General features: G+C 39.8%; 4 protein-coding genes across 6 annotated transcripts in view; 2 read left to right on the top strand and 2 right to left on the bottom strand.

The window, feature by feature from the left end:
* Positions 1 to 10812, top strand: part of alkal2b (ALK and LTK ligand 2b) — a 23791-nt gene extending 12979 nt beyond the window's left edge. Inside the window, exons 4-6 of the mRNA XM_080876989.1 lie at positions 1346 to 1426; positions 3762 to 3837; positions 10196 to 10812. Of these exons, the coding sequence (XP_080733115.1) occupies positions 1346 to 1426; positions 3762 to 3826 (146 nt within the window). The 3' untranslated portion in view covers positions 3827 to 3837; positions 10196 to 10812. The remainder of the gene's footprint in view (positions 1 to 1345; positions 1427 to 3761; positions 3838 to 10195) is intronic.
* A 26961-nt stretch (positions 10813 to 37773) lies between these two features.
* Positions 37774 to 49839, top strand: sh3yl1 (SH3 and SYLF domain containing 1). Of its 2 annotated transcripts, XM_080876986.1 has the most exons (11): positions 37774 to 37932; positions 41591 to 41701; positions 41849 to 41962; positions 43708 to 43772; positions 44011 to 44123; positions 45333 to 45461; positions 45566 to 45710; positions 46132 to 46213; positions 46320 to 46385; positions 47574 to 47606; positions 48663 to 49837. In XM_080876986.1, coding segments are annotated over exons 1-11 (1068 nt in total). In that variant the 5' UTR covers positions 37774 to 37931; the 3' UTR covers positions 48872 to 49837. The 2 variants fall into 2 exon arrangements, with proteins under 2 accessions (XP_080733112.1, XP_080733113.1); XM_080876987.1 differs by lacking the exon at positions 46320 to 46385 and having other exon boundaries at positions 46132 to 46240; positions 48663 to 49839.
* LOC308393305 (solute carrier family 22 member 13) lies at positions 49605 to 63512 on the bottom strand. 2 transcript variants are annotated; one of them, XM_080876974.1, is made up of 10 exons: positions 62980 to 63512; positions 61161 to 61258; positions 59969 to 60123; positions 58500 to 58668; positions 58315 to 58417; positions 55353 to 55498; positions 53535 to 53746; positions 53050 to 53158; positions 51868 to 52119; positions 49605 to 51639 (listed from the first exon to the last, which is right to left on the bottom strand). In XM_080876974.1, the coding sequence occupies exons 1-10, from the start codon at positions 63274 to 63276 to the stop codon at positions 51558 to 51560; spliced, it is 1623 nt and encodes a 540-aa protein (XP_080733100.1). In that variant the 5' UTR covers positions 63277 to 63512; the 3' UTR covers positions 49605 to 51557. The 2 variants fall into 2 exon arrangements, with proteins under 2 accessions (XP_080733100.1, XP_080733101.1); XM_080876975.1 differs by having other exon boundaries at positions 49605 to 51664; positions 61161 to 61254; positions 62980 to 63046.
* Positions 63513 to 64361: 849 nt separating this feature from the next.
* Positions 64362 to 69969, bottom strand: LOC308393315 (required for drug-induced death protein 1-like). The gene is made up of 2 exons (XM_080876990.1): positions 69630 to 69969; positions 64362 to 65244 (listed from the first exon to the last, which is right to left on the bottom strand). Exons 1-2 carry the CDS (start codon positions 69840 to 69842, stop codon positions 65104 to 65106), a joined length of 354 nt encoding a protein of 117 aa, XP_080733116.1. The 5' UTR covers positions 69843 to 69969; the 3' UTR covers positions 64362 to 65103.
* Between the last annotated feature and the right edge of the window lie 1872 nt (positions 69970 to 71841).

Genomic DNA, 71841 nt, shown 5'->3' with positions numbered 1-71841 from the left:
CAGCACCATAGTCCAGGATGAGACAAGGAACATCCAAGAATACATTGGGAAGATGGCCCCAACTGACCGAGTGCTCAGTGAATACCTCAGGCAGCAGAAACCCAAGAAAGAGGAGGGAGACGAGGAACCATCATGGAAGGACAGGCCCCTGCACGGTATGTACCACCGGCAGATAGAGGAGGTGGCTGATATCCAGAAATCCTACCAGTGGCTGGACAAAGCTGGACTGAAAGACAGCACAGAGGCACTAATCATGGCAGCACAAGAACAAGCTCTGAGTACAAGATCCATAGAGGCTGGGGTCTATCACACCAGGCAAGACCCCAGGTGCAGGCTGTGTAAAGATGCCCCAGAGACAATCCAGCACATAACAGCAGGGTGCAAGATGCTAGCAGGCAAGGCATACATGGAACGCCATAACCAAGTGGCCGGTATAGTGTACAGGAACATCTGTGCCGAGTATAACCTAGAAGTCCCGAGGTCAAAATGGGAGATGCCCCCAAGGGTGGTGGAGAATGACCGAGCTAAGATCCTGTGGGACTTCCAGATACAGACGGACAAAATGGTGGTGGCTAACCAACCGGACATAGTGGTGGTAGACAAACAGAAGAAGACGGCCGTAGTGATCGATGTAGCGGTTCCCAATGACAGCAATATCAGGAAGAAGGAACACGAGAAGCTGGAGAAATACCAAGGGCTCAGAGAAGAGCTCGAGAGGATGTGGAGGGTGAAGGTAACGGTGGTCCCCGTGGTAATCGGAGCACTAGGTGCGGTGACTCCCAAGCTAGGCGAGTGGCTCCAGCAGATCCCGGGAACAACATCGGAGATCTCTGTCCAGAAGAGCGCAGTCCTGGGAACAGCTAAGATACTGCGCAGGACCCTCAAGCTCCCAGGCCTCTGGTAGAGGACCCGAGCTTGAAGGATAAACCGCCCGCAGGGGCGTGCTGGGTGTTTTTTTTATACATATATTTGTGTGTTTATTTAAATGAGAGATTTAAAAGATTTCTCATTTAAATATAGGCTTTCTCTGATTTGCAGATCGCTGTATTCTCTTTATTTACAAAATATTGCATTCTGATTCCCAACTTTTTTTGTTTTTGAAACAGCATTGAACAGAAAAGTGTTTGTGGGCTACAGTACTTTATCAAATAAAGTCCAAATTTTAGTAGCTCAAAGTTTATTGGATGCTTGGCTGCTAAATTTTTCATTTGCAGCCAGAACTAGTTGTGGTTGCAAGACCACCAACACTGCCTTTCTTAAAGGACTCATAGCTCTTTCTACAAACAAAGCTCATCATTGTGTTGACTTTTTATGCCTGACTTACCACTTTTCTTTCTCTCCTCAGGTCCTCTATACTTCAGCCCAAAGTGCCGAAAACAGTTCCACCGACTGTACCACAAAACCAGGGACTGCACAGAGCCAGCCTGTGAGTCTTTTAATTATCTTATCCTGAAAAACATGAAAGCTGAAGTAGTGGAATTACTTGCACTAGCTATTTGTTCATTTCACCCTCTCATTTCTCTGGCAAAATTTTACAGAAAGAAAAAACAAACAGGTTTCCGAAGTAGACTGAGGAATGTACGAGTGTCCAGGACTGAATACTTGGGGAAAAGGAAAATATGTCAAATATGTAAATAAATTCAAGAAATATCTTAGAAGTTATGTCTGGATCCTGTCATATTTTGCTTCAAAGCATATTTCCTGTTGCAGAAAAGTAGGATTGGATTGAAAGAGCAAATCCTCCACCAAGGTCAACGTCCTTTTTCCCCACGTTAAAGAAAAATGATTCAGTAGCAAAATAAAATAGATTCTTCCTTTGGTCATGCTTTGCTTCTCTGCCAAGTTTCTTGAAATTTAGCGCCTGTTTTTAACACACACACACACACACACACACACACACACACACACACACACACACACACACACACACACACACACACACACACACACAAAAAAAATGTTGGTTTTTCCTTCTTATGAAGACTCGTGCTTTTATGAGGCATTCTCAGCCCACAGAACTTTAAACATGAAGTCTAAAATAGTCTGAACGCTAGAAAAGATCTGTAGAGTAGTGATGTAGGCAAAAACAACGTCTCATCTTTAAACAGGAATTCATCCACACAAAGGCACCGAATGATTTGAGAGTCATACCAATGATTGCTGGTTAGATTCCTTCTTGTTAGTGTGTGTGTGTCACAGTGATGTGTTGCTGCAGGAGTTTGTTGAGATTGAAAAAACAGGATAAGACGTGTTTTAACACACAACCACACTGTGTTACACTGTTATCAGTGTAATCATGTCAGAACAGCATCAGCTCTTATGATATTAAATCATGCATGTAGCTTTTTGTTTTTCTTGGAGAGAGTGAGTGTATGTGTGGATAGAAATATGTGTGCCCAAGCAAGTTTGTGAGGACCGCTGTGAAATTTAAGGCTCGTGATTGAGCCTGATTTATTAATTGTGAGGACACTCAGACATGTAGCGTACATCCATAATAATTCTCATTTAATACCCACATTGATTAGAATATTCTCTTTTTCTTATTGCCCTGAACCATTAGATGAATCATTAGTCATATACTTTATTTGTACAGGTGCACTTTTCCCACTTTCATTTGATGCCTACCTGGAACTTTTTGTTGTTTTACAATAAAGTTTAAACCAGTGAGCTGTAGTAGCTGAAATCTCCTTGGATTAAAGTATCTGAACAAAGGTTTTCACAGAGACACAGCTAAAAATGTGAATGTGTTTGTGTGTGTATGCATTTGTGTGGCGGCAGTGTCAGGCATGTTAAAGGTGAGCACTACAGGAGCTGTGGAGGTTCAAACTTGTTCAGAGGCTGTTTACACAGTAAATCCGTCGGTTTATCGGCTGGATGTTTGTCAGATGACAGAGAAGAAAAAATATTTATCTAAGTTCAAGTTTCTTATCTCATTCACATCTGAAGTTGATGTCATTGTGAATTCATGGTGGTGACTTTGGAAATTAGAAATATACAAACAGTGCAACCAAGAAGGTGCCCATACTTTAGTTATGGGCACCGTCTTGGTTACAGAGGTTATAGAAGAATTTTTTGTGTTGCCTAAAATATTGAGTTTTTGACCTGGTTTGTTCAAGAGGGAAGGTTTATGTCTTCTCGTTGCAGACTTTCAAGGTTAACAAGCAGATACATTACTAGGGCAATCAAAGGATGTATGGGGAGAGTTTTGTACTGAACTAAACACAATAAATACAACTAAATACATCAGAGGTTACACCTTGATAGTCCTACATTTATGTATAATAATATATAATATAGTAGATTGCTTTCAAGACAGTAGTTTATTTACTACCCAAACTTTTGATGTCACTGCTTTGTAATTATGTCTATAAATAAAATGTTTGAGCAAGCACATACAAACTCACATTTAAGTTAAATCAATTAGGAAATTAGTCATGTGTGGAAAACCATTCATTTTTAAAAGGGCAGTTTTCTCACAGAGTATTTAAACACTTTTGTTCATGACAAGTCCAAGTAGAACAAGTTTTTCACTTTATTAATAGTTACATTTTGGTGATGTATGATCAATTACTGCTATCCCCAGGATTAGTCAGATCGGATGGCTTCTAGCTAACAGTTCCTCTTGTTACCAGTCTTCTCACTCATCTAGGCTAAACATCTCGTGACACTGCAGCTGCAGGTCGTGTTTGGTTTTGGAAATTTAGTAAATTGATTTTTTCAAGCAGCAGTTAAACACAGTGTGTTGTTTTGCTTCTCTGCAGACTATAAAAGATGTGCTCGTCTCCTGATTCAACTGGCCAAGAGCCCTCGCTGTTCAGAGAGATAAACAGACAAATGGTAAGACCGACAACTGCATAGATTTTTTAACTTTTATGGCTATTCATACTACACCACAGTAATCAACTAACAGAAAAGCAATTAAATAACAGGAAAATGTGTTACTTCTGGGTTTTTTCTTTACCTCTGTCACGATTGTGCTCATGATGTGATTTCTGTAGGATTAAGTTTTTATGATCAAAGTATAACTTTAGCTATGGCAAAGCATCAGCCTTCCACTTCTAATCTTATTTTCCTTTGCTTGAACACCTGCCTTGAAGTAACTTTCTAATTAAAAAGGGCTTCACTTTCTTTTTGCATACTGGACTATTGTCATTAATGACATTTTGATCTATAGTTGACTTAGATGAAGGTCAGATCTCATTTGATCAGGAAATAAAGCGTTCATAAACTTTTTTTTCTTGCAGCTATGCCTCATGATAAATGTTTAAATTGTCAATACTCCTTTTCTTACATTTCAATCTGAACCCCAAAGGCAGGAAATAGCAGTTAGAGGAAATATATACAGGTCAAAGTTTAAAGCTGGTAGAAGCAGTAATGAATAGATGTTATTGATGAACCGTGAGGTTAAAGTCTGATGACAGAAACCTACCAGGGAAGCTGATCGTTCCCAAGGCTAAAGAAAGAGAAAATGTTTGTTGTTTGTTGATGCACTCAAGAAGACAGACTAAAACGCAGTATTAACAGCATTATGTGAAATCACTAAGGGTGCAAAGCACCGGGCAAGCTTCCAGTGAGCATCCATTTCAGTGCAGACCACAAGACCACAGAAGAAGAACATAAACAGCCCCAACACAATGTGACCATTGTTAGGCTTATATCTAGCACCCAAATAACTACAGAGATAAGTTCAGACAGAGTTTAACACAAAATGACCCTGAGACTAGCAGAAGTCTGTAGAATATGAGGAATCAAGAGAACCTAAAAAATCGTTAAGAAGCCTTAAAATAAGAGAACTTTGATCAGATGGTAATATTTCAGAGCCCTGAGAGCTATAGAACTGGTAAATATGGATAAGACAAAATGTAAAGTATTAAAAACAGAGACAATCAAGGAAAACAAGAAGTTGTTTAAAAATAGATTTCAATTAAACAACCACATGTTAATGGCGTTGTGACTACAAGTTGGAAATCATTACTGTATAGACAGTAGAACTTATAGCACAGACCTGCATACTGGTTACACTTGCTGACGATCAGTTAGTGAGGTTCTATTTACAGTGGGGCAAAAAAGTATTTAGTCAGCCACCGATTGTGCAAGTTCCCCCACTTAAAATGATGACAGAGGTCAGTAATTTGCACCAGAGGTACACTTCAACTGTGAGAGACAGAATGTGAAAAAAAAATCCATGAATCCACATGGTAGGATTTGTAAAGAATTTATTCGTAAATCAGGGTGGAAAATAAGTATTTGGTCAATAACAAAAATACAACTCAATACTTTGTAACATAACCTTTGTTGGCAATAACAGAGGTCAAACGTTTACTATAGGTCTTTACCAGGGGCCTGTTCTTCGTACGTCGCTTACTACATCCAAGATCAAATGACACATCCAAGACCAAACCATCGCGCTAACCGTGAGCTCGCTAATCCGGTTCCCCGAACACACCTGCTGTTGACGATTAGTACAGCTGGACGCAGGAATGTGACATCACTGGGTGTCGTAAAAGGGGCTACGCATCGATAGTAGAAACATTGATCGCAACCCGCTGATTGGTCGGCGAAAATGTCGAAGGGGTATGCTCGGTATTTTCCGGCAGCAGAGCAAGAACTCATGAGTGAGGGATTTCAGGAGTTTCAGAGTTTAATTAAAACGCAAGAGAACACTGCAAAGGCTGCAAAAGCAAGGAGAGAGGGCTGGCAGAAAGTTGCTGACAAATTAAACTCGTAAGTAATTTAATAATAACAATAATAATGGATTGGATTGATATAGCGCTTTTCAAGGCACCCAAAGCGTTTTACGATACCACTATTCATTCACTCCCACATTCACACACTGGTGGAGGCAGCTACGGTTGTAGCCAGGCTGCCATATCGCGCCATCGGCCCCTCTGGCCAACACCAGTAGGCGGTAGGGTAGATCTATCATATGACACTATATTGTCCAATATCATATGGCATTATATTATATTATAATATGTTATATTATATCCCCTTTCACATTAGAGCCACAACAGGACCCACAAGAACATGGGAACAAGTAAAAGTGGAATACAGGAGTATTCTACAGAATGGTAATATTTATCTCTTAGATTGCTTTGCGTCTCTTGGCAAGGTAATACTGGCCTGTAATACTCTGTTAGTTTGTTCATAACAGCAACCAAGAAAAGGGCAGAGGAAAAAAAGACAGGTGGTGGTCCTGCACCCCCTCGTCAACAAGTTGGTTAAGTAAATAATATCCTCACGGGAATATCGATATCTCTCAATGAGCACACTGTCGCGCTGAGCTAAAGGATCCTGTCTATCCCGCAATATACGCTGAATTCTGAGGACTCTCCTTATCAATCTTGCACCTTCCGCAATGGGTTGGTCGCGTATACGGACAGGACATGGCTGCGACAGGCTTCCCAAATCCACCTTCGCTTTTATAGCCGTGGTCTCTCATCTTGATTACACGAAGTAATTTACAATTACTACTCTGAAATATGAATTACATCTGTAATAATCACATACATGTAATAGAATGTTAATAGTTCATTTCCCTTTTTTAGGAAATGACCTGTATGTATCTGTGTGACATCAATAAAAGGATCAAGTGCTGCATTATCTTTAGTTACATTGATGTTATTTATTTATGGTGAAACAGTGGTGGAATATCGCTGTTGCTTTCGTATAAATGAAGCGGACATACCTGCGTGGCCGCGATCTAATCCTGTTTACATAAAGTAAACCTGCTCCCGAGCAGGTTTACGCTTACGGCTCTGTTGCTATGACAGCAAGTCCCGGATGAGCTTCGGGGAACCGAACGATCCAGGATCACGCGAAATCGTCAACAATCTAATCCGGCTAACTTACTTAGCGAGGTACGAAGAACAGGCCCCAGGTTTGCACACACAGTAGCTGGTATTTTGGCCCATTCCTCCATGCAGATCTTCTCGAGAGCAGTGATGTTTTGGGGCTGTCGCCGAGCAACACGGACTTTCAACTCCCGCCACAGATTTTCTATGGGGTTGAGGTCTGGAGACTGGCTAGGCCACTCCAGGACTTTCAAATGCTTCTTACGGAGCCACTCCTTTGTTGCCCGGGCGGTGTGTTTTGGATCATTGTCATGTTGGAAGACCCAGCCTCGTTTCATCTTCAAAGTTCTCACTGATGGAAGGAGGTTTTGGCTCAAAATCTCACGATACACGGCCCCATTCATTCTGTCCTTAACACGGATCAGTCGTCCTGTCCCCTTGGCAGAAAAACAGCCCCATAGCATGATGTTTCCACCCCCATGCTTCACAGTAGGTATGGTGTTCTTGGGATGCAACTCAGTATTCTTCTTCCTCCAAACACGACGAGTTGAGTTTATACCAAAAAGTTCTACTTTGGTTTCATCTGACCATATGACATTCTCCCAATCCTCTGCTGTATCATCCATGTGCTCTCTGGCAAACTTCAGACGGGCCTGGACATGCACTGGCTTCAGCAGCGGAACACGTCTGGCACTGCGGGATTTGATTCCCTGCCGTTGTAGTGTGTTACTGATGGTGACCTTTGTTACTGTGGTCCCAGCTCTCTGCAGGTCATTCACCAGGTCCCCCCGTGTGGTTCTGGGATCTTTGCTCACCGTTCTCATGATCATTTTGACCCCACGGGATGAGATCTTGCGTGGAGCCCCAGATCGAGGGAGATTATCAGTGGTCTTGTATGTCTTCCATTTTCTGATGATTGCTCCCACAGTTGATTTTTTCACACCAAGCTGCTTGCCTATTGTAGATTCACTCTTCCCAGTCTGGTGCAGGTCTACAATACTTTTCCTGGTGTCCTTCGAAAGCTCTTTGGTCTTGGCCATGGCGGAGTTTGGAGTCTGACTGTTTGAGGCTGTGGACTGGTGTCTTTTATACAGATGATGAGTTCAAACAGGTGCCATTCATACAGGTAACGAGTGGGGGACAGAAAAGCTTCTTACAGAAGACGTTACAGGTCTGTGAGAGCCAGAGATTTTCCTTGTTTGAGGTGACCAAATACTTATTTTCCACCCTGGTTTACGAATAAATTCTTTACAAATCCTACCATGTGGATTCATGGATTTTTTTTTCACATTCTGTCTCTCACAGTTGAAGTGTACCTCTGGTGCAAATTACTGACCTCTGTCATCATTTTAAGTGGGGGAACTTGCACAATCGGTGGCTGACTAAATACTCTTTTGCCCCACTGTAGCTAATTTGATGACTTAGCAAGGGCTAGATGTTTTAATTATGTCCTTTTATGTAAAACGTTAGAACTGACGGAGGCCAATTAGAATCAAAAAGGATAATACGTTTTAAAGCAGTCCTTTGAAACCATCATCTATGGTAACCATGTAAGTAGTCAGGCATAAGACCTTAGGGAATCATCTAAACAAGAATTTAGTGACCAGTATTGAGATCCAGTGTATCTTTGTATTGATTGTAGAACATTAAAGTAAGACAGATATCATTGCAAGGCTTTATGGTGACGGGACCAGACGGAAACCATTTGTCTCCAATGCTGATACTTAAGGTAAATGAACAGGTACTCATTTAGCACTTTTCTACTCTACCTGAGCAATCAAATTTATTAAGTTATTCATTCAAAAAATCATACTTAATATCACACTATTCAAATATTTCATTAGGCCCAATCTTTATGGCTCTCTCCTTTCAATGGCAGCAGTGCCTTAGGCAGTGAGACTTTTATATCAGCTGATGCCAAATAGCTCATGGTGATTTGTTAACACACCAACAGTGTTGGTTCTAACAAATGGAAAAGCTTAACAATTTGTACCACTCAGGAAAAAGTGAGCTACTGGTAGTGTTGATTAATTTTCAGAATCAAATGTTCCTTTTGAATAAAATATTAATTTGTCTTAACAAAATTAAAATATTCATTGACAGGCATATTTTTCACTAATGGATAATTAGTGAAAAATGCAACTCTGGTTGCAAAAGTACTATTATTGTTTAGAAGTCTATGAGAAAATAAGCCAATGACTCCCTTGGCTTATTGATCTCCTTTATGGTAGAACCAGTCTGTAAAGCCTGTAGGTGCACCCTACAATAATACCTGTAAAGCCCAGTGTCAGAAAGGGCCTGTAGAACCTGTTAAATGTGACGTTTTCAGACTTTTCTCATAAAATTGTTATAGTTTTGAGTAAGTAGAATCTGCTAAGTTTAATATCTACATCTAATAAAATCAAGCAGAACCTGTAAAACTTGAATTAAAAAATCTTTTGTAACGTGTGGAACCTGTATAACCAGCAAGATATTATTTGGAGCCTGTACGACCTGTACTTGTACTATAGACCACACAGAACCACAAGTTCTACAGAGCCTGTCTAACTGACTCATACTAAAAACTAAAAGCCTGGATATTTTTTCCCCCTTTGTTTAATTTATAAAGTCAATATAGTACAGTTACTTGAACATGTAACAACCGTGAGCCCCTGAAAAACAATTTGCAGTACTGTGATGGACTGAGCAGCGAAGGAAACTTAGGCACAGGTTAAAGTCCAAAAAAATGATTTTTATTTAATCCAAAAACATAATTGGTTAAATCATGCAAAAAGAATCAAAATCTTGGGCCCATAAAAGAGGTTAAAATAACAGAACTCAAAGTTAACAAACCATACTGATAACTCAAACAAACTGACCTCACTTAACGAGACAAAGGGGAAACTTAAATAGTGGCTGATCAGCCCACAAAAACACAGAGGGGTAAAACACACAAAACCTAACTGGAACTAACATAATGAACTCCAATTCCCCCCCATGGCCCCGAGTTATGGAATGAGCTAATTTGCAGTCTTCCATCAAAGCCCGCTCCACCCCTTTTCCACCTCTTGGGTCCTCAATCAAGGGACTGGAGCAGCTGCAACTACGGTAACTCAGAAAACAAAGATTAAATCATACATAACAGTGTAAACTAAAATGTGCGCACTTCTTATAGAATGCACTGTTATGTGGACATGTGAATTAATTCTAAACCAAAACCAGTTATTTGTTGTCCTGTAAATTAAGTCCTATTTAAAGACAAATGTGAATGCAATATATAAGCCTCTACACTAACATGGTGGATATTACCACTGTGTGGCTGTACATGCAGCCATCACAAGTACCTTTTATCTGTGCTTATTCTGAATCCTCTTCTTCAGTCTTCATCTTAGCAAAAGTTTTTTCGTGTCTTTCTTCCACAGGCTCTGGACATGAAGTTTTGGCATAACAGGGTGCAGCAAGAAGGTTCATCCTCTCTGTTGACCAGCAGCAGGAAAAGTTATAAACAAACCTCTGAAAATCTGCTGGAGCCAGTGAGCTCAGCCGACTTGATCCACAATTGGAAATCAAAATGATTGTTTTCTATTTTATTCGATTCAGCTGTTTATCTCCAACAACCATTCACCTTGTATGACAGGATTTTTGGACTTTTTCGAGCAAAAACTTGAGTTTTGTTCAACTTTGTGTAGACTCATCTCGGCATTCGTCGAATCATTTTTGCCTTTTTTACCTCTACTCTGTTCTTTGGTCGATTCCTGCTGTACTGGACAACCTCAGACACTCTACTGGTTTATAACAGAGCTATTTGGACATGGAACTGAGAGACAAAACTTACCTGGGACAAAATGTCTTCTTCAGTGTTTGGGGACTTTTTTTGGACAAAGGGCCAAGGTTTGACCTTCTATTTGAAGACGCAGGGGGAAACAAAATGGACTAAACCTCTGAGTGGATGCTGAATGTGTTTTATGTGACATCATACATAATAATTACTTATAATTAAAGTAATAATATTCCATATATTTATATTGTTAAAGCTGCAGCCCAGTGTGCAATATGTAAATACAGAAAAAGGATTAAAGATAATCATTTGATATATATCCATGCTCGTGTGAGATTTCATTTTTGCTTCATTTTTTGTTTTTGAATCTGTAAAGTCCATCTTTTTATTCTTAGGGGGGGGAAAGCTGAATGAAGAGTTTCATAAAATGCTGGTAGCCTATATTAAATATAAAATAAAAATAATGCAATTAAAAAAAAAAAAATTCACCTATAGACCCGACGGCCATGAATACTATTACACTACCATTAAATTAAGTTTGGTTAGTGTCCAGTATTTTGTGAGGGTGACTTAGTTGACACACCCCTTAAACCCCCTCGATCCTGGACAGCAGCAATGGAGTGGTAGATCATGAAATTAGTTCTCATTTTTTAAAAAGGGGAACTAGAGAGTTGGAGCATGTGTGTCAATTATTGGAGTATCACCCTGCTCAGCTTCCCCAGGAAAGTTTATTTCATGTTGTTGGGGAAAGATGAATTCTTGAACTTTGTGTTCAGGCGGTACAATGTGGAATCCATCCTGGCCATGGGACAGTGGACCAGATGTTCAGCCATGCACAACATCTGGAGGGATCATGGGAATTTGACCATACAATCTGCATGAACTTATGGCATTGGAGAAGGCTTACAATTGGTTTGCAAGGGGACACCTATAGGGTGTACTGCAGGAGTGTGGGTCTTGCGTCCATTGTCAATATACAGGGTGGTCCATTTATATGGATACACCGTAATAAAATGGGACTGGTTGGTGATATTAAAGTCCTGTTTGTGGCACATTTGTATATGTGAGGGGGCAAACTCCTCAAGATTGGGGGTGACCATGGTGGCCATTTAGAAGTCGGCCATCTTGGATACAACTTTTGTTTTTTCAATAGGAAGAGGGCCATGTGACACATCAAACTTATTGGTAATGTCACAAGAAAAACAATGGTGTGCTTGGTTTCAACGTAACTTTATTCTTTCATGAGTTATTTACAAGTTTCTCTTTGTTCACAGCCATTGACATGTCGAAGAGGTTAACACATGAGGAGCAGATCGAAATTGTGTTTATATCTAGTGAACGCAGTAACTGAGTCATTGCAGCAGATTTCAATGCAAGACACCCTACGAGACCACCCATCTCCCATGCTACAGTTAGCAAACTGCTTGCTAAGTTTCGTGAAACTGGTTCAGTGTTGGATTTGTGTTACGACCCGGCTCAAAAGCCGCAACATAAAAAAAGGAGACGAATACCAGAGTGTAGGTGAAACGAGGTTTTACCTTAAAATGGACTATCAGGTTGGCTAAAATGGCTAGTGCCACCAAGGCAAAGACTAGTGAGCTCCCTGGGAAGCTTGCCTCAGGTATGCTTTTATCCACACCTGACTAGGTGTGGCCAATTAGCACCAACTGAAGACATTGAGATGATTAGGGGCTGCAGAGGGACGTAACACCTCCTCCCTCAAAGGGTTCCTCTAGGACCCTTAAATTTATTAAAAGCCCCTCTGAAGCCTTCAATTTGCCAAAATGTGGACGCAAGAAAACTGTCACTAATGAAGAAACATCAGTGGCTGTCCTAGCTTCATTCAGCAAGAGCCCACAGCGTAGCACTTGGCGCATGTCACTGGAGAGTGGCATTAGTCGAACATCCCTTCGGCTGATATTTGCTACTCACAAATGGCACCCTTACAAACTCCAGCATCTCAACGAGGATAACCCAGGCCGGCACACAGAATTTGCAGAATGGGCAAAACAAAAATTGGAACAGGACCCTCAGTTCACGCAGAAGATTTTGTTCAGCGATGAGGCAAACTTTTATGTTTAACAAACAAACAAAACCACTGCTATTGGTGATAGGTTTGTAGCATAAACCTATTCGCTGGAACGTTCAAGACAATTTACTACACAGCAAAAGCAAGACACAAGTAGGCAAAGTTCTTTGTGTTACTCATGCATGAGGGAGGCCTGCCTGGAGCCAAGTGTCGTTCCACCCACTTGACCTCCGTCAGACTCTCAGCCAGGTTCCCCATAGCACTCCTTTTATTGTGGTTACATGAATGTGTATAGGTTCATTAACATATGACGTTTCATATAGGTATACATGTGGACAAAGAATACCTTGTCTGTGTGTGTCGTGTAAGTATGTGTGTGTTTGTGTGTGTGTGTGTGTGGGGGGGGGGGGGGGGGGGGGGGGGGTCAAGATGTGACCCCGTGAAGACTCCCCAAAGCTGGTGCCAGGAGTCTAGCGGTCCATCTAAACAAAAGGCTCTTGTACTTAACCAGATACAGAGTAGGTGTCCTTCTATACCATAAATCAGAAAGAGCAGATATAACCTCTCTCATGACCTTAAGTTGCGTGTGCATGCCAAAGTGCTCTGGGAGGCACACAGAGTCTCCACAGACTACTAAGGATCAAACCTCTACCAACATGACATTGATTATAAAACTCTAAGCGTATATGAGTAGATATTTCTAAGCATAAATGACAATCAACAATACAAATCTAACAATTGGTCTGACACTAACCCACCTTGGATGGATCCCTCCAAGACTGTTGGAACAACAAAAGTGATGGTTTGGTGTGGTATATGGGTACAACGATAGTGGGTCCATTCTTCATCAGTGGTAACCTCAAGGCCACTGGATATTTGAAATTGCTACATAATGATGTTTTTCCCTCTTTATGCACTGAAGCTGGCAAGTTCCCTGAGTTTTTCCAGCAAGCTGGTGCACCACCACATTATGGGTGCCAGGTCCGAGCATTCCTAGATGAACAGTTTCCTGGAAAGTGGATTGGTCATCGTGGGCCAGTTGAATGGCCCCCAAGGTCTCCCGATCTCACCCCCTTAGACTTTTATCTTTGGGGTCATCTGAAGGCAATTGTCTATGGTGTGAAGATACGAGATGTGCAGCACCTGAAACTACGGATACTGGATGCCTGTGCTGGCATTTCTCCTGCGGTGTTGCTATCAGTGTGTGAAGAGTGAGAGAAGAGGGTTGCATTGACAATCCAACACAATGGGCAGCACATTGAACCCAATTTATAAGTGGTCAGAAACTTGTAAATAACTTATGAAAGAATAAAGTTACATTGAAACCAAGCACACCATTGTTCTTTTTGTGACATTCCCAATAAATTTGATGTGTCACATGGCCCTCTTCCTATTGAAAAAACAAAAGTTGTATCCAAGATGGCCGACTTCTAAATGGCCACCATGGTCACCACCCATCTTGAGGAGTTTGCCCCCCACATATACTAATGTGCCACAAACAGGACTTTAATATCACCAACCATTCCCATGTTATTACGGTGTATCCATATAAATGGACCACCCTGTATAACCAAAGAGAGAGCTGTTTCCACATCCTTCACACAAAGTCAAGCATGTTTTCAGTGGATGCTGGACTCCTCCATGCTTGTCGCTCATCTCCTGTTTGTGATTTAAATAAGGAGAGGTCAGTGTTAGAACAGAAAAGCAGCCTAACATCCAAGAAAAGCAGGCAGATGAGTGATTACAGATCTTTATTGAAATTATGCATAAGCTTCATATTCATGGACAGGATTTGATAGCATAGCTGACATATGGAGAGAATCCATTTTGGAAACCTCAGGATAGCATCCCTGCTTCTTACAGATCATGTGATTCTATTGGTTTTTAATCAGAGCAAGACCTCCAGCATGCACTGGAGCCCTTTGCCTAGTACCAGCTCTGATCAGAGTCAGCATCTCCAAGTCTGAGACTATGGGAGTTCTGGAAAATGGTGGAATGCTTCCTCGGGTTGGAGGAGAGGGCTCCCCCAAGCGAGGGAGTTCCTCACAAGGGAGTTCGAGTATGTTTGGTTCTTATTCACATATGGTAGAAAGATTGAGTATGTGATGGATTGGAGTATTGGTGTGGCTTCAGCAGCAATACAGTGGTGAAGAGAGATTCTTCAATTTACCAGTTCACCTTTATTCCAGCCTGAACTTATGGTTGTGAGATCTGGATATGTCCAAAATGCAAGCAATCAAGATCATGAGTGTTTAGATCATTGCAGAATGGTGTTTGGTGTAGTCTCACTGAATAAGCAAGACCTTCCCTAAAAAAACACATAGCTTGGATTTAAGGATGGGACTGGACAAGAATTTAGCAATTGGGATTCCATTATTGATACCACTTATCAGTTCATCTCGATTCTCTTATTAGGGGTTCTATTGCAGTGTCTTTCTAACCAGCACATAAAAGAAATCACATTCATACAAATTAATTCAATGCTGTGTGGTCAACTGTTTATAATGTATTACAAAATTAGACTTTTCTTAAAAGTAAAGCAGTATGTTACTTAATTATTCCCAAAGAGAAAGTAATTCTTTGCACTACTCGTAACATTACTTCAGTGTTTCTCCTTAAAATTACCTGAAATGTCTTTGTCTCATAATTGCCAATAAACCATATAAATCTGCAGACTATTTTCTTATACACCAACACAAATTCCTATCCTAATGAGGACACACATAAGATTTTTCACTAGGTATTTAGGTATAAACACAAAGCAGACAGCACAAAGCAAAGATGAAAAAACACCACAAAAAGACTTGTGATCAGTGACCACTGCAGTGATTCTCCTTTAGAAACATGAACAGGTCAAAACTGTTTGCAGTCAAACATCTGTTGCCTATTAAAGTTCAGGCAACAAACAGATGACTCCTTGTCTGGGGTCATCATTCACTCAGCTTTAACATCACTTTGGGTTCTTGGGTGGCTTAGGCTACGTTCACACTGCAGGTGAAAGCGCATCAAATCTGATTTTTTTGACCCTATGCGACCCATATCCGATCATGGTATGACAGTGTGAACAGCTCAGATCCGATATTTTCAAATCCGATCTGACTCACTTTCGTATGTGGTACTGAATCCGATACATTTCCGATGTTTTAGAAAGCGACTGCTGTTTGAACGGTCATGTCGCATTAAATCCGTCTTTTACATCACTAACACAAGACAGACGCCAATTATCAGTGCCAGAGACGCGCCCGAGAAGACATAGTGAACGCTTCCTGGCCATCCAGCGTAGATGTCAGTGAAACTGTTGGGAAGACAACGTTGGAGATTTTATACTGTATAATCTGCAGATTCTGACAGAAATCTGCAACTATCCTTTGAAGCACCGCTCCTCTCTAAAACAGCAATAAGGATAATTATTAGGTTATATACATTATTATGTAAATAACAAAATAACTTAAAGCAAAAAATTGGGAAACGTAAAGTCCGAAGTCTTTATATTAAGGGCCATCAGTCAAACAATATTGTTTGCTCTGGGTCTAAACAGAGTGCGTTGTGTGTGACGTCTTCTTTTGCGTATGTGGGCCGCTTTGAGGGTTCACACTAGAGCGCGTTTGCTGTCGCATTTTATTTGTAGCGTGAACAAGCAGACAAAAAAATCGTATTTGATCAAAAAATCGGAATTGAGCATTAAGACCTGCAGTGTGAACGTAGCCTTAGTGTTAGCATGCTGTCTGTGCAGATGCTTGATACAAAGTTGTAGCATCACAATGCAGATGTTTCTGTCTTGGATGCAGTATACACTTTACTATCACACTTTTATCCTTTTATAGAATAAAAATAAAGGTATTGTCCATATCCACCCTGCAGACTGTGCAAATATTTTCCTCCTCCAGCGCACAGACTAAAATCAGCTGATTGTAGAGCAACTGCAAATAGAACTGATAAGTGGGAATGATAGGCAAGCAGGCTAACAATTCTAAGGAACTGAACTACTGGGAACTTGTTTCTTGTAGAGAACTGGTTCCAATCCCTACTTGGTTGGCAGCATGTTTTGCCCCTAAACCCATAACTGTGGTTCACCATTAATACAGGGGGTGCAGAATTATTAGGCAAGTTGTATTTTTGAGGAATAATTTTATCATTGAACAACAACCATGTTCTCAATGAACCCAAAAAACTCATTAATATCAAAGCTGAATGTTTTTGGAAGTAGTTTTTAGTTTGTTTTTAGTTTTAGCTATTTTAGGGGGATATCTGTGTGTGCAGGTGACTATTACTGTGCATAATTATTAGGCAACTTAACAAAAAACCAATATATTCCCATTTCAATTATTTATTTTTACCAGTGAAACCAATATAACATCTCCACATTCACAAATATACATTTCTGACATTCAAAAACAAAACAAAAACAAATCAGCGACCAATATAGCCACCTTTCTTTGCAAGGACACTCAAAAGCCTGCCATCCATGGATTCTGTCAGTGTTTTGATCTGTTCACCATCAAGATTGCGTGCAGCAGCAACCACAGCCTCCCAGACACTGTTCAGAGAGGTGTACTGTTTTCCCTCCTTGTAAATCTCACATTTGATGATGGACCACAGGTTCTCAATGGGGTTCAGATCAGGTGAACAAGGTGGCCATGTCATTAGTTTTTCTTCTTTTATACCCTTTCTTGCCAGCCACGCTGTGGAATACTTGGACGCGTGTGATGGAGCATTGTCCTGCATGAAAATCATGTTTTTCTTGAAGGATGCAGACTTTTTCCTGTACCACTGCTTGAAGGTGTCTTCCAGAAACTGGCAGTAGGACTGGGAGTTGAGCTTGACTCCATCCGCAACCCGAAAAGGCCCCACAAGCTCATCTTTGATGATACCAGCCCAAACCAGTACTCCACCTCCACCTTGCTGGCGTCTGAGTCGGACTGGAGCTCTCTGCCCTTTACCAATCCAGCCACGGGCCCATCCATCTGGCCCATCAAGACTCACTCTCATTTCATCAGTCCATAAAACCTTAGAAAAACCAGTCTTGAGATATTTCTTGGCCCAGTCTTGACGTTTCAGCTTGTGTGTCTTGTTCAGTGGTGGTCGTCTTTCAGCCTTTCTTACCTTGGCCATGTCTCTGAGTATTGCACACCTTGTGCTTTTGGGCACACGCTTCTTGTGACCCTGTTGACTATTTTGAATGAAACGCTTGATTGTTCGATGATCACGCTTCAGAAGCTTTGCAATTTTGAGACTGCTGCATCCCTCTGCAAGATATCTCACTATTTTTGACTTTTCTGAGCCTGTCAAGTCCTTCTTTTGACCCATTTTGCCAAAGGAAAGGACGTTGCCTAATAATTATGCACACCTGATATAGGGTGTTGATGTCATTAGACCACACCCCTTCTCATTACAGAGATGCACATCACCTAATATGCTTAATTGGTAGTAGGCTTTCGAGCCTATACAGCTTGGAGTAAGACAACATGCATGAAGAGGATGATGTGGACAAAATACTCATTTGCCTAATAATTCTGCACTCCCTGTAGTACTTTTACAATATTCAAGTTACCAGTGCTATGTATACTAATACCCTATACCACCACCAATGCTGGGTTTAAACAGTGTGTTAACCAGAAACTAGATAACTAGATTCTTTAGCCCAGAAGATACAGTGACCATCATTTCCAAACAGAATCTCAGATTCTGATTGGTCAAACCATAATACCATAATACAGTTTTTTAGCTACTCTTGTCTTTTTGGGAATGTGTTGTTGGCATCAAACTCAAAATAACCTTTTTTTTTTTTTTTTCCAAAAACCAAACATTCAACATATTGCTTTTGTATTATTTTCAATTAAAATGGGCTTTTAATGATTTGCACAGTATTCTGACGTGCTTGTGCTGGACTGCGCACTGAAGAAGCGTCATTTCTTTGCAGGGTTTCATCAAAATGACATCAAAGGAATTCCTTTTGGTAGTGCTCTGAAATTAATGAGTGCTCTGATGGGAGAGGCATGTTGAGTGACACATTATATTAATATGTAATTATATTTGGAGCTGAGGATATTTTTGTCATCTTACTCTTCCTATGATTGTAGACAACAGTACTCCTTTTAGTTTTGTTGTTGTTTTGTGGGTGCTTGTGTGGAAATTGCAAGTGGTTCATTGGTTTTTGTTAATCAACCCTGTAAAGCCTTAGGGCAAGCTGAGATTAGTATTTTGTTAGCCAAGACTCAACTAAGTGTATTTCTTTCTATCCTTTTTCAAGATTGGTCTCTAGAAGGTACAAACAACAAATGTAAACAACATATAGTAAGTACCGAGTCAAGTGTATAACAGCAGTTCTTTAGAAGTTACCGTCCCAGTCACAAAGCCATTGTACCTATGAAGGTACAATAAGTTTTATCATTATATGTTCATTATATATCAGTTTGTGGTTACTTACTGCAACTCTATTTAAATTTGAAAGTAATTTTTATCATTCGTTATCATTTTTTAATCTCTTTGAGGGTGTTTTATAGCCAGTGGCTTTAAGGATCCTTTGTCCTGTCGTCTTGTTCAGTAGATCAGAGGTAAATCATGCTCTTGGTGAGCTTGGATGTGAATGTGTGACTTGCCATTGGAGGAGTCGTTTGTCTCTGACAGGGTGAACAACATAGCAGAACTGTTGACTTTGGCTGCTGCACGGTTTCATGTTTGAAGGGAATATTTCCTCTCTTGTCTCTGAGCCAATCTGACTAATGTCTCTGACCTTTTCACACAACACGCACACGTCTTTATTTTCAACTTTAGTGCCAACAAACCACTCATAAACACGTGCGTGACTGAACTTTTGAATAACCATAGAATATTTAAAAACTGTTAAAACTTCAGGTATTTGAATCTTTTGTTTATCCTGTTCAAAAAAGAAAAAAACTCACACAAACCTGTCTGCAGCTGCAGGAATTTCTCCTGACTGTTCAATAACGCACAGCTGGAGTAATAATAGAAATGGCACAAGTCCTTTAACAAGGTAATGATCTGTCTGTCTGCCTGTTTGCTTTTAGCTTGATGTTCCCAAAATATTACTTCAAAAAATTTTATAATAATTAGGCAAACTGTCAAATGTGTGTGTGTGTGGTTGTAGTTCAACCAGCTCTACTGCAGTTTTGGCAACCATTTCCATTATCTTGTTCTGAGCTTGAACTGAGCTGTTTTTCCATTTGCTTTGCTTAACTGAGGCTTGTACGAAGGTCAACAATCAAATCTGTTACATACCAAGACTTCAGAGACCATATGGACTTCTGTTTCCAAGCTGACTCTGTTTCAATTTGTTTGCATGTGAGTTTTGATCAAATAAACAGTTACTAAGCTTGTGACAGTTATGTTTTTAATGACTGTAAATACAATGCAAATGTTATTTAGTGAGAAATACTTCACTGATATGTCTGCTTATTAAATCTGATATTATTAACCATTTCTGGGCCCAAATTCAACTTTATTTCCTAAAACCAAAAAAGCACTAAGATAATACTAAGAAAAAAACCTCTCCAAATTCTTTCAGTGAACACGTGCGTTTAAAGTCAAGCATCTGTAAATAAGAGATTTTGCAGGGGTTAGACAAATTGGAAGTTGAGGCTCCCAAATGGGTAGAAACTACTTGCTAACTAGGTTAGCTTTATGGGTCACAGAAGCATGGTTGTATTTCAAAACCCAAGTCATCTAGTGAAACCCAGGAGTCGTTGGAAGCAAAACCTCAAGAATTATTTAACCCTTTAAAGCCGGTCAGAGCAGCACGCTCCGTTTTGCGTAAATATTTTTAAATCCCTGTAGAACCGGAACCGCGTAAGCTAGCGCAATAATTTTTTTTGCATATGAAACCGGAGGAGTTGTACTTACATTTTATGCCATCAGCTTGTCCTAGGTCACGGTTTCCTTCCACATATAATTTTGCAAAAACTGTATAAAAAGTGCTTGCAGGAACAAAAACATAATATTCCAGAAACACGCTTTGCCGATCCGATCAGCTGTTCATAACACTTCCTACATTGAAACAGACATCAGCACGATCGCATGTCCGCCATTACCTGCCCGAAACCGGAAGTGACGTCATTTTCGCGGAAAATGTAGTTTTTTACTTGTAGGCCTTAAAAGTGTATACTGGTGTTTTTATAAGTCATGTTTGACTTTATGCTTTCCTGAATAGTTTCTGGGATGCTTAGAACTCGAATTGCACTGCTGGAAATAGTTTATTTTGATGCACATGCTGTTTTCTTTGCAAATTTGCATCATAGGGTTGTTTTTCGTTTTTCCTGCAGTATATAAAAATTGATGTATCTCAAAAATAAAACTATAAAGACACTCAAAATAAATTTCCTGTTGTAAACTATTTTTTGCAACTTTTTTGTATTTAAAGTTTTGAGGGATAAACCTCTTAAATTTGTCCAAGTAGAAATATATGTAAAAAAAACAAACAAACAAACAAACAAAAAAAAGATTTTTTGTAGTTTATTGCACTTTTTTGCAATTTATGTAGTTACTATGGACTTAATGTATACATAAAATATGGGCTATAACAGTTGTATTGATGTATAGCAACTTGAAATGCTCCCAAAAATGGCTCTAGAGCATGTAAAAATATAAAGCTCTGGCGGCCTTGGTTCTATGGTAGGTCTTAAAGGGTTAAAGAGTAGTTGTAAAATAGCTAACTGACCGTCTGCAGAGAAGTATTTCATTTGCAGAATTTCAGTCAGGTTTCAGAACTCATCATAGAACAGAGCATTAGTGAAAGTTAAAAATGATTAGAGTATGCCATAGAAATTAAAAGCTTTGCCCTGTAATGGTTTGATTCATATACAGTGGGGCAAAAAAGTATTTAGTCAGCCACCGATTGTGCAAGTTCCCCCACCTAAAATGATGACAGAGGTCAGTAATTTGCATCAGCTGATCATTTTAAGTGGGGGAACTTGCACAATCGGTGGCTGACTAAATACTTTTTTGCCCCACTGTATACCTAAGAAACTCCAGTTTCTTCATGTAAATGGAGATTCCTCTTCACATACAACGTTTATTTATGGAGTTCTACAGGGTTCTGTCCTAGGACCAATTTTGCATTATATTATACATCATGGCTACTCAACTAAAAATTTAGTTGGACCAGATTTTCAAACCGAGGAATTTATCTGGGCCAGATCATGATCAATTTCAAACTCACACAACTGTATTGAAAAACAAGTATTTTTTTTATTCTTTTTCCCCCTGTAAATCTGGTGACCTCTCACAAATGCACATCAAAAGGTCCATTTAAAAAAAGGGAGCTATAACCAAACCTTTTTTTTGTTTTTGCACATTTCAAATAATAACAAAAAACATTTTGATAATTCCCTTTCAAATTAAAATAAATATTTTGCTGGCCACTCACTTTTTCTGCCATGGATGGAGTATACAAGTATACAGACACACTTCATTTCCAGACCATTTCCTCAAAAAAGCTGAAATCTTCTAAAACATTATTTCGCCAGCTGTGTGTCCCCCTAACGGTAATAAGCCGAGCAATTTGCCATCCAAAAAACGGACATATATGCACAAATGTGCATTATCAGTTCTGTCTGTGAACCCATCTTCTGCTATAGACATTACATCAGTTTTCTTCAGATCATCTAACAGCATTTCAAACTCGTCTAAAGCCAGAACTTCAACTCAACGAATATTTGAAACTGTCTGACAGGGGTACGTTATTAATAGCAGATGTCACTCTTACTTAAATTTTTTCGTCACTTATCACTGCATCCACCATGACCAGCATGCAGTATTTCACTGTTTCACAATCTGTGTGTGAAATGCACTACACACAGGGACACACACGCACAGGTCTTTGTCTCCAGATGCCACATTTATTTATAGCGTCCTTTGTTATGACCGGCCACAGTCTGACAGCTGTCGGTCTCAGCTGATCTCCCGCTCCTCTCCCGTCTCACTATAAAAGGGAAGGAAACCATCATCAGTCCAAAACGCCATCAGCTGTTCTCACCTGCGTCTCCAGCACCGCACCACTCCTCCCCTGCAGCCGCGCCCGGGACCACACCTCCGCCACACACCCCCACCACCCGACTGAGGCCGGGAAGCCGTCCGGCCGAACCGGGCGTTGGCATCCTTCATGCGGTGGAGCCACTGCAGCGGGGCGTGGTCCGAGCAGAGGGTGAATGAGCGCCCCGGGAGGTAATAGCAGAGGGAGTCGACCGCCCACCAGATAGCCAAGCACTCCTTCTCCACAATGCTGTACCGTCTTTCACGCTCTGCCAGCTTCCGGCTGATGTAAAGAACGGGACAAAACGGCCCCCAGCCCTCTGTTCGAGGCGTCAGTCTGCAGAACAAAAGGGAGGGAAAAGTTAGGAGTGTGAAGCAGCGGCTTCCCACAGAGAGACTTTTTCACCTGCACAAACGCCGCCTGGCACGGCCCCGTCCACTGAACCAGATCTGGAGCACCCTTTCGGGTGAGATCGGTCAAGGGGCTGGTCAGCTGCGCAAACCCCGGCACGAAACGGCAGTAGTAACCTGCCAGCCCCAGAAACCGTCTCACCTCCTTTTTAGTCTTGGGGCGCGAGCAAGATGCGATAGCTGCCGTCTTCTCCACCTGTGGACGCACCTGCCCGCCCCCCAAGTGGTACCCCAGATACTGCACCTCCCTCCGTCCAACCGCACACTTCTTCGGGTTGGCCGTGAGCCACGCCCTCCTCAGGGACTCCAGAACCACGGCCACCCGCTGCACATGCTCCGCCCAGGTGTCGCTGTGGATGATCACGTCATCCAGATAGGCAGCAGCATACGCAGAGTGCGGATGCAGCACCCGGTCCATGAGGCGCTGAAAGGTGGCAGGGGCTCCGAACAAGCCGAACGGAAGCGTAACGAATTGGTACAAACCGTACGGAGTGGAGAAGGCCGTTTTCTCCTTGGACTCGGCAGACAAGGGAATCTGCCAGTAGCCCTTGGTTAAATCCAGTGTCGTGATAAAATGGGCCGTGCCCAACCGATCCAGGAGCTCGTCAACCCGGGGCATGGGATAAGCATCAAAGCGTGACACTTCATTCACCTTGCGATAGTTGACACAGAACCGTATATACCCATCCTTCTTCACCACAAGAACGATGGGGCTACACCAGGCACTGTGCAACTCTTCTATCACTCCCATTTTCAGCATTTCAGCCAATTCCCTCTGTACGGTTTGCCGTTTATGCTCAGGAAGCCTGTAGGGCCATGAACGCACCGTCACGCCAGGCTGCGTTTCAAAATGATGCTCAATGAGAGACGTTCAGCCGGGCAGGGGGGAGAACACATCAGCAAAACACTGTTGTAACGCGACAACGTCCGCTCTCTGGGCCTGTGTGAGATGGTCATCACAAGGGAGGGAGGCGGGGATGATGGAATTTGGTACCTCCGGCCCCAACTCATCTCTCTCCTTAACCAGGCTCACCAGAGAAGCGGTTTCAGCCTCTCTCTACCCTTTAAGGAGATTGAGGTGATAAATCTGCGTGGCCCCTCCCCTGTCCGACCGAGCGACCTCATAGTCAACGCCCCCAACTCGCCGTGTGACCACAAAGGGTCCTTGCCACTTGGCGAGCAACTTTGAGCTAGAAGAAGGGAGTAATACAAGCACTTTTTCTCCCGGTGAAAATTGCCTCAGTCTAGCCCCTCTGTCATACAGGCGTTGCTGACGCTGCTGAGCCTGGAGCAAATTCTCCCGTGACAACCTCCCCAAAGTGTGGAGTTTTGCTCTCAGGTCCAACACGTACTGAATCTCATTCTTGGCGGGGCTCGGACCTTCCTCCCAGCTTTCTTTAATCAGGTTGAGCACCCCACGCGCCTTCCTGCCGAACAGCAGTTCAAAGGGAGAAAATCCCGTGGAGGCCTGGGGCACCTCCCGCACTGCAAATAACAGAGGGTCTAGCTAGCGATCCCAATTGCGTTCATCTTCTGTAATGAACTTACGAATCATGGACTTTAAAGTCTTATTCAGCCGCTCCACCAGCCCATCCGTCTGAGGGTGGTAGACGCTGGTCCGAATAGATTTAATGCCCAGTAATTCGTACAGTTCCCGCAGTGTGCGACACATGAACGACGTGCCCTGGTCAGTCAGTATCTCTTTCGGGATTCCGACTCAGGAGATGACCTGAAACAGTGCCTGCGCCACACTCTTTGCAGAGATGTTGCGCAGCGGGACTGCTTCTGGATCCCGCGTTGCATAATCCACCAGGACTAATACAAAGCGGTAGCCGCGTGCACTCCGATGAAACGGCCCGATGAGGTCCATACCAATGCGCTCAAACGGGACCTCTCTGAGTGGGAGCGGGCGCAAAGGCGCTTTTGATATGGCCGGCTGATTAACAAGTTGGCAGTCCGGGCAGGACGCGCACCAGCGGCGCACATCCGCTCGGATGCCCAGCCAATAAAATCGGGCCGTTATTCGCTCCAGAGTTTTTTCGTATCCCAGACACTACACGCTACTAACGGTCGTGATTGCATCCCCGCATACTGCCCTAACAGGTGATGAAACCCCTGCCAATTCGTGCCCAGAATTAGGGGATGCGACAGGCGCGGGCTAACCGCAGCCGTTACTCTATGCGTTTTGCCCTTATACTTTAATAACAGCGGCACTATGGGATACCTGTGAACATCACCATGAACACACTTCACCTCCACCCATTCTGCCTCCAGCAATGCCCCGGGGCGAACCAAGCTTTGGTGCACGAGGGTCTGCGTACAGCCCGTGTCCACCAAAGCATGGCGTATACCCCCTCGAGTCCTTACCGGAATGCTGTACGTCCCTCCTGGACCGGGAGAGGGTGCTGGGGCACCGGCGACGCAGAACACCTGCCCCACTTCCATCAGAGGACAGTCTCTCCTCAGGTGTCCCGGTTGCCTGCACTTCCAGCACTCCTGCCCCAGCGTCTGTGCTGCTCTCCGTGGCTCAGGGGCGGCACCACTCATTTCTGATCCCTGGGAAGGCACAAACGAAGCAAACGGATTAGTGGGGCTCAGCGCCGGCGCCCGCTCTGCCTGCCCTGGCGCAGGTACCCGGCGCCTCGGTGCCGGCACTGGGGCTTGTTTGCTCGGTCTCTGGCCGCCGTCCCCGGGCTCCCCGCTCTAGCGGCAAGGTGGTCCTCCGCCAACGTTACCGCGACCTCCAGACTCGCGGGAAGGTGGCACCGGACTCATCTCGCCGTCTCCGCAGGCAACCCTTCCACGAACTGCTCCAGCACCACCTTGTCCACCAGCAGCTTCTCTCCCTCTGATGATCCCGGCTGCAGCCACCGCACCGCTGCGTCGTGCAGCTTCCAGGCCCAAGCAAACGGCTGATCCTCCGTGGCCAGCCTCAGGGGTGAGTCCCATCCTGTCCACCACCGCCCGGCTCACGTCCTGGAAGCTGCCCCTCGAGGTCGGCGGCAGACTCAGGGCCGCCGTCTGAGCCTCCCCCGACAGCAGAGGAAGCAAACGCGGAGTCCACTCCACCTGCGGCCACTGGCAGGCCTCCGCCATGGCACGAAAAGTCTCCATGAAAACCTGGGGGTCGTCCCCGTCACCCATCCGGGGCATCGCCACCGACAGCGGGGGGGGGGCTTCGGCAGAGCAGCGGCCCCAACCAGCCGCTACAGAACCTGGGTCTGCCGGTCCGCCTGCTCCTGCAGCTTAGCCAGGTGAGCTCGCTGGGCCGCTGCCTGGTCTTGGCTCATCTTCGCCACCTCCGCCAGCATCTGCGCCAGGAACTGCAAAGGCTGGGCGGGCGGCGCAGCCTGTGGGTCAGACATCCCCACGCCGGCTGGGTTTGGGCATCACTGGTGTGAAATGCACTACACACAGGGACACACACGCACAGGTCTTTGTCTCCAGATGCCACATTTATTTATAGTGTCCTGTGTTATGACCGGCCACAGTCTAACAGCTGTTGGTCTCAGCTGATCTCCCGCTCCTCTCCCGTCTCACTATACATCTCACTATAAAAGGGAAGGAAACCATCATCAGTCCAAAACGCCATCAGCTGTTCTCACCTGCGTCTCCAGCACCGCCCCGTTGAGCTCATCGCCCCACTCCTCCCCTGCAGCCGCGCCCGGGACCACACCTCCGCCACACTGTGAAAGGCCTTTTCTTCTTCGCCAAGATCCAGCAAACAAGAAAGGAAGCTGCAGCTCTCTCTTGGGCTGTTCAGGACCCTCATCATGGTAGTACAACTCCGGTTGTGAGATTACTAAACTCGCAATTAAACTGTACTTTTGCAGCCCTCTCCTGAGATTTCTCTGGAAAGTTTGAGCAGGAAGTCTGGTGTTTGTCATTGTGGTGCCTTCATAAGTACCGCAACACACTCACTGCAAATTAAACACATAGGTTTGGCATTTGGATTTTGGCGGAAAAAAGTATTTGTCAGTACAGGCAGGGTTAAACCGACGGTTTTTATTATCAATTCAGTGGTTCCCCAACTTTTTTTGCTAGGCTCCCCTTTGTTTTACAAGAAAAATGTGTTTGTGCACACATCCTCCAACCACACACACCCATATTTTGCTCCATTGCGGTTTATTTCACACCTCAAACATTTAGTAAACAATTAAGCAAATACAAGTAAACTGCAATAAATTACAGGTAGTAATAAAATACACTACTAACTCTTTTACGCTACGTCCACACCTACACGGGTTTTTGAAAACGCAGCTGTTTCTATGCATTTGGGCCTTTCACGTAAACGGCATTTCAAATCACCGAAAACAGAGATTTTTTTTAAAACCCATTTTTTGCGTTTACGTGTGGACGAGGAATACAGAGTTTGTCACGCAACGTCAAAGGTATGTGCCTTTTTTGACGTCACGCTGTGCGCCACGTTATTGTTTACTGTTAATCTTACCATCTGCAGGTTTTACACGCTTACATACAGACACGCAGTTACTGTCCCTCCATTTAGAACGGCAGAGGCGTCACGGTGTGTAGTTGTTTTTTTCCTGTGTAATAATATTCAACATTGCTATCAATACATTTTTCAAAAAATGCCTCTCTGTGCAAAATGGGTTCAAGAACATAAACAACTGTGGGATACTGTTTGTCCGGGATTTGAACCCAGGGAACAAATTGTGGCAGGATCAGCCTGATGTTATTTGTATCCCACTGTAACTTTACTGTATAAAGAGCTAACATCTCCAAAATGTCAGGAGGAGTTAGTCAATACAAGAAGTGTTTGTGAACTAAAAATCAAGAATGTGGGATACTGTTTGTCCGTGATTTGGAGAGCCCAACGCGTGCTCCCCACGAAGGAAAAACAAATTCTGCAGGGAAGACCTACCTGGCACTTGTGCAGGTGAAACCAAATGGAAGATATGTTTCATCATATTTTCTAGTCTTTGGCTTGGAATGAAGTTGGTTTGGAAACATATTCAGCGATGCTTCATCTCCTGCTTTGCGTTTGTGTGGGCGCCCTGTGCTAGCAGTGTCCAAGCGTTTTGGTTTTTTTTCCCCCTTTTCATACCGTGCCCCCCCTGCAATGGCTCGGCGGGCCCCAAACTTTGGGAAGGTCTGGTGTAACGTGAGGGTTAGTGATGGGATTTCCGGCTCTTTTTAGAGATCCGGCTCTTTCGGTTCGGCTCACTAAAAAGAGCCGGCTCTTTCGGCTCCGAACCGGCTCTTCAGGTTGTTTTGTTGCTTTAATTTATTTATTATTAACAATAATATAAAATTATGCACAAAAGGAATTACTAACGTAAAAACAAGTGGTTTTATTTATATATGTTTATATATAAATATATGCGGTGGCCCCTAGAGACAAAACACGTACAAACTCCAAAACACATTTCTAGCATGAACTGAACTTCCAAAGCAGAGCTACTAGATCACTTAAATTACACAATTGAAAGCATGTGTGTATTGTTTGTGTATTTATACACAGGCACTCATATATATATATATTCAAATAATTTAAAAAAAAGTTCATTTACCTGTTATTACCACACACCAAATCCGGTCGTTGGTACTTGCTGGCTTGTGTAGCCACAAGATAACAAAGGCTCAACACTGCGCCCAGCATCCTGGAGCACTTCTGTTGTCTTTTGTACGTGTTTTGAGTTTTTATGTGCTTCTGAGTTTTTATATGCTTCTGAGTTTTTACGTGCTTCGGAGTTTGTACGTGTTTTTACGTGTTTTGGAGTTTGTACATGTTTTTACGTGTTTTGGAGTTTGTACATGCTTCAGAGTTCGTACGTGATTTGAAGTTTGTATGTGCTTTGTCTCTAGGGGCCACCGTAAATATACTTTTATTTATTCACTCCACATAAAATGTAATAAATAAATCATATAATACAAAAATCAACTATTCACATTTCAAGTTTTAACTATTTAAATTTTCAGCTTTTTCCTTTCACAAATTTAAAGTGAAAACAACACAAAACACTGCAAACCACAACACAATTAAATATAAATTATAATATGAAAACTAAAAGAACATGCATATTCTCTGTCATATGGACCTGCATAAATAAACTTTCTCAATCCTTTATCATCTGCAACCGAAAATAGTTGTGGATGATTACTATACCTTTCTAATGTTGTTGTCCCTGCCTCTCTTTCTCTCTCTCTGGCTCTGTTCCTGTGCTACTGAGTGTAACTACCGCCCCTCCCCCCTCTGCCCAGCGTAAAGCACAAGGCTCGCGTGCAGAGTGAAGCGGAAAAAAAGTGCGAGAGAGAGGCTGAGAGAAAGAAAAAAAAAAAAAACCCCACGTGACGGCTCGCGATAAGGAGCCGGCTCGCGTCGTTCACGTCAAAGAGCCGGCTCTAAGAGCCATTTCGTTCGCGAACGACCCATCACTAGTGAGGGTTCACTAGATGGTTTGGAATCTCTCTGAATGATTAGGAACAGCAAGATGGAGATGGATAACGTTTTTTAGCAGCCTCCTTACTCTTATACTCAGCTCAGTGCAGGGAAAACAACTAGGTAGATATAACACATACATATTACTGCTTTGAACATGCATGTGTAAACATTCAAATGTGTAAACATGTAAATATCAAAACACGTAACCACCAAATAGCTACATAACTAGATCTATAACCCTTGTAAACACCTCTTTGTATATCAAATTAGATTTAAATTTACTTCTATACTTTACAATAGTTTAATATGTTTACATCACGGTGCATTGTGGGTTAAATATTGCTAGGCTACTAGGAGTGTTGCATTCACAGTCTACACTACGCTGTAGGAATTTTGAATTTAAAAAAAATTAATCAATTACTTTTTTGCGTTTTCTCTGTGTTTCTGCCAGGACCACAGGCAGGGCCACTCGCAGTTGCTTCTGGGCTGCATGTGGCCCGCGGGCCGCCATTTGAATAGGCTTATTATACATGGTTCCCTTAGGCAGTGTCAAGCAAAGGCATGCAGATGATACCTCAATTTATCAGTCAATGAAGCCTTACTAGACACATCAATTACTTGAGGACTGTCCTAAAGACATAAAGACCTGGATGACCTCTAATTTCCTTCTTCTAAATTCAAATAAAACTGAAGTTATTTTATTCAGCCCTAAAAATCTTAGAAACATGGCTTCAAACCAGATACTTCTTCTAGATAGCATTACCTTTGACTCCAGCAACGCTGTGAGGAATCTTCAAGTCAATTTTGACCAGGATATGTCTTTCAATGTGGATATTAAAAAACTATGTGGGACTGCTTTCTTGCATTAGCACAATATTTGAAAAATTAGAAACATCCTATCAAGACATGGAATGTGAAGGTTATCTACCAAAATAGGTATTTTGTTTCAGTTTTTACTTTTTAATAAACAAGAAACTACTTTGGGTTTAAATTTTAAACCTTTTTACAATGTTTAGCCTCTTTTATAAAACCTGTCTGGCACAATGCCTTAAAGCCAAACTTTTCCAATGTGTAATGAATTTCTTCTCATGTTGAAAATAGCCACCATTATTCAGTGAAACCCAAATCAACATATTTAATTATCTTGTTTTGCCAGACCAACGAGTCAAAAAAATCCCCGTAAATCCCCTATTTAGCGTCAAAGAAAACAGGGTGATATTAACTGTTTAGAAGCTTGTTCTTCTAAAAAAAAAAAAAAAACTTAAATGATGAAACAGAAAAGCGTAAAAAGTTGATTAACTGTTTGGTTTAGCTCCAAGGTACTTGTGAAATTTTGGAGAGAGAATATGAAATTAAAAAGACATTAAAGCACGTGGTCATTATTATTCATTAATATTTGATGTGAACATTTTTTGTTTACAGGTTTTTTGTTTATACCCCAGGAGCTATGTTGTCATGGGCTCTTTCCTCTGGTAGAGTCTCACAAGGCGAAAAACATTAACATCAAAGTTTAAAGGATCCCTCTCTGAAATGCTGCGTTTTTGCATTGGCAAGGTTTATGTTTCCCAAAAATCCCAGGAACTGTGTTGTCGTGGGCTTTTTCCTCTTGTAGGGTGTCGCAAGGCAAATTGGTCTTGGGTGAGGGGCCAGACAAACAGCAATGAAGATAAGCCCAAGGATAAGTGCCTGGGCCAGGGGTGCTACTCACTTCAACTGAGGATATATTTGGGCTGTGGAAGGAATTCTTTGGGGACCTCCTCAATGACATGGCTTCCATAAATGAAGCAGAGTCTGGGGATGAGGAAGATGACTTGCCTATCACTAGGAGTGACATCATTAAGGCAGATAGTCACCCACAGTTCCGGTTAGTCAGATGTTGCAGCTCTGTTTTGATTAATATTCCTTTGCAACATCGTGAGGAAGTTTAAGGCAGCACCAACACAAAGATTAGTCTTGGCAGATTTGAATGGTGATTCCTGTTTTGAAGAAGGAGAGCTGGATGGTGAGCTGTAGTTACAGAGGGATTACTCCTTCCTAGGAATCACTCCTCAGCCTCCCTAGGAAGGTCTATTCCAAGGTTTGAGAGTGGAGAATCTGTCCATTAGTCAAACCTTGGATTCAGGAAGAACAATCTGATTTTTTTTTTTTTTTTTTTTTTTTTTTTTGTCCTTTCACAGATCTTTGGACCAACTCTTTATCCTCTTGAGGATATTTGAGTTTGTCCAACCATGGCTTTTGTGGACTTGGAGAGGGCTGCTTTGTTGCTCTGAGTTTGAGTAAACTCTCTTCATTTCTCTCTTTGATACTTTTTACCAGCTCCCATCTGTTCAGATGGAGGCAGCTGATCTGCGGATGACTGTGTCTCTGTGTGGCAGAGTTCACAAGAGGTTTGGTTTCACATGATATCAGCATAATAAATTCTGACTTGCCACAGTCCACATGATTGCACACAGGCCTCTCCTTGCACCAAATTGCCATCCAGTGGATTTCCTATTTATATTATGTCATCGATCTTACACTTGTCCCAGTTGTCTATTTTTGACTGAAGGTTGACTGTAGATGAAATTTGAAAGAACAAATAATGTAAAAGGATTTTATTAGATTTGTTGCTGGAAGAGTTGGAAAGTTAGTTAACAATCTTCTAAACCAGCAATAGAAAACTTCATCATGAGTTAAAGACTGAAATATCCAGACAAAATATGAAATAAATCGGCCGGGTTGGATGCTCCAACCCAGTATCACAGTAAAAAGTGTAATAGACATGTTGGTCCACCGTGTCCACTTTGTGTTTTGCCTCTCCAAAAAGCGAAATGGACATGCATGCAGAAATTGCTTTACTGCATGGAGAAATTGTCTTACCAGCAGGAGGAGATAATATATTTAAAGCAGTGAGCAAAAATATTCCAGGGTCCTTAATCGTCAGAAATTATTAGGCTAGGCGGCTAATGTGTATTTACATGTAAATCTGTTAATATTTGCTTAAAATAAAATATCTCTGCTGTTACTGCAACTTCTGCATGTGTGTACATTTCACATTTTGAAGAGGCAAAGCATGGAATGGACACAGTGGACCAGTGTGTTTATTACACGCTTTGTCATGCTTTGTTTATATTTAACCAACACAATGATCCAAATCATCCATGCAGCAAAGAAATTTAACTCTCTAATAGAAAACTCGTAAAGCCCAGGCCTGAACTGAACACAGCAACACTGGTGAGATTTAAACAACAATCAAGTTCCGAGAAGATGGGGAATCTTGAAGGATCAGTCTCAAGAATACCTGAGGCAGTTCCTGTCAAAAAAAAAAGATTTCTAAAGTTTTAATTGAGAAGTTTATGTTTCATTTAAATTTCAGTATTTTACTGTTATTACATGCACAGAACGTACCAAAGCCTGTTTCTATTTTTACAATGTGTGTGGATCAGTGAAGAAATTGTATAATTTAACTTTTAAAGATTAATCTAACCTGTAAAAAACTGAAAAAACTCCATTGTATGTGGTGAAAATCTAAACAGCACTTTAAAAACGTATTAGAATAAACAGTTAAACATAAAATGGTTGCTGTTTTGGGGTAGTTATTTGAAATAGTTGTAAAAACAACAGAGGCTATACAGCAGGAGCGGTGAAATGAGGTGACTAACAACTGAAGCAGGTAATGACTAATCTGTGATGAATTACTCCTTAACGTCTGCCAGAACTGCACTGCTACTGTCTGCATCCCAACACACAAACACGCACACACACACTCACATACTTTAAATAAACACATTCTTGTAGTTGTTGCGTTTGTAGACTTGAGTGTGCGCACACACACACACACTGTGCATCTTACATTCCTGGGAGGGGATGTTTGACTGACAGCCTGGGGGCGTGGTCAGCATGACTAGGTAACATTGTGGTTTCTGTGCGTGTGAGGAAGGTTCGTTAACAGTCTGTCACTAATTGTCACAGATGTAAAAGCAGTTGTGTCCTGATTTGCCCACTGAGGGTGTTTTTGGGTGAAATGTTCAACACATTTCTGTCTATTTCTAGAACTTAAGATGGATTTTAGAAGCTTAGAAAATTGAATCGACTTCCGCATAGACTATGTTAAATCTAGAAGAGATGGTATGAAACTGTAGTACTTGTGAGAGGACTTGGTAAGGACAAGACAAATGTCAAGGCTTAATACAAGATTCCTATTAGGGGAGTGCAGAACTGGGAGGATGACCATTAATGGACAATAGGACTTAGAAGGGACTAGAAGACTAGAGGATTTGGCAACTTAGAGGATATCTGTGGAAACTGAGGACTCTGAAGTTTATGCATTACGTTGGACTAGAGAAAAACAACTTTAAAGTAAATTCAACCTTTTATGGGGAGAAGAGGCCTGAAAGGAACATCTGAAGAACTCAAAGACTAGAAGATGACTTGAAAAGGCTAAAAGACCCAGGGAAGAACTCAAAAATTCATCTGTGACTTTAGAGGTGTACTCATAGTAAATTAACAAGATTAAGATGACTGGAATGGAGATATAAAAAAGGCATTACGTTACTTGGGTATTGGAGTGCTTGGAAACTGGAAATGACACAAAGGGTAAAAGACAACTTTGAAAGAGACTTTTGGGGGGACTAATAGAAAAGAGGCTGAATAGAGAACAAACAACTGAAAGAGTGGGAAAATGGTCCAGAACTAGCAATCACTGAGAACTGGGAAACTTGGAGAAGGCTTTATTGACTTTTAAGACCACTAAGGATTAAAGACTCATTTTACCATAGGATAACATCAGATAGATTCAAGAACTTACAAGGATTTTGGATTCCTTGAATTGAAGGCCTGGGAGAATGATTTGTGGATGATTTGGAAAGAGATCTGAACCTGGAGGTTGGGGGTGAGGGTGATCTGCAGATGTCTAAGAGAACTTAAAGACTGAATTATGTGGACGTGAAGAGTAACTGAAAGTCTTAAAGAAGACAGATCATGACTGCAGGACTTGAAAAATGATTTTTGAGGATTTTGAGGAGGCCTGTAGAGGATTGGAGGAGTGGGAGCCCTGAATTGTCTTGTAGAGACTGGGTGGCCTCACGCATACACACTGAGTGGAAACACATTAGGAAGACAAATGGCTGCAGTCAGACAGATGTTTATCCAGCAGGCTATTTAAAGAGAAGCGATTGTGGAAAAAGATAAAGATGGTGGGATGAGAGGAAATGAGAGATCAAGGCTGAGAAAAAGGAAAACATGGATAAGGAAGGGCATTAATGATTTGTTTCGCTATTTAAATCTTTTTATGCATTTCATTGATCATTCTGTTTAATTTTATGGGGCAGTACAGTGGCCCAGTGCTTGTCACTGTTGTTTCACATCAAGAACGTCCTCCATCCAAATCTAATGTCCAGGTACTCCGGCTTCTGTCCACAGTCCAAGTGTAGTTAGTGGGTTAGGTTAATTTGGTCGTGGCCCATAGGTGTGAATGGTTGTCTTTCCATTCACACTCACAGACTGGCATCCTGTCCAGGGTATACTCTGTCTCCTGCCTGTGGTAGCTGGGATAGGATCCAGTCTCTTTGCAACACTTAATTGGATAAAGAGAGGAAGATTGATGAATGTTTAATTTACATTTTTTTAAGTAAAATGCTAGATTAAAGCAAACTTTAGAATATATGATTTTGTTCATGTTTACATTTATTTGAAAGGGACAATGTTCATTAATTAATGTAAACATGCCAGTTTTACAGGTCAGCCTGATTGGAAATTATTGATAAAAGTTAATGAATATTTAATTTAGTGAATTATTGGTAACATTTTCAATCATCAAGCATCTTAAACCATCATAAAATTATGCACAAATGAAAAAAAACCCTCATTAATACTTTATCAAAACCTGTTTTGAGTTTGTTCACAAATACCAGAAAATATTAGCAAAATATTAGTGTCCAAAACTGATATTACATTTTTTTAAACTAAAATGTCAGAATTAAACATCAGCAAATGTAAAATAAAAATAAATATAAAAAAAATAAAAAGAAGAAGAAGAAGAAGAAATATATTAATGGAATCATTGCAACATATCAAATGTCAGAATAAAGTATTAGGAAATACTAAAAAAACAAAATGCAAATATTACAATAAAATAGTTTAAAAAGTCTAAATGATTCCTACAAAATATGCATTAAAATGTATGAAAATACAGGTATGGTAAGGTATACAGGTAAATACAGGTAAATAAGGTATGAAACTGTCCAAAAACAAGTTTTTGGTAAACTGGGTGGTTCAAGATCAGCTATGTCTAAATTCAATAAGCTCCCTTCTCTAAATATTTACGCGCTGCATTTTCTCAGCAGTAGATGGAGTCGTGAACTTACAGGTTACACAACATTACTACTACTGAGTGATATAACTGTGTGATTTGTTATATCAGCCACAGCGATGCTGGCAACTAACATTAAGTCCAGCTAAAGATGCCAGAAAAGCATATTTATCTCCAGTCAGGAAGTCACTGCCTCTGGAAACCTTTATCTTGTTTTCTACATTTGTAGAATTTAAACTTTTCCCATTCAAATGTCATTATTTAAAAATTTAAAAAACATAATAATATAATTTAAAAATTCAGCTAAGTGTAAAAATGCCTTAAGAGTCAGAAGCAAATCATCCACTATAATCAGTTCGAGACTACAAGTAGTATCAGTGGTGGATATTATTCAATTCAGTTCAATTCAGTTTTATTTATATAGTGCCAAATCACAACAGCAGTCACCTCAAGGCGACTACTTGGCAAAAGTCTTGAGCCACTGCTTCTTTCTTTATCTTTTGCTTCCAATGAACCAGGCACTCTTATAGTTTTTCAAAGTGATCTTCAGCAGTCGTTCTCCACACTTTCTGAAGATCTTTTAAAATATTTCTTTGGACATTGGCAGATTTTCCACTTGTTTTCAGTCCAGTCCTTGTACCTGACCACTTTCAGAGGAATATTTGTTTCTGTGTTTGTTTGTTTGTTTGTTTGTTTGTTTGTTTGTTTGTTTGTTTGTTTGTTTGTTTGTTGAACCAGTTAACAGTGACCAACAAGACATTCAGGCAAAACAGGCACAACTAAAGATATCAACCAGTGTTGATTTACAGATGCCTAAAGACGCCTACAATTTTAAATATATCTTTAGGCACTTTGTTACTGCAGATTACCACAAACGCACATAATTTCTTCAATTAAAAAAAACAGCAATGATAACACAGCTTAACAGACATAATTTTGTGTTTTTCCACAAAAAACTCTTAGCCAGAAACATGCCATATCATCCACCCATCAGCAAGGAAACACCGGCCACAATTCCACGTGAGAGTGAGAGAGAAAGAAAGAGAGAAACTACAGAAAGAAAAGGCAAAGAGGAGAGGCATGCATGACTACTTCCATGTATGTTTGAACACGTTTAAGTAGCCGCTCCATAGTGTAGTGGTTTACACATTTGCCTAACAAGCAAAAAAATACACAAATTCCTTTGGGGTTGTGTGAGGTAGAGCATTTCCTGTAAACATTCCACAAAAAAGCATGTGGAGCTATCTGCTGTGAGCTCTTGTGAATATGATTAATAGAGTGGCTAAAAATGGCATTATTTTTTTCCTGCACATGTCTCAATAAAACCCTGCACCTATTTTCCATTTTGCTAACAAAATACAAAAAATTCTTCATTCAGTATATATGAATATCTGATATTTTAATAATTCTATTTATAATTTTTCTGTTTTATATTGGTCTAATAGTAGCTCTGTTATTGTTGTCGAGATAGTTTACTTACTAAATAGTAAATACTTTTTTTTATTTAAATACTTTTAAAAAAAGTTTTAAAATCTAAATTGTCCATAGGTGTGAATGCGGGAGTGAATGTGAGTGCGAATGGTTGTCTGTCCCTGTGTGTTAGCCCTGCGACAGACTGGCGACCTGCCCAGGGCGTACCCTGCCTCTCGCCCTATGACAGCTGGGATAGGCTCCAGAGGATAAGCGGAAGCGAATGGATGGATGGATGCTTTATATATCAATGGACACTTTTATTACATTTTTATTGTTTATTATTGATAAAAATAACATATTTTTTAATATCTTCAGTGTATTTATATATATAGACTTTTTTTTAGATATTGTAATAATATATACAATCAATCAATTCAATGTGCAACTACCAGAGGTAAAACTCATTATCTGGATGCAGTATTTTTACTGTCAGATATCAATATACCTGAGAAACAAAAAACATCTGAGTACCAAATTAAAAGCCTCCACATTAACCGCGCACCTGAGAGTCTGAAATCAGGGGAAAAGCCGCCCGGTCGAGCTACCTTGCAGACACGCGAGAGCGCGCCTAGTTGATAGAGAGCACCAGCCTTCACACAGCAAACCGACACAGTTCCAACTGCCCTCACCTAACCACGTGCCTCCGCTTAGAGCTTCTCCTTTACGTAGTTTTTGCGCGCGCAGTTTCCGGCTGTGAGAAGCGTCAGGTGAAGCGGAAGTGAAGTGAAGAGGCTTGTACTGCTTACCTGTCGTCAGTCAAACTGACAGAGAAGAAACAAGGGAAAAAAAGTAAGTTAAAGATAAAAAAGTAATTTAAGTACACAAGGAGTTGTTTTATGTGTGTGCCTGCTGTTTCCGGTCTGTTCTACCTGTCTGCTCTACCTGGACACCTACAGGGTTAGGTTTAGTAAAAGAAGACCAGTTTTACCAGGAAACGTTCTTACAGTTTAATGTTTACTCCCTTATAAACGGCAGTTTTATTTTTTCTGGCTCCCAAACTGAAGAGTAGGACCCCCCAGAGGGTCACGGGCAGAGGGATATGTGGGTTAGGGGAATAAATATTTGTTTATTAAAATATGTGTACACAAAAAAAAAAAAAAACTTTACAAGACATCTGACAGTTTGTTCGGGTTTTTGTTTTTTTTAAGATATTTTTCTATATATATATATATATATATATATAATTAAACTTACATGCTGCCTATTTTGGCCTTGGCCATAGGGTTAGATTGGGTTGGGTAGGGTTGCTCATGTTGTGGAGAATCTGTGACATCTAATTAGTGTTAATGGGCTATCGTTAGCTGTTAATCAGCTGTGAGTGACTGCTTCTCTGTGCTGCTGGGTTTATGTTACGTCTGAAATTAATAAGATTAATTATACTAGTTTATTGCCATTGGACCTAGTCATATGTGACCAGAATCTTATGAAAAATAATCAGCACTTCGTTGTGGAGGTAACAGAAGCAAGAAATCTGTGCTAATTTCTAGCAAAAGCTCCTCATTTACATCTAAAACCTCTTTAAAGACAACCCAGCTCCTAAATAACTAAAACCTAAAGGACTTCTGCCAAAAATCTGACTGTTCTTATTAATGACTAACTAACCAAGACAAGTTAATCCTGTCTGATGACTATAGCATGGATCAAAACCATAAACCACTAGAAACTACTAAGAGGAACTCCATCATCAAGAACAGCCAGAGAACTGACCAAACCAAGAAACATTCCCAGCTTGACCATCATAACTGTGTTTTACTATCCTACATCAAACCATCGTGTTCACATTAAGCTATTTACCTTGTTGTTGTGAGCAGTTGTGATGTCATGCTCCTTGTATACCTACGCCCACTTGTGGTAACTGTAGCCTCTCTCATTGTATTAATCAAGCTAATCCACATACCTATCTCACTAGATAGGTTTGTGGATAAATGTTGCAATGACCATTATAAATAACACCAAAACTAAACTTAATTACAAAGCTGTTGTTTTGCTATTTTTTTTTGTCAAGTATATCAAAAGTAATGCAGAACCTATTAAAATATGATAAATTTATATATAACACGATCTAGTTCATGACACACATGGTGGAATTTAAGCTTCCTGTAAGCCATATACTAATCCAAGGTCTTAGAATTTTATGTTGGACTTCAGCTACATTTTCAAAATGCCATATTCCTGAGGTCATAGTAATAAATATTTTGATTAAAAATTTGAATGACATAGGTTAAATAGTTCTCTAGATATAGCTATTTAAAAAATAGCTCAATTGAAAGGCTTGAAAAGACTTGAAATTACCCCTTCAACGTTTTTATGAGCAAATCACAGGGAAATCACAGATCATCAGTTGACATGCAGTGACTTTGGAACCCTCCCTAGTGACCTATTTAGACATCTCTTTAACAAACTGTACCATCTTAAAGTCCAAAGGAACATTGTTGCAGGCATAAGGAACACCCATAGCCAACCAAAAAAACAATTAAAATCCTGTATAACCGCTCCAAAGATGAGTCAAACTTCTATGTAGATGATCACAGTCTAATTACCAGAACTTCTGACCAACAACTAGAACATAAAGGAATGTTTCAACCTCCTTAGACACTAATTAAACTTGCATGATTGACTAGAATTGTCTAAAAAGAGCAATAGAACTTCCATACACAGGTAGATTCTGTCTGAAAGATGGCTATAACTAACACCACCTCAGTGCTAGCCCTGTGGAGTCTAACTGAAGCCACTGGATTCACGTTCAGAATGGAGGATTGGGCGGTTTCTCGGAGTCAGTGTTTTCTCCATCAGTGCTGCAGGCTGTGATGGAGTCTAGGCGATGCTGCAGGAGCACTTGGCCATGTTGGCGTGTTGTTGGTCAGCGGCACGTTTGGATGTGCTGTTCAGGCTGTGTCATGTGTCAGGAATTTGCTGCTGCAGCAGGAGTGCATTTTAGCATGTCGGCAGACTGGTCACAGCTCTCTGACTCTCACTGCAGAGATTTCCTGGAAAGTCTTATGACATGTGACCTGAAGAAGAGTCATCTAATCTTAAAAATCAAATACAGAGAAAATGGGAAGAAAATGAATCTCTTACTGTTTTCAAAAGCAGAAATACAAATTCATTTTCTGGTATTAACTTTTAAAAATATATTTTTTAAATGTGAACACTGAGCTGCTGTTTTCAAATAAGAGTTCAAAGAATCCCCATGACTTGGTAGAGAATAAAACACGATCATAATGATATATGTGTGTGAATGATTCATTTAATTCTTTCTGGAAAAGAATGAAAAGGTCCTGCACCTGCAGACTTATGTGTCATATGTGTTATCATCTACAGGTTTAGACATCCATCAATTAATATTATGATAAATCATTAGAGGTGTGTGTGTGTGTGTGTGTGTGTGTGTGTGTGTGTGTGTTATACTATATATGAGAAAGATTCTATTTTCAGATATTTTGTTATATTTATTTTCTCTGAGATAATTAAAACATTTTTGACTTTTTATTAATGTATTTAATATTTTAATTATATTTTATTTCATACTTAATATATTTTAGACTTTAATGTTTTAAGAGTAATAAGTTTTAAGACTTGTTTTAAATCTCTTTAAATACTAGAAAAAATTATTAATATTGTTTTTATTTAAATCTCTTTATATTTCAGATATGTTCTCTTTTTTTTGTCTGTGAACAAATTTAGTAGTTTAAAATTTATATATTTAAATAATAGACTTAATTTTGATATTGTGAAAATCACATTTTATAAATGTTACACACAAATGTAAAAATTAGAGGGTTTAACTACACAAATATTTATGTTCTAAAAAATTTGTTTGTATTGGCAAAAGTTTCTAAAAAACAAAATTTGCTTTTACCACTGCAGTTACAGAAGTTTTGTCTGTTTTCTATTTTAAGGTAAATAAATCCAAATATAGAAAGTAGGGGCAAAAAAATATTCAGTGCATTAATTGGGTAGTCCTCCTTAATGGAAATTTATTTGGATATGCACATAAGTGTTGCTGACATTACACTAATGGATTAGTTATTGGCCAGGAAGCTGCGTAAAAAGGGAATTCCTTTTATGTCACAGAAAAGCTCATATCTGTCCTTATTTCTTCTTGTTCTGGACTGAATGTTCCTCTTCAGCTCGTTTCAGCCGTGAGCAAAATGATTGTTTTTTTTTTTCTAATAAGTAAACATGTCCCTTAAAATAACGTGCCAGTTATCAGCATAAATGAGCTTTTGAGCCTCACAGTGAAAGCGTAATGGGAAGTTTGTTTGCTGCAGATGGAGATAAGATAAGATCAATTAAAGTGAACAGTGAGCTCATTGATGAATGTTACTCTTCGGTTTGTTGCCAGGATGATAACTTTTCAAGCTGTTGAGGAAGGTAGGGTGGAAGGGGGCAGCTTTGAATGAGCTGCTGATGCCTTTAATGAGCCATGTAATTTGGGTGTTTGCAGTGAGTAACCCAATCCCATCCAACCTGAAGTCTGAGGCCAAGAAAGCTGCCAAGATCCTGAGAGACTTCACCGAGATCTCCAGCAGAAATGGGCCAGACAAACTCATCCCCGGTAACAACCTGTCATATTGTCAGCTTTATATACTGAGGGCTAGTCCAGTGCTCTTTAAATACTTGGGTTTTCTAATATATTTTAAAATGTGAAGTGTTTTACTGTAGTGTAGCTAAAAGTGTGTACTCTACCATATTTTTGTTGTAGCTCACGTAATAGCGAAGGCTGAGGGTCTGGCCATCATCTCTGTCATCAAGGCAGGCTTCATGATCACAGCCAGAGGAGGCAGTGGAGTAGTAATCGCCAGGCTTCCTGACAAACGTAAGATCACCACTCCTTCCATGCTCTGTAAAGGTTTGGAATTTTGCACAGGCAACTGTCGGTGTGTTTCAAAAAATATAAACTTTAATTAAGAAGGCTGCTCAGGTAAGTCACCAGATGCCAAAATATGTGGAGACTTATGTTGTCTTTCTTTTTTTCATCTGTCAGATAGAACAAAGCCGTGCTCGATCAAGCCACAATTGTTTTGCTCCTTCCAACCAGCACTTCAGCCTCATTGACAAATAAAATGATTCACTCACAAGCATCAAACTCCAGTCCTGAGAAATTAAGCTATTCCAGAAAAAAAAATTAAATGCGATTGAGGCATCAGCAGTACTAGCATGGTGTTCCGCAAAGCACGATTCTGAGTCCTCTATTGTTTGTTTTTACTTGTGGATATAACAGTTTGTTTTTCTACACAAAATAAATATGGTTTTGCAAGCTTGTATTTGTCTGAAGGATATAAGCACCAAAAGTCTGGAGAAATTGAAGACATTTTACAACAGAATTTAACATTTTTACAGCTTGCTTCAAAAAGTAGATTTGGTTTTTATAGCTAATTCCCCCCTTTATACAATTTTAGTGCTGTGAATTATAAAATCACCAGTTTAAATTGTATAAAGGCTTAAAGTTCACATTTTATGCCATTATGTTCTTTGAAAGATTGATAGTGGCACAGTGGCTGTAGCTACTAGCTGTCTGCTAGGCTTCATGTTAGCTAATTGGAGTCCAATTAAACCCTGGTCTATGTTTGTACTGTTGGCACCTTTTGGGGGCATTTTGAATCCAAATATCTGAGGAAAATTACTTGCTGTGCAGTACTACGAGGACAGTCCAAGAACTCTGTGCTAAAACTGTAGTGGAATTCTTGGAATTTATATGCTCTTATCTCTTAGCATGTGTCTGTGTGATGTAACAGTTGTACAAAGCAACTGAACTTCAAAAAAAAAAGATTGTAATCAATTGTAGATGGCATTTTGACAGTAGTATACTTTTATTACCCTTCCAAGTAAAGTCTTTGTATGTTTGTAGAAACATGTTGCTTCTGGAATTTATCTGCATGATTGATCTGAGTGACTGAATTATTATTCCTCTGTTATTTGATTGTCACAAAGTATAAGATGAGTACACATTTTTTTTTTATGTGTTCTAGAAAGTCTGTACTCTTTATTAGTAAGGTAAAGAGAGTTCAACAGCAGAGGTGTCATGTTGGAGGAGGAAATAATAGCTGTTTTTTAATCATGGATTTAGCCGCAGTCTACGAAGCAATTCTTGTGATTTGCTGCTGTTTGCCTGTTGTCCTGTTTTTTCTTCTTATTTGGTTCAGTTTTTGCTGTTTTTGATCTTCCTGAGTCTCTCAATAATCCTTTTGTTGTTTTGTTTTGTCTTGTGACATTTTGGGCTCCTGCGGTTAAAAACCAGGCCTCCCTGCAGTGTTGGGAGTGTGCTGTAGTCATCTGACACATCAAGCGTTTGATGTCAGTGAACTGGTCCGGCGGTGGCGGATGTTTGAGTTTGCCGTGGTGCCAGAACCCACCGAGGGTCACACGGGCCTTACTGAGTGGTGCCACCACCCCTGCTCTTCTTCTTCAGGCTCTTTTGTTGGTTTTCTGGATTTTCACATTAAAGGAGCAGTTCACCACATCTGAAAACACTAGCACCAGCAGTGTGAATAATCCATCCTGGCTTCAGCCATAAATATTATCCATGCTTGAGCTTTATTCTGTGTGTTTTTGTGTCTGCAGGCTGGTCAGCACCTTCAGCTATTGGCATCGCTGGTCTGGGTGGAGGCTTCGAAATCGGGGTGGAGGTATAATCCCAAATCTTATAATTTAATTTATTTGATTTCTGATTTGCGTTCCAAGACGAAACATTTGTATTTGTGTTGAATTTAGGGGTTCACAATAATTGCCATAAATGTATCAATAGTGTTTTTAAAGGTTGTGAATGCAGCGGTTTGCATCACTGAGATGTCAATTTGTCCTTTAATGCACCACATCCCTTTTTGGAAAGCAGAAGTAAAAGCTAATTTTCTGGTCCCCCCTCAGGTGTCAGACTTGGTGATCATCCTGAATTACCGGAGGGCCGTCGAAGCCTTCACAAAGGGTGGGAACTTGACGCTTGGCGGGAACGCCACTGTCGCCGTGGGACCTGTTGGAAGGTGAGTCTACTCCCCACCTCTCCTAACACAATCTGTCTGTCTGTCTTTTAATTGCCTTGAATGCTTTCTGTTTATGTAAATTACAGCTTAGGTTTGATTGTCCTATTCTGCTTAGAGATTTATGAGACATTTAATGACAGTTTGTGTTTTGAGGCCTGAAGCAGATAGCCAAACTGTCTGAGGTGGGGGAAAAAAATCACCCGTGATTTACTTTAGAGGCCAATTAAGATGTTGAGGTTAATTTTAGAATAAGGTGGTTTCAGGGTGGGTTAACCGGTTTTGGTGCTCATGTATTGGCAGGTGTTTGTGGGCGTGGCGAGTTACATGTCAGTCGGTTCATTCTCAATAAATGTTACAGACAGACAACAAATGGTAGCCAGAGCTGAATTAGTTTGAAGAAGATGGTCAGTTGTTACAGTTAGTTTATGTGTGAGTGTATATGGTACTATGAAATTAGTCACATACACAGTGATTGAATAACCCGCAACCAGCTATAGTTTTACAGACACAGCAGGAAATAAACCTAAAGAAGACTGCAGGTCCTTGGAGAAACCAAGGACTGTGATTTTTATATATATATATATATATATATATATATATATAAAATTCATTCCCCTATACTATGCTGGGGTTTTGTAGCCAGAAGTGGCCATCTTTGGATGAGAGATTGAAAAGCTAAGGTATCAACTAGCGCCAGCTAACTGTACTAGCAAGCTACATTACAGAGGTACAAACTGCTAAATAGTCATAACAGCCAATAAAAAGCTATAGCTTCACTCACAAAAGCTGGAACACAGATTTATTGGTCATTGAAGCAAGTTTTGCAGTTTTTTTTATTTTGCTATTTGATTGTGTTTTTTGTTTTTTTGTTTTTTTTTGGGGGGGGGGGGGGGGGGGTAGTTATGAACCAACTTGCAGCTTGGTTTGTTTGGTTTTTGTTTTTATTTATTTCTTGTTTGTTTTTTGTTTTTTTTCATCCAGTAAAACAAATCTGTGCTTGGAAAAACATTTATTTATTTATTTTTGTGCAGAAAAAATGTTTTTAAAATTAAAAAGAGCATAGGACCCAGGATCATGTTCTGTGAAACATATCACTAGTGCTAATTAACCGGTCATTAGGTGTTAATGTTTTCAAATTCTGAAATTTTACTTGACCATTTAAACTTCACCTTTGCCAGTTTGATCAATAGAATAAATTCTGCTTGTTAGGAACGTGGAGGCTGATGTGGCTCTGCGGAGTACTGCAGCTGTGTACACCTACTGCAGGTCCAGAGGTTTGTTTGCAGGTATTTCTCTGGAGGGATCCTGCCTCATTGAACGCAAAGAAACCAACCGCAAGTATGGGGGAAAAAACACGAATCAATCTGCTGCATGTCAGAAGTTTAACTAGTTCTCTCTTTTCCAAACAAGTGCTTGTCTTTAATCCAGTAGTGTTGTTGCAGATTCTACTCCCAAGACATCCGCGCATCTGCCATTTTGAATGGTGATGTGGAACCGCCGTCAGAGTGCTATGACCTCTACCACATCCTAGATGTCTACACTGAGGCCTACACCACCGACTGGACAAGCAAGAACTTGCAAACTAGGGTACGCAAACCAAAAGCTTAACTCAAAAAGGAAAGGCAGCTATGTGTGAAGTGAGGATGGTTTCAAATGATGCCCTAAATAGTTTCCAGTGTGCTCACTAAAGGGTAGGTGAGTGCAGGCAGCTCAGTTCAGCACACAGATTTTTCTAATACAAAGCCATGCTGTTGGAATAGAGGCAGTATGCAGTTTAGCATCCATCTAAAATACCCTGACAATTACTGTGTTTTATTTTTTACATAGTGGTTCAATAGTGTAGTGGTTTATGCATTTGCCTAACAAACAAACAATGGAGACACAAATTAAGTGTAGCTCAGTGACTGTTATACTGAATGTCATGTGATTTTTTTTTTTTTAAATTTATTTATTTTTTGCCTTTATCTAATATGCAGTACATAAAGTGTACATTTGTGTTTGTCTCCAGTCATCCGTTCGCCCAGCCAGACCACCAGCTCCGATCCAGTCAAAGCCACCAAGCTACTCCGAGGTGTCAGCAGCCAGTGCCGGTAAAGCTCAAAAATACAACTGTTCAGGTGCTATTAATTTATGGACGAAATTGTCTGTAATGGGGTGTGTGTCTGTGTGTTTTTGCATCTATGTGTCTGAGTACAGGAGCTGGAGTAAGGACTAAAAACACTCTCTACCCAAGTGTCTCTGTCTATAAATCTGAAACCTCAAGTGAGTTTTACATTAACTTTCATTATTTACTCCTTACCAGCTATTCTTTTTTTTTTTTTTTTTTTTTTTTTTTTTCATTGTCATTTTGTGAGGACCGCTGTGACTCCTTGAGCTCACTTTCAAACTCAGAGGCCTCTGACTTGGTTTTGTTGCCCATGTTAGTAACTGGTTTTGGGTCTGGAGAATTCAAATCAACCAATTAGTACAAACATATTTTTCTTTTCTTTGGGTTTTTGCTTGCATCTTATTATAGTCAGAATTTGTCATTTTTCTTTTTCTTTTTTTTTATCCTTTTTGTTGTCATTTTGTTTTAAACCATTTTGCGTCCCATTTCAGGCAGATTTCCATGCCTTTTGTGGCCGTATTGTGTTTCTGTGGTCAGTTTGTGTCCCTTCATAATTGTTTAGCACGGCATTGTGGTTGTAATGGACGGCTTAACAACATCCTGGGGTTTTTTTGCTCGAGAAATGGTTAAACTGATGCAAAACAAAAAGAACAAAAGTTGTTCGTGCTCATTTTGTATCCCTTTTCTTTCAGTTTGTCAACTCTCCATGTGGTTGTTTAGCATCGTTTTCAGTCATTTTGTCTCCCATTTGTATTTACCTTGTTTTGTATCTTCATGTGGTCACATGGCACACCGTGTATTCAAGTCTGTTATTAACCCACGACCTTGATGCAGCCAGTACCAAAACCCATTAATAATCCTAGTGTTTTGTGTATGTACGTATGTGCGTGTGCATACTTCGGCGACACACACCTGTTCAAACAGGTACGTTGCGGGGACCTGACCCCTTTGTGTTGATAAAAGAGTCCTCCAAGGTAAATGATTAATTTTATGGTGAAGACGTGGTTTAAGGTCAGTGAGTCTTCAGCAAATTAATGTAAGTCAGTATGATTGCTTGTGCAGTGATAAACACATTAATATATTGTTATCAACTTTGGGGCTGCAGCTCTCTCTAGTGTTCACAGCACATATCTGCAACTTAAACTGCAGCGCTATTTATTTTAAATAAGCTCTTTATTTAAACACTAATGAATAAATTTTAATGGAGGAAGATGGAAAAAGAGCATTAGTCTTTCATATTTCTTGTTTGAGAACTTATTTTTATTAATGTTTTCACAGCTGTAGATTAATTTTCTCCAGATTCATTAGCCGTGACTCAAATTGATGTTTTGTTTCTCTTTCAGGTAAGTTTGCCTCCAGAAACTCTCAGATGAACGGTATGAATATTTGACTGTGCAAAATTTAAATAAAAGTCAAATGAAATGATCTGCAAATTTCATAAACCCATATTTTATTCACAATAAAGCATAAAAAACACATCAAATGTTTAAACTGAAAAAAAAAAAAACATAAGCACATTTTATATTTGATGGCAGCACCTCTTCATTTAACAGTAGTCCATAAAACTAGAAATTGTGGCAATGTATTGCCTGGTAGAAGATTCTAGCTGCTCAGTAGTGCTGAGTCTTTTTCCCCCCCAAGGTTTAGCATTGTCTAGATAAAATGTGTAAAAATATATGTTGCTTTAAAACTTTTAGATACCTTCAGCACTGATGGTGCCTTTCCACATGTGCAAGTTGCCGGTTCCAAAGGCACTCATGTACCCCCATACCTCTTGGACTAAATAGTGATAAGGAGCCTGTTTATCAAAGTTCTCTTAAGTTCCCAGGTTGTAGTGCCCATATACTAGAATTTCAAGAATTTCAAATTTGGATTCGTCTGACCACAAAACAGTTTTCTACTCTGCCTCGATCCCCTTTAATTTAACTTTGGTCTAGACAAGACATGGATTATGTTCAGATTTGTGGATGGCACAGTGAGTGTTCCTTAGTCCTTGCAGTGATTTCCATGACAGCACTGCCACCTGAGGGCCTGAAGATCATAGGCATCCAATATTGATTTTCAGCCTTGTCCCTTAATTTTTTCCCAGATTCTCTTAAGCTTTTGATGTTTTTATGTAATTTAGAGAATGAGATTTTCTCATGATCTAATTAGATGAAAAATGTGCCTCCAGCTGTTTTTTTTTTTTTAGTAACCCTTACTATTTCTTTCGTAACTAATTCAAAAGTAGCTTTTTTTCATGAAATAGTAAAATGTCTCAGTTTCAACATCTGTTTTCTATGTGTTATTGTAAATAAATATTAATATTCTGAATTGTACAACATAAATATATCAGACCTATGTTAAACAGTGAATTTGCAGTAAATTAAATCTGCTTTTGTCAAATGTTTGTTTTGTTTCTGTTTTACTTTCTTTGTTTTTGTTAATTGTAGATTGGGGATCATCAGAGGGTGGAGCCACTGGGCTGATGGTTGTCACAGCGACACATCCCTTTGCAGGGGAGCAGCCAGGTGACCTCAGCTTTGTTCCAGGCGACCGTATCACTGTCATCACGAAGACAGACTCCCAGTATGATTGGTGGGAGGGGCAACTGGAAGATGGTCGGGTTGGGATCTTTCCTGCAAACTTTGTTACATATTGATACTACTCTCTGGGTGTCTGACAGAAAAACATCTGAAAGAACCAATATTGGGTAAAATGAGTTTGGAACGTGGTTGTTCTGTTAGGCGTAAACACTCCACTGCATGAATATACTTGTAAATGAATTATGAATCCTTCGGTTTTTCACATAGTAAATGTAATATTGGAAATTTTGAAACATTTGTCAGACAAAATACATTTTGACATATTTCACAAAAATATTTTAACTGGCATTTTTAACCATTTCAAATGTTTCACATTTAATATTGAAGTACCACTGTTTGGTTGTTTCTTGGTACAAATTTGAATCACAAAAAGACAACCACTTGGATTAAATGAAATCAACTATTCCATTATTATTGTGATTATTAGTTTCATCATCATAATTATTATTATTTACATTTAGTTTGAAATTGATTGGGAACTTTAGGCTGGTTGCCTAAAGGCTGGCTGCCAACAGAAGCATTTGTTTGTTTGTTTGTTTTTCTTTTAGTTTACTTTAGTTTCTTTTATAGTTTAAAGTCTTGATATTTTAAGATCAGTGGCACCACCAAAACTGCTGTAAAGTCTAAAAATTGAACAAAAAGTTGAAATTTAACTGTCAGCTGCTGTGATCAGGGAACTTTAAGGGGCTGTAAATTTCAACACCAACTGTTAGGCACTTTCTTTAGCTCTTTAAGTCAATGTGTTACAATTATCGTGGAGATGGTTATACTGACTTTGCTGCACCCTTGTTCTTTTTTTTTTTTCTGCATGTAAATATGGTTATGCATGATGTTGTAATAATGTTAAATGGAGCGGGTTACAAGGTGGATGAAGGAATTTTTAAGGAGTTTAATATATGCATATCAGTTTAAATATTTTGTTTTTCTTCACTTTGCACTTTTTTAAAATGACATTTAAAGTATGAGTTTAGGGATCTGCTAATGTTTTAATCTTAACAATGTCTTCAGATTAATAATTGTGGTGTGGGTGGGTATTCTTTTTGGGGGGGGGGCTTTTTCATAGCTGCAGTACAATGTACTGTTTGGATCCTATGCAAATGTTAATAAACCTTATGTGTTCTAAAATATGCGCTTGTTTTTATGCAGAGAGAACAACAGAAATTTTTTTTTAAAAAGCTAACTGGGCTGACATTTGAATATTTCCTGCTTAATCTCACAGAAAAACATTACATTACTGAAATCCCTCACATCATCACAAATAGTCACATTTATTTAAAGTCATTGTCAATGACATCAAAGTAAAAACAATATTTATTTTTTTTATCACAAACTTGTTTACAGTAATACAATAATTTTTACTATTATGATTTTGTTACTGTGTATAATAATACATAGTGTCTGCTCCTGTTATGGTCAATTATATTATATTTGCACAAATTTATTAAAAAAAAAACACATTTAAAGATTAACACCCACAACAAAGGCACAATACTGTAACATACCTGCAGTTGTTAAAAACATTTAATTACATCTGAAATCAACATTTTTGTTGTTTTTGTCTGTTTTTAGTTTTAAATCTAAGAGAAACTGATACTAGAGATGATGAAGATACTCTAAACCTACTTGTTACCCTTGTGGCTCCTTTAACATGAAACAGCTTTTTTATTTTTTATTTTAAACTTTATTGGCAGCTTCACATTTCAGCTGTTTATTGTTTCCACTTCATAACACCCTGCTTCTGTCTCTCTTTGTTTCTTTGAGACAACTCCAAGCAAACCAAAATGTGTTCCTACAAAGCATGTGACATTCACATGTCTGGGACAGGACCAACAAATGAAACATGGGAAAATAGTGGCATCTCCTGGAATAGTGGATAACATAGAGAATATACTTGTAACAACAACTAGTTACTACAGTTTGTGTACTCAGCACATCTATGGTACTCAATGGCCCAATGGGATGCAGCAGAATCCATTAGTGGAAGCTCAAACCTGCATTTGTACACTTGGTAGTGTGGAACTAAGTATTGTCTTTTTGTGTATACAAGCATATATTTGTGGTCTTTGGCCATAAATATATTGTAAGTATCAAACTCAAAATCAGACAACATGTAAAACTGGGATAGTGGCAAAAAAAAGACTGGAAACGCTACATAAAGCTAACAAAAAGAGAACAAGGAAACCACTAAATATGACCATTTTTCAAATATGTCCTTTTTTCCCCTTAATTGAGTACAAAAACAGGATAAGAATGAAATAAAGAGATGGATGAGTTTTTCTGGATGTTGTCATTTACAGTTTGTAACATTGTTAAAAGAGTCAGAGAAATCCCTGTAAAAACCAAATCTAAACGATTCTCATTAAATAGAGATTATGATTATGCACAGCACTGGCTCAAGCATACTTATTTCAAAACTCTAACTTAAAATGTCTTTTTACACTCATAAAACAATGAATGAACCCAAAACTGCTGATTAACAAACATAAAAGGAAATCAGCATTTGGTTCAATTTATTTTCACAATAATAAAAACGCAAAGTGGTAACAAATAGGAAAAAAAAAACAGCATAAGAATAAAACACACTGCCTTTCAAGTCTTGGAAATCCTCCAACATCCTCTAAGAGGGAATAATTTCAACCTGCCGGCTGGTGTTTTCAAGGTATGAAGTTTCTCTAACATGAACTCATGTTTGTTTTTGGTCTAATTAATATCAAAGCAGTAACTGAAAGCTGCCGGCTGCATTCATATCAGCAGTGCTGAAATTGTGCTGACTTTCTCCACAGGGAACGTTTCCACTTTGCTGGTTTGGCTGCTCACCAGTGTCCTGAAAAATCACACAGCAGGAGATGCTGTGAACGAGCCAGGCAATTCACATGTGATGTCATATATTTTATTTCTTTATATTTCTTTGTATTTTACAAATGTAGCTGTTTTTCTGAAAAACAAATGTACATCTCTGGGTTTTACAGCCATTATTACTGGTTTTTGTAAACTACTTAAAAAAATAAGAACGTTAAAGAAAGTTATTGCCACCAAAACGACCAAAACTCACTCTGTCCTCCAGAGCGCATCCATGGCAGGTTGGTGGGGCTGTAGCTGCCTGTTGCAGTCCGCCACAGAGTCAGGAAGTGGGACACCACTGGTTTCCGGCAGCAGCAGGCACAGTCCACAGCATATGATTGGTCCACTGCTGTAGATAACCATAGCAGCCAAGGAGATTGCTCCGTCAGGGTTTGCGGGGACGAGGGTGTTGACCAGGCAACCGAGCCGGAAAGACAGGTTGACCAGTGATAAACAGCGTTGCCTGGATTTAAAAACAAAAAAATATATACTCTTATTGAACAATGGCTAGAGAAGATTTCTGCTATGCTGTTTAATTGCCCCGACATCTCAACATCTAATCTCAGATGAAAAGTAGCTCAAAAACCAATAGGACCAATTAAATTTGCAAGACTTCAATATCAGCTAGAAGATCATACATAAACAAATCGCTCAACTAAGTATTGGAAGTAAGAAGCAGATGGTGTGGAAATATATGCTTAATGAGAGTAAACCAACCTTACAACTTTTGCTTTCAAGTTAAATCATACCTCTATAGGCTAACTAATGTGTACAACTGGACGGGGTTTATGGTGCCCTTGGTTCACCATGCAACAAAAGAGAAGTTTCATACAGAAGATACATGTTGTTAAACTGATGTTTCGTTTCCAGAAACTGCTCGTCTGTGTACGTGAAAAAGATGATGGGTAGATTTCAGTTCACAACTATTTAGTAACCAAATTGCCAAAAAACAGAAAACTATAATCTGACTGATATTTTCGCTTTGGTAAGGACAACATCTGCCGTGGCTCATAACACAAACACTTTGTAACAGCAGAACCGGTTACCATCCTTGATCCATCCTTGGTCCAGGGGTCCAGTCCAGAGACTGCTTAGCTTAAGTGAAGTTTAGCAGACAGCTAGCAGTTACAGCTGTCTGTGTCTTTACCTACTTGTCAGTCAAAGAGGCCACGCCCCTATTTTTAAAAAACAGCAAATTTTTAATACAAGCGTTATAAGACATGTACCTCCACCCCCATAAGGCTGTTAGAAAGAGGTAAATTAAACAGGTTATAAACATGTTTATTTTGCAGTAAATCTGGACATTTTAAGTTTGAAGCCAGGCTCAAGTGAACATTAGAGGAATGTCTGCTTGTGGAAAACCTGCATTAAAGAGTGTTGTGTTGTTTTCTACCTGACCACAGTGGGGAACAGTTCAATGCTGTACAGAGTGGAGATAAAGATGGCAGCCAGGACGCAGAGTTTCCCCAACAGAGCCAGACTCATAACCAGCATCGGCGTACCTGCATCAGAGTACCAGTCTCAGAGATGGTGGTCAGATTTGATTGGAGGCTGCAAACTGCATATAGAATGATTCCACCTACTCCCACTAATGTTATGTTTTTTCTACCAATATTAAATACCAGTATTTTCTCCCACTAAAAATATTGATTAAATAGATTAAATAAATCGACTGCCTGGGACAAAGAGCAACTGTCATCAAGAGCTTTTAACACAGTCTCCTATTGTGGCGTTCAAGAATAGAATCCTAAGAACAGATGCTTTTCTAATGTTTTTATTTAATGTTGTGTTCATTTTAGTTTAATTTAATTTAATATTTAATGTCTCTTAAAAGTGATTATGAACTAACCTAAAATACTGAAAATGCGGAGGACTCACCATTGTACCTGGACAGGAGTAACGACACGAAGCAGGCAGCTCCACTGAGGAACAGAGCGAGCATGCTCATTGGCCGGCGTCCCAGACGAACCAATGGGACAAGCAAGCAGGGAGCTTCTGATAGCCCGGAAAAGAACTGGGCGGAGTAAACGCCAACACCGAATGAGCCGATGTTCAAACAAATTCCATAGTATGTCAAAGCTGATGCCGCACTGGAGGATGACAGGACATTTATTTATGTATTTATTCATTTATTTTATTATGTTTTTAATTTACCAATATTTTGTTTTGTGAATTTTAATTTTTGCATTTTTATTATTATTTATTTTCCTTTTATTTTATTTTCCTTTATTTTGTTTGATGGATTTGCATTTATTTTATTTATTTCACCTTATTTATTTATTTTATTGTATTTATTTTACCAGTATTTTGTTTTGTGAATTTTCTTCTTTTTTTATTTCACTTTCAACTTATTAATTAATTAATTAATTAATTTATTTATTTATTTATCTATCAAGGTTTCCTCTGGACTTGTAAGTGAACACTTTAAACAATGATGAATTTTAAAACAAAACTGTGACAACGTTTCTGATTAAGGTTTGTTTGACATAAACCTGTAAAAGTTTAACTCAGCATATTGAAGGGGTTTTTTTGTTGCTCAAACTTAACCACAGTTTGGTTGTACTGCACACAGAGTATTACACTTCCTCCATTTTGTTTCACAGTTTTCCGTATAAATAGAAATTAGTAAATACAAATTTACCCTCAGCAGCCTTTTATCCATCAAACACTCACTCAAGTGTAGGACTTTTAATGATATCAGCTTAAGGTTCCTGTGTGCCTGGTGTTATAACTCACACAAACCAAAGCTCCCTGATGACGAAATGCTGTTACTTCACACCGGTTGTTTATGTATTATATAACCCTGTTACCTTTGGCCACAAACAAGAGGAGGCTCAGACTTATTGAGAACAGTCTATTCTCGTTCCTTAAACTCCCTTATTCCAGTTTTACAAATTATTCTGCATGCAATACTAAAAGATTCATCTATCTATCTATCTATCTATCTATCTATCTATCTATCTATCTATCCATCCATCCATCCATCCATCCATCCATCCATCCATCCATCCATCCATCCACACACATACATATATATACAGTGGAACCCCGACTTACGAAATTAATTCGTTTCTTTTGTAAGTCAAAATTTTCGTAAGTCGAAGCACCTTTTTCCTTCGCCTTTTGAGTGAGGCGATGCTGGCTGAAGACAAAGTTCTTGGTGGAGGCTGAAGAAAGCATACGTTTGCATGCACACATACGTACGTGTACATGTAAATAACGGTATGGAATTTAATTCTAAACACTAAAAACTAAAACTTACATTTACGTTAATTAATGTACGTACAGTATGTACACTGTGCAATGATATTTTTTTTAACATTTTTTTAAACTCACTCATATTTATGCCTCATGCCGGCCCCATTATGAATGAACAAAATGCTAATTGCAAACAAAAAGCACACGAAATAGCGCACTGCAACAACAATACGTCTTTCACGTGGAACAGCGAAACACATTTCGCAAACGGATTTCGTTACACGGGCATTTTGTCGTACCACGTTAATTGGTTAATTGCCTTCTATTATACAACTATATTACAAATAGTTAATAATTTTATCTCATATATTTAATATGAGATATAATTATCCAAATATTGTGACTTTAAATCTAATAATTTGATGTGAAAATATTCATATGTTTATTTATCTTTGTTATAAAGGGCTGTGTCCCATATGGAGCGTGTGCAGTAGGTACCTCACACAGCTCATGACAAACAATCGCATCAGGACAGTTGGGTGCTTCAAGTGGATTATGTCACTGGAGGCATGATCTCCAGTCACAGGGTCTTCTCTCTGAGCTTCGGTGGCTTTCTGCAAGTCTGACCAGGCGGAGTCCAACAGCTGCACACAAACACAGCTGGATTATTTTATATATGTTTATTCATATACACACATATATATTAGGGGTGCAACGATATTCGTATCGATATTGAACCGTTCGATACAGTGCTTTCGGTTCGGTACGCATATGTATCGAACAATACAACATTTGTAATTTATTTTATCAATTTTCCTTCTGACGATGCTGTCTGTGTTGAGCGCTCAGTGAATCTGTGTTCGACTACTCCGCCTAGGCTGCACTGTCCAGCGCAGATCCACTGAGCGCTCAACACAGACAGCATAGTCAGAAGGAAGAGCGCAGGGCAAGCTAGCGAGACAGAAGTTAAGCTCTCCTTTTAACATGGACCTCCCCCACTCTCATTCAGATCTGGCGTTTGGAATTATTTTGGTTTTCATGTGACGTATGACCCTGAAGGTAAGCGAGTCATGGACTAAAGTAAAACAGTATGTTGGATGTGCCATGCAATGCTCAATTACATTGGTGTGAACTAGTATGTTAGCGCAGTTAGCTCGTTAACGTGTTGGCCGTCTAGCCCCATGCACGGGGCGATCGGCGGTAGCTCGTTAACGGAGATTTGCCGTGTTGTGGCGTTAAGGTCATTTCAACAAGATTAACCTGAAAGCACTAGTGGGAACACAACGAATATGACTGCACATTTACGCCGACATCATCCTAGTGCAAAGACAAAAACAACAAGCATGCTACTAACTTTAGCCGAGTCATTTAGACAGCTGTTAGCACATGATTCTCCTTATGCTGCTGAGAATATAGCCCAGAAGAAGCGGATAGTATAGCTTTTATTTTGGAAAGAGCCATTTCTCTGTAATAAACTCTCTTTTCCAAAGATGAGTGATTCCTCAATCAGATACAGGGCTTTCAATATCGCTAGCCCGACGTCCCGGAGCTAGCGATTTTTTTCAGACGGGCTACCAAAATTCTATCTCTTCCCTGCCCGTCGGGCTATTGTAGGAAAAATATATGTCAATGCTTTTGCATTCTTTCAGAAATGTAGCTGGGTAATTATGTCATTGGCATCGGTGAGCCACTGTCAATATGTGACATATTGAAGTCGCGTTTGAATTTGCGCTTGTTTTTTTGCTTTCACTTTGCAATCGTGCGAACTGTGTATAGAGAGCGACAGCACTGATCTGTGAGTGATGATAATTTGTGCACCAATTCCTCTGACATCGTCTTATTAATCGTTAGCTTACTATGGAAACATGACAAGTGAAATCTCCCGCAGCTTAAACATGTGAGAGGTTGATCGCGCAGAGAATCGCTGAGCTTATGTGAGTGCGTGTGTAAAAGCATTTCAGTTCTGCTGAGCCAAATAAGACAGGTCAGGGTGAAGAAGTGACAGCCAAAGAAAAGCTTACCACAAAACGGGGAAGTTATGACAAATCAGACTATAAGGCAAAAAGAAAGTGCAGCTTTATGGTTTCATGGACAAAATAATTTCTGTGGCTGCAATATGACGAGCTAAATAACCAGGGCTGCACATAAGTGGTCCGCAGGTGTGCATTCGCTGTCAAAATAAAAAACATGCACAAGGGTTAGGGTTAAATTTAAAACTGTACTTTTGAGTTAAAATATATATTTATAATTTTAATAAATGACAAATTAAAAATGCTTGAACATTTTTTTGTATCGAAAAAATATCGAACCGTGACACCAAAGTATCGAACCGAACCGAACCGTGAATTTTGTGTATCGTTGCACCCCTAATATATATATATATCCCACCTGATCCAGACTGAACCAGCTGTAAATTTTTGAATTTTAAGTTACTGTACAAAAATCACTGATTCGGTGGCTATCAGCTTGGAAGCACTTACAAATGATCCAGCTGTTGATTCAAAACTGTTTGTTTGTTTTTTGACCTAATGTTTGAAAGAAAAAACTCCCATGAGAACAATCGATTTGTTAGTCTGTGTTTCTGATGCCAACACATTCAAAAATGCTGATACAGGGAATGTTTTTCACCACACTGAATCCCCTGTTATGTAATAGCTGTGCCGAAAAGCAGCTGCAATTTTTTCCCCCCTGCATGAGTTTGGAGCCTGTTGTTTTTTGTAGTTTTCAGTAGAAAAATTCTTCAAATGTTTTCAGGGTTCAGCTAGTTTAACATCTGGACTCTTCGCTGCTGGAGTACGAGTACGATGTGGTTTTGTCTTCCTGAAGAAAGCAAGGCCTTTGCTCAAATAGGCATGTCTGAATGACAGCATGTTCAGGCTGTCATTCAGACAGCTGTCATGTGATACTAACACCCCCACCCACCCACTCACTCCCCTATCATCAGTGATTTAAACTGTGTGCTGATAATAAGCAGTATGGTCCCAGAAGACCATAATTTCCAAAGAGAATCTCAGATTCTGGTCAGACCAGAGGGTGGTTGTCAGGTCAGCCTCAATCCATCAAACAATGGTTTTAAGCAGTGTTCCTGCACATTAGTGCTACAAGACGTCATAGACACCAAAGCTCTACAGCCTTTTTACAGACCACAGATGACAGAATTCATAAACAGTGGTCGACCCCTCTCCAGTTTACCTCTGATAGAGTTAGTTTCCTTGAGATGTTCTTTTAAGAGCATCGTAAAGAGTGACGGCAGAAGTTTTAATGCACCTTTCTCATTACATAACCTTTCCATCTATTGTTGACCATTTTCCAACTTATTTTAGAAGACCATCTGTTTCTTTATATCTTGCAGTTAAACATTATCAAACTAACACAAAGAGGAGCTGGGTTATAATAAGGAATAATCCTACTTGTTAACACAAGACATTTATGATTTGAAATGAGGCAAATGTTTGTTTACCAGGTCCAAGCGCTGGTTATCTGCAGGGCTGTTGCTCCGGTAACGGTCCAGGATATCTGTCCTCTTCTTTAACAACAGCCATCGGGGAGACTCTGGGATTGAACTTGAAGGAGAAAAACTGTTATTGCTTCCTTTATTAACGGTCTAAATGAGGCTACCACAGGTGAACAGGTGTGTTGGCCTACAGGTAGAGTGGCAGACAAATGATCTGAGGCAGAGCCAGTGACAGGTGCAGACGTGTCCAGGTAGGGTTGAGCCAGGCCAAAGGAGCTCCACCCATTGTCCCCAGGCTGAAGCAGAATGGCAGGAAAGCCGGCGGCCACAGCCGAGAATCAGGGGGAGTCCACTCCACTGCTGCAACGCAAACAGTTTAAAACAGTCTACAATTTAAATTCTGCAGGTTTCAGTGCTATCTTCAATGTGAACTTGCTCTCCAAAGCTTCTAAGATTTATTAGAGTAGCTTTACCTGATTTATTATTTAAAAACTACCCTTCTTTATGTTATACTGAACCTTGCTGAAGCCCAACTGTTTTAGCTCCAGTCCCTAAATGCCCACTTCCTTCTGATTGGCCAACTTAAATATACATACATTTATCTCATAATTTAAAACTCATCTTTAGCACACAGCACTGTCAGATAACATGCATAAGGAAAAAGATAATAAATCTATAATAAAAAGTCTCCATAGAGTCATCTTTAAACATAATGACTTACCTTAGTTAGCTAAGGTAATTAGAGTTAGATAAAATTAACTGATAATAATAATAAACAATGAATAATAAACCAAATCTCTGTCTGTGTGTATTTGTTTCTTTGACCCACAACACCACTTACAAAATGTGATCATTTCAAAAAGAAAAGGTGTTAAAGGTACCCCTCCAAAAGTTGATTCTGTTCATCTGGACGTAGCATTTTGTGGGAGAAACGTTTCGTCACTCATCCAAGTGACTTCTTCAGTCTCAGCTGACTGCAGGTTTCCCCAAACTTATAAACAGTACATTTGCATAATGACTGAAACCAGCCCACTGAAGGAACAATGGGCTGGGAGGTCAGAACTGACAATAAATGCTGAAGCAATGGATAGAAATATAATACAATAAATACAATAAATATTGAATTAGCTAAATTATAAGACCCTGAGTCTTCCTACACTTTGGGTCCATGACTTACTATGTAAAGGCTAGCTGCTAAATTAAATCAAAGCTGAAGGAATAGACTGCTTCCTCCAGTCTGCACATAACACTGTAGGGGTCAAAGGTTAGGAAGCTGCTGGAAGCAATCCTGCTTCATTAGGCCTCAACCTGGTCAAGATGGCTTTATCTGGAACACGTGCTTTTTATCAGCCTTATGTAAGTATGTCCCACCACGGTCCAATTAAAGTCACCATCCAGCCAGTGACCCAAAGCCCACTGAGGGCTGTCTGATAACGAACCACCTTCCAGCTCGCACAAAACACTGCAGGCTCCCCAACATACTTTGTGAGACACTTCTAAAAACATTTTGAAGTTGGATACTCATACATTTAACTGACTTTCTTTAATTAACTTATTAATGGTCAGAAAATGTCCAATGAAGACCACAGCTCAATATAACGGGATGAAAGTAGATCTGTGATACGACATTTTAATCATGCTTTTAGGTTTCTTGTGTTACCTAAACTGAAGGCGCAGATGTTGATGCAGCAGCAGCAGATTCCAGTCAGGCAGCGAAGAATAAGGAAGAGGAGTGGTTGAGGAAAGACAGCAGGAACGAGGCCACACACGGCGTGCACGCACATGGAAATCAGCAGTACTGGACGCTTTCCGTACCTGCACAGAAACCATCAGCGAGATTTTTCTTGTTTGAAGATGAGTGATGACTAATGTTTGTTTTAACTTAAACTTGACATATACACTACAAGTCAAAAGTTTGGACACACCTTCTAATTTTTTATGTTTTTTCTTTATTTTCATGACTATTTACATTGTAGATTCTCACTGAAGGCGTCAAACTATGAATAAACACATATGGAATTATGTAGTGAACAAAGACGTGTGAAATAACTCAAAACATGTTTTATAGTTTAGATTCTTCAAAATAGCCAACCTTTGCTTTGATTACCGCTTTGCACACTCTTGGCATTCTCTTGATGAACTTCATGAGTTAGTCACCTGAAATGGTTTTCCAACAGTCTTGAAGGAGTTCCCAGAGATGCTGAGCATTTGTTGGCCCTTTTGCCTTCATTCTGCGGTCCACCTCATCCCATACCATCTCTATTGGGTTTAGATCAAGTGACTGTGGAGGCCATGCCAACTGGTGTAGCACTCCATCACTCTCTTCTTGGTCAAATAGCCCTTACACAGGTGCTGTTAACTTGTGATTTCTGAGGCTGGTGACTTGGATGAATTTAACCTCAGCAGCTTTCTTGGGGCGGTCCTCATGTAAGCCAGTTTCATTGTAGCGCTTGATGGCTTTTGCAAAGCACATTTAAAGTTTTAGCAAATTTTTGGACCCACTGACCTTTAGTAAGTGATGATAGACTGTTGTTTCGCTTTACTTAGCTGATTGGTTCTTACCATAATATGAATGCTAACAGTTGTCAAATTAGGCTGCCAGTTATGTACCAACCTGACTTCTACACAACACTGATGGTACCAACCTCATTAAGAAGGCAATAAATTCCACAAATGAACCCTGACAAGGCACACCTGTGAAGTGTGACTACATCATGAAGCTTATTGACAGAAAGCCAAGGGTTTGCAGCGCTGTCAATAAAGCAAAGGGTAGCTACTTTGAGGAATCTAAAATATAAGGTCCAAACTTTTGACCAGTAGTGTATTACAGACTGTCAAGTGTTGTGTTGTACCGGTCAGATATGGCTCCTCCAAACAGAGATCCCAGCAGCAGACCAGTCATGAAGAGCATCTGACCATAAGACAACCAGTCTGTCCAACCACACACTGACTGACACACACACACACACACACACACACACACACACACACACACACACACACACACACAGGCAAATATAGATGTTCAAGTCCAGAATACACTCAGAGAACCAAAATATAAGATGCAATGAAACAAGTTTCACAAAGATTAACTTTTCTGTTTACAATGAGAGACATGACGTGTATGTGTAGCTGTGGGGGTTTATTAACTTGGCCATAATCAGTTTGGATGTGTTTGGATGTGTTTTACTAGTTGAATAAGAACTGAATCAAAAATCCTTTTATCCTGTTGAGACTTTTCAAAATAAACTGAATCACGTGGAAGATGCAGAATATTTACTGATGAAAAGCAAAAAAGAGCCGTCAGGTGCTAAAAAATAAACCTTAGACTCAAACGTTAGAACAGGCTTTTCCCCGCAGCACGCTGTGTAATAATACTCACAAAGAAAACGGCAGCCGTTAAAACTTATGTCTAAAATGTATAGTTTCATGCATCGGTTAAAACACTGGACTCTAGGTACACGACGCCCAGCTGGAAACACTTCACGCAAGTCGAGCTGCCCGAGATTCACAGAATTTACAGAGAATGTTAAATTTTTGTGATTTATATCGTTATCAGGACGATAAATGCCTTATCAGGATATGAGATTTTGGTCATATCGCACAGCCCTATTCAGCCGGGTTAGTAATCCGTGGTATGTTGGTCTGCTTTGGATTTCCGAGTGGGAAATGCAAGTTAAAGGGGCATTTCATAAAAAAAATTCCAATTGCAAACTCAGAATTTGTGACTTCTAACATATTCAGGAATGCACCTACATGCTGTACATTCCAAGATCTTCCTCTTCACCTAGAAAACTGCAGTGTTTTTCAGACCATTCTCTGTAAAGCCTAGAAATGGTTGAGGGGGAAAATCCCAGAAGAGCACAACACAACAACCACATTCAAATTCACTTAAATCACCCTTTCTTTTCGATTGTGATGCATAGTTTGGTGCTGGCCCAGCAAGTTGTCTGGACCATGTCTACATGCGTAAATGCATTGAGTTGCTGCCACTGGTTGATCAGAAATTTGCTTTAATAAGCAGTTGAACAGGTGCATTTGGAAGACGGAACTAGCAAATTTTTGATTCTGTGCTTGAAAAATACTGAAACCTTTCTTGGATTTCCTAGATAGAGGTCCAGACATGACTACAAATGTCTATAACGAGTTAAAAAGATTACAACACGTGCTTATGCTAAGCATGGCTAAATTCAGTTACGATTAATGACAGACGATTTACAGAAAATTAGCTTTTTTTACTTTACCCTCAGAAATGGTTCATTAACAGCTTCAAGTTGATCATTAACACCATGTTAATCTCTAGAGTTGCTGTTATGTAATGCAGATTACTGTCCAGTTAGCATGTTGGCTGAGACTTTAAACCGATCATTTAATGTTGAAACAATGTTTGGTGAAAGAGGCCCCAAGCTGGCCTTTCAGTGGTGTCAAAAACTGAAAGTTATATAACTAGAAAATCTAAAGTTTATTAATTGCACGTTTTTCATTTCATTACAGTTCATTTCTAATGTGTCTGAAACTATATTTAGGCCTACACTTTAAACCATGAGATAACTATAACAGTAAAGGGAATAAGAAACACGCACTTAAAAATATCCCCAGGTGTTGCATCATCACAGTATTCATGACTGTGTTACAACTTCAGACCTCTCAATGAAAATAATCTTCACTCACGTCTCGGATCCCGCTCTCTGTCCTCCAATCGGCGTCGTCCTTTAAAACCTTGCTGAGCGCTGATTGGTTTTCCTCCTTGTTCGGTGCCAACTTTTCAAGCCACGAAGCAAACGTGCCAGTATCATTGCCATGGCGACATGTCTCAGCGACCACAGCGGTGGTGAAAATGTCCAGAAAAAAGAGGAAAGCCGTGAAGAAGAAGATTAGAGCGAGGCGCCAGTAGACGGAGAGCTGCAGCGGGGACATGAGCGGGCCTGTCTGGTCTCCCACAAGCTGATTCATCCTGACCTTTACCATGCTGGAAACTTCAAAACTCACAACTTTGAACTCTTCAGGAGCTCCACATGTTGTTCCAGCAGACCTCTGAGCAGCGCGTGCCGGTCAGGTCTGAACAGCTGCTGCTGTCACAAGAAAGTGGTTGACCTGTCAAGCAGGAGGCGGCTTATATTCAGGGCCAACTTTATTACGCCTTCTTTTCTCCATAAGGCCCGACAGCGGGGACTATTTTCAGTACAGCGACACCCGGAGGTCATGTGCGGTCCGGCACCAGGACCACCTGTACTGGAAAAGAGAAGGTACAGCCAGAGGCAATGAAAGAAAATAAATTAAGCTCTGCAGACAGTGGAGAAAATTACTGAAGAAGGAAATGAGGGGTTTTGTAAAAGTAAAGGAGGATATGGATGCTGGAGAAAAAAAGAACCAAGACAAGGGGTGATGTTTAAATAGAAAAAAGGATGATGAAAGATGGAGTTTAAATAAAAAGGGAAAGATGATGTAACACTTACTGTGGAGCATAAGACTGCTCCGTTCCAGTTTTAGTATTAACTCTTCAGTTAATGTCCGACACCCTGAGAGTCCACAGGTGAGGCATGTTGGATAGGCATCATAGATAGGCATCATAGATGTCATACCAGGCTGCTGATAGTTAATATTATCAGTATTTGACTAGCTGACCACAGGTCAAATGCAGCTTGCCAGCAATGGTGTTTAAGCATCTAGAGGCCCATTTAAAGAGCTAATGTGGCATCCTACACCCGAAACATGGCTGAGAAAATCTAATCGATATCAGCTCATGTTTTGAGAGGGATGCAGTTACCTAAAATAGCCTTTTACAACTCTAGTGCCTAAAAGCACCAAAGTTTAATTATACAAGCTTTAAGGGGTGTCCATGTAGAAACACGCAAGCAGCAATGCGTGGGGGGGAAAAATACATTTTTTCGTTTTTACTCTGTCATATATGATGATGTGAAAGCTCTACTCTCTTTTGTGTAGCTGCTGTAGAAGCTTTTTTATTCCCTGCATCGTCCACAGCTATGGAAAAGCGTGTGCTACACCTCCTGCGTTGTATTACAGATAACTTATCAACAAATATGCCCACTTAAAAACAAATGTCCTCACACTTTTGTCATATTTACATTTATTTTTCAATAAGCACTTGTGAAATGCACAAAAAGTACCTGACCTTTGATTATGTAAACAAACATCATGAAAGACAAATTAGTTAGTTTTTTTTTTTGTTCATTCTGATTATTTTAACAGCATTTACTAACTCTCCTAACCTTGATAAAAACATAAAAGAGCAGAAAGGAGAGGAGTGTGTCAGCGTCCTGTTAGAGCATCTTTACTTCATCCAAATATGGTTGGTTGACTGGAAGAATATATCCGTTTAGTGCTCCAGAACCTCGAAAATTTATCTCTGTCAATGAGTTTCTAAAGTGCAGTTGTGGAGAAGCACCACAAGGTGGAGCTTCCTTTGTTATCGTTGAGATTTGTACACAGACATTGCTAGTTGTTTGGTTGCCAGTGGTTACCAAAGCCCACACGGAACAGAAAGCTTCTTAACACTGTAAATAAACCCAAAGTGTTCTGAAGGGTCTGCTTGAGGTGAATTTTGAAACATGAAAGACTATTGTTTAATTTAACACAACAGCAGGGTTCGATTCAAATTTGAAAACTAAGGCCATAAATGTGACAGGTATCAATGGTTTTCATAAATCGAGTAAATATACAGTTTATATCTCAGAAATAGAATAAAAACAAAACAGGCACAACAGAGGTGATGAATTCAAAGTCAGCTTGAACACAAGGAATAAGGGGCTACACTCCTGGTCCCTCCGAGTCCCATCATGTCTTGCTGCCACTGGCTTGGTGAACATTTGTTACCACGGTGGCCACAGCTGAGAGAGGTGTGGAGTACACGGACGCCATGCTCTGCAGACCAGTTACCAGGCAGCGCCAGCTGAAGCGTAGTGCTTTCCCCACATTCTGCAACAGACCAGAGAAGAAGAACATTAGTGCTTTAATTTTGTTTTTTCTGTACCCACCACGGGTATTAAGGTCAATTACAACTAGATTAAAAACTATCTTGTAATATACAGGAACTGTCTCTAGCATTGGTCTTTGTCAGCTTGGGCAGTTTTTTTTTTTTTTTTTTTAGCCACAGCTTGCCGTTGTTGAAGTTGTATAATGAGTAATACTAGTTTATGGTCATTTCCTGTTTTGTTGTACTCGTTATGCTAATGCAGATGCATATTGTTCATCAGCAAACATGTGCAAAGACCACTATGAGGGTAAAAGTTGCACCTTTTTTTTTTTTAAATGTGTTGCCTACTGAAGCAAAATTAGTAGTGCTGAACCAAATATGTAAACAAAGCAGCTATTTATTTCATATTTACCCAGCACAACAAAGGCTCATTTGTTGTGTTGGGTAAATACTAAAGGCGGTGGCTTTGTGACCTGTAGATTAGAATAGAGTTTATATATTTGGAATATGGATTTTACTGCAGGACTGACCAGCTACATGATGACATAACAGAAGTAGTGGCTGGAAATGTTTAGAAGGAGAGAAAGATACTGAGCGAGACAATTTGATGCAACATGTCGTTACATTTCAAGGAGGTGGATACCAGGTTAAGTTGCAAGGTTTATAGATTTAAGACAGGGGCAAAAATCCCCTTTATCTCTGCTATTGATAGAGAAGAACAGAACAGGCAAAAAAGGTTAGCGTCTGGTGAGAAAGGACAATGAACAAATGGGGTTAAGAAAGGGAAGGGTGTGGAGCATAAGAACAGAAAGCTACTCTGTTCCAGTTTTAGTATCAACTCTTCAGTTATTACCAAACAACCTCAGCTCCGTAAACCATCATCATACTGAGTTGTTGTCTATTATTGTTTGACTGACAAACCACAGACCTACAGATTTATAAAAGAAGAACTTCATTTCAGCTGATGAGATATTTTCAAGTTATTTCTCTGCTTAACACTGGTAGTTCTCTTCCCATAGATGTCCATTACTTTATATTACAATGAAAAATTTGTCCCTAGTTTGTGAAAATGTTAAGGTTCAGAGGGTAAAACATTTTCCACAATATTTGAGATATATACATTTATAAATTTATCGAAATTGAAATTTTGTGGTTTTGCTGGGACGTCAACTTTCTGCTTTACTGTCTGCAAAATATAACAAACTTTCAGTTCAGTTCAATTCAATTTTATTCACATAGCGCCAAATCACAACCATTCTTGCCTGAAGGCACTTCATATTGTAAGGTAAACCCTAAAATAATACAGAGAAAAGCCCAACAATCAGATGACCCCCTATGAGCAAGCATGTGGCAACAGTGGGAAGGAAAAACTTTTTAATAGTAAGAAGCTTTAATTACACTGCTCATTGCAGCTTAACTAAGGGCTCACCTGACACAGCCCTAACTATATGCTTTAGCAAAAAGTAACGTTTTAATCTAAATTATAAAAGTAGAGATAGTGTTTGTCTCCCAAATCCAAACTTAAAGATGGTTCCACAGAAGAGGGGCCGGAAAGCTGAAGGCTCTACTTTTAAATGCTCTACAAAGAACAATAAGCCTGCAGTCTGAGAGCAAAGTGCTCTATTTTGGTGATACCACGCTATGAGGTCATTAAGAGAAGATGGTGATTATTGAAGACCTTGTATGTGAGGAGCAGGATCTTGAACAGTAGTCTCAGTGCAGCATTTTGGATCTGTTGATAACTTCTCTGAGGTTTTGGGACATCCTGATAATAACGAATTACAGCTGTCTAGCCGAGAAGTAATAAATGCTTGAACTAGTTCTTTTATCACCAGGAGGCAACGTTTAACTTGTGAGATGTTTCCAGACATTAACAGTAACATTCTTTAATATTGGTGAAAAATGTCTTTTTAGCCTTACTCAAAGCCAGTGTAAAACACAGATAACCTCTGAGTTTGGTAATAAAGCAGAAGTGCCCTAAACCTGCATTCTGCATGGTAGCCACTAGGGGGTAACCACTGTAGTTGCAAAAAGATATAGAATAGAATGCCTTTATTGTCACTCTACAGATGTACAATGAGATACAGAGCATCTCCTACACAGTGCAAACATGTGGGAGAATAAAGGTGGTGAGTTGCACAGTTTCTGCAGCTCTATATACATATGAACAGTATTTAGAAAAGAAAAAACATAAATAAAATGTATAAATATACAAATCTGGGAAAACAAAATAAAAAAGATAAATAAGTAAACAAATAGTGTTGTGTATTTACAGTGTAGGTTATTGCGTGTAAAATTAAGTATTGCACAGTGGTTATGGTAGTTGTGTAGTCTGTTTATAGAGGGAAGTCCTTGGGATGGGGGTGGTACTGTGTTGTCAGTGCGTGTGGGAGTTCAGGGTGATTATGGCTTTTGGGAAGAAACTATTTTTGAGTCTGTCTTTGAGTCTTTTGGTCCTTAAGAAATTCATATGCCCCTCGGCTCTGACCTCTATATCGTAAACACTTTCCTGCTGAGATAATGAACTAGGTCAATCCTTTCAGGTCCTATTTTGTCAATTTTGGTCATTCAAAGAATTTGAAAGGAGGATTTACCAGGATATGCTCACTGACTGTAATGTCATGAGTACAAAGTGGTAATAATGAAAGTACAGCCTGGCCCAACTTCAACTTCTTTGGATGGTTTTAGTAAATTTTGGAGAGTTTTAGACTCTTTTTAAATAAATAAAGAGGATGTGAAAATAATGAATCTAATGACTGCTTGTGGTCCTCTGCTTCAGTGTGGACTCAATAGTGTTATTTATCATTTCAACTCTTCATTCTGAGGCTGAATGAAGGTGTTTGTGATAGTAAAAGTTCTGTTTTACGACTTCCATGTTTGTCTGTTCTCAGAGGGATACAATCATCACAGCACATTATTTTGGGGGCCAAAGGCCAGAACTGTGTAGTGACGCTGAAAAGTCAATAATTAACTGCAGAGAGCTGAGACTAAACACCTTTGCACTGCAGGCAAACAACTCCATGTGTGGTTACTGCCTAAGCTACTTTGTATGATGTCATGTTTTATATAAACTCTTATATATCTTATAAATCTTAAATGTTAATCTTTAATTTTCTTTATTTTTATTTGTACCAGGCTTACTTTAATTCATTTATTCATTTTAAATTCAATTTATTTTGCGTATTCTTATGTACTTTATTTATATTGTACACAGTAGTGAGTAAATGTTTTGAGCCACCCTTCATTTTTTTTATATTTTACTAGGAAAATTGAAAATAGGTGCAGTAATTCATTGAAACATGTAAGTGCTCATGGAAACAGTATAAGAAGCAGAAATGGAGTTTGTACAATTCTAATGAGCTTCAAAGTCAATACTGGGGAGGCCAAACACTGTTAGTGTGTTTATCTCGGTCTCGGTCGTTGTGTCCTTGGGCAAGACACTTCACCCACCGCCTACTGGTGTTGGCCAGAAGGGCCGATGGCGCAATATGGCAGCCTCGCTTCTGTCAGTCTGCTCCAGGGCAGCTGTGGCTACAACTGTAGCTTGCCTCCACCAGTGTGTGAATGTGTGTGTGTGAATGGGTGGATGACTGGGTGTGTAAAGCGCTTTGGGATCCCTAGGCAGGACTAGTAAAAGCGCTATACAAATACAGGCCATTTACCATTTACCATTTATCTATCCAGGTATGCTGTTACTGCATTGCCAGTGTGTTTGGGATCATGGTCATGTTGGAAAAAAAAGCTATTGCCAATCACATGCTTTCCAGATGGTACTGCATGGTGGATCAAAGTCTGATACTAATACTAGCTCAAGAGTTCATAATTCCATCAATTTCGACAAAACCACTCTGCCACCACTGTCTGAAATTCATTCCCATGACAGCATAATATAGCAGTCATTTTTAAACTTGGCATTTAATATAATACAATTTTAATTCTCTTTTAATCTGGTATTGAATAATATTTTTGTTCATTTCCTTATTTATATATTTATTTAAAGATACATATTTGTTTTTTTTCCTTTTCTTTTTTGTTTTGTTTGATAGAAGTGATTTAATGAAATTTCAATTACAGTAATACATGTTTTTAATTTTAAATATAGGTTACAAAACTGGTAAAGGTTTCATATAACTCATTTAACTACCTATATCTGGTGAGCTGTTTTTTAGTTCTGTATTTTATTAAGTTAGATCGTTTATTTACATCATAATGCATCATGTTTTTATTTCTATGTAAACTATATGAACTATATGTATTTTCTGAATGTAATTGAACTTGATTGTACTTATTAGTCTTTAACAGTCTGTTCTAAGCCATGATTTCATCAACATGCCACTGCTGTGTAGAGGGATCTTTCATACACAGGTCAAAGGTCATGACTTCTTACCTTTCTGTACTTCTTGCATGTATTTTTCCTTTTCTTTTTCCTCGCCTCTTTCTTCCTCTTCTTCTCCTCTGCAGTCTCCTCTCTCTCTTCATCATCCTCAATCAGAGGTTCATATTTATCTGGCAGGACGCTGAAATAAACCTCCTTGCTGGTTTTCTGCAACTTTCTCCCCACTGAAGAAGCGTCTTCCTCCTCCCTCTCCTGTGCTCCCATCCCTTCCTCTCTGTCGTCTGACTTTCTTCTCCTGCTTTCGGGCAGGGAGACCTTTGGAGCAAGGAGGAGTCAAACTTTATTAGTGGCCCCAAGCTCAGCGCAGACAGGAAACTCTGAGCTTTGACATAAAATCAGGATTAGAAGAAGAATGTGGAGGTTCCTCAGTTTTGAGGCTGAAGTTATCTGAAGTTTTGTGCACAGCAGCGGTTCCTCCCTGTTTGCTTATCTGCTGTTTGTTTTAGGTCAACAAAAAAAAAAAACAGAACAAGAAAAACAGATGAAAGTGTAACATGGCTGAGAGGCAGATTTCTAAATGGGAAAATACTGGAAACACTCCTCTCCTTTGACTACGATGACCTGGATGACTGAGAACCTTCACAGACACACTGGAAACACTGACTTTTGTGAGTTTTATTTTAAGCAATTAAGTAAATAAATAAGAGGAAGGAAAAGGAAGAAAGCTCAAACAGCTGAGCGGACTTCAGTCGTTAGTTTGAAAAACACAAAACATTTCCACTTTATCTCAAAAGGAGATAAACTAAGTGCTCAAATTGAGTAGAAGAAAGTGCTTTATAGTAATCTCAGACAAAACAACTTTTATGGAATTGAAGTCTTAAAGGGAAAAAAAGGCAGATGTACTCAAACATTCATGAAGAACAAGCCCTCCTAGATACATGGACATCACTGTGCACTCTGAAAACCTTTAGCTTGGATCTAAAGAGCTTGGAAAGGAAAGCGTCTGGACTTCTTTACGTTTCTTGAAGACGTTTCACCTCTCATCCAAGAAGCTTCTTCAGTTCTAAGTGCAATTGGTGGAGAGTCCCAGATTTTAAGCCCTATGGGAGTGTCCACAAGAGGGTCATGGACCCCCTATAGATCCTCTACCTAAACACATGAGCCAAGGTGTGAAAGCAGGTTCTGGTCACAATCAGCCAAGGTTTCAGGTGAACCCATAGTGAAACCTAGTCCAACACTATCATTTATGTATTGAGATCTGGGACTCTCCACCGGTTGAGCTTAGAACTGAAGAAGCTTCTCGGATGAGAGGTGAAACATCTTCAAGAAAACTTAAAGAAGTCCAGACGCTTTTCTTTCCAAGCGCCTTAGACTACGATGACTGAGTCCCTATACAAACTTTAGCTTGGATATTTCCTGCTTTAGTCTCGATGATAGACTGACCTGATGGCATATAACATGATGTATATTGTCAAATATCGCAGCCATCGCACAATGTCAGTAACATTGTGCGATGGCTGCACAACTGCACAACTGAAATACTCGGGTAATATTCATGTTAACTTTTACTGTCTTAATTTTACTTCGGGCTGTAAAGCTTCAGTTATTATAAGTTAACCAATTCAAAATTTTGAGTTAGTTTCTAATCCATGCCAGCAATAAGCTATAGTCCAAATGATGGCACAGAATTTGTTTTGTATTGTTTGTTATGGTACCATTGGTACACGCTATATGGATTCTTTTCTGTTCTTTTTGAGTTACCTGGCTGCCGCTCCAGTCCTTCCTTTTTTTTTGAGTAAAAGAGGAGGCTGAGGGTGGAGCTAGTTTAAATGCAGAGGCCAATTGAATGGACTTAACCATCTGTTGTGACCACGCAGGGGGGGAATAGGGTCATTCTTGTATTATGGTTAGCTATTATCTCTGTAGTTTTCACCTTTGGTGTATACAATAGTTCATTCAATTGCTATATAACTGGAGCTGTCTCTCAGTTAGGCAGGTCAGTTTGCAGAGTTATGGTTTGTAAAGTGGTTTTTAAGTAGAAGTTCTTAAGTTGTCCTCTTCTATGGGTCCACTTGGTTCCTAAAATAGCTCATTTTTGTCATTCTGAATTTTTGTAATGATTTTGTCCTTTCTGCAGAATAATAAAATCCTTTTTTTTATGATTACACCTGTATATTCTTTTCTGCTTGGTCTGCTTACACTGTATGTTGTGTTTCATGACTGACCTATTTCTTGCATAGTGTATACTGAATGTGACATATTG

The sequence above is a fragment of the Rhamphochromis sp. 'chilingali' genome (assembly GCF_963969265.1).
Source record: "Rhamphochromis sp. 'chilingali' genome assembly, chromosome: 3".
NCBI lineage: Eukaryota > Metazoa > Chordata > Actinopteri > Cichliformes > Cichlidae > Rhamphochromis > Rhamphochromis sp. 'chilingali'.
This window is presented reverse-complemented; position numbering and strand designations above follow the sequence as displayed.

Coding starts and splice junctions, on each gene's coding strand:
- sh3yl1 (XM_080876986.1), top strand. Junction 43,773..44,010: donor GCTTCGAAATCGGGGTGGAG/GTATAATCCCAA, acceptor GTCCCCCCTCAG/GTGTCAGACTTGGTGATCAT. Junction 47,607..48,662: donor CAGAAACTCTCAGATGAACG/GTATGAATATTT, acceptor TGTTAATTGTAG/ATTGGGGATCATCAGAGGGT.
- LOC308393305 (XM_080876974.1), bottom strand. CDS start 63,276: ATGGTAAAGGTCAGGATGAATCAGCTTGTGGGAGACCAGACAGGCCCG. Junction 55,499..58,314: donor ATAACCAGCGCTTGGACCTG/GTAAACAAACAT, acceptor GTTTGTGTGCAG/CTGTTGGACTCCGCCTGGTC. Junction 51,640..51,867: donor GATGCGCTCTGGAGGACAGA/GTGAGTTTTGGT, acceptor GTGATTTTTCAG/GACACTGGTGAGCAGCCAAA.
- LOC308393315 (XM_080876990.1), bottom strand. CDS start 69,842: ATGGGAGCACAGGAGAGGGAGGAGGAAGACGCTTCTTCAGTGGGGAGA. Junction 65,245..69,629: donor CATGCAAGAAGTACAGAAAG/GTAAGAAGTCAT, acceptor GGTCTGTTGCAG/AATGTGGGGAAAGCACTACG.